This window comes from Anabrus simplex, chromosome 1 (genome assembly GCF_040414725.1).
Source record: "Anabrus simplex isolate iqAnaSimp1 chromosome 1, ASM4041472v1, whole genome shotgun sequence".
NCBI classification, from domain to species: domain Eukaryota; kingdom Metazoa; phylum Arthropoda; class Insecta; order Orthoptera; family Tettigoniidae; genus Anabrus; species Anabrus simplex.
This window is the reverse complement of record NC_090265.1, coordinates 504,224,155-504,296,243: the sequence shown is the minus strand read 5'-3', so window position 1 is coordinate 504,296,243 and position 72,089 is coordinate 504,224,155. Positions and strand designations below refer to the sequence as shown.

At 39.1% G+C, this 72,089-nt stretch overlaps 1 protein-coding gene across 1 annotated transcript; it reads left to right on the top strand.

The window, feature by feature from the left end:
* The first annotated feature begins 14,077 nt into the window (after window positions 1–14,077).
* On the top strand, window positions 14,078–39,066 carry LOC136868161 (endocuticle structural glycoprotein SgAbd-8). The gene is made up of 4 exons (XM_067144757.2): window positions 14,078–14,102; window positions 22,636–22,859; window positions 32,955–33,210; window positions 38,475–39,066. Exons 1-4 carry the CDS (start codon window positions 14,091–14,093, stop codon window positions 38,571–38,573), a joined length of 591 nt encoding a protein of 196 aa, XP_067000858.1. The 5' UTR covers window positions 14,078–14,090; the 3' UTR covers window positions 38,574–39,066.
* The last annotated feature ends 33,023 nt before the right edge of the window (window positions 39,067–72,089 follow it).

Genomic DNA, 72,089 nt, shown 5'->3' with positions numbered 1-72,089 from the left:
GCGTCACTCTTACACGAGCTGATAATGGGCTTACGAAACCTGCAGCATTTATCTTTGATATTATCCAATGCTACTCCCTTCTCAATGGTAGTACAACTCATGATCTCTTATAGGTAATGAATTCTTAATGCATTTGGGTACGATAGTAATTACTCCCACAACTCTGACGATGAGTGTGATATTATAATTACCGATTACACAGCCAATATTATGGTAATTGTTAATAAAAATAATTACTCTTCTATCGTCAATTCTGACGCTAGAAAATTTTCTAAACGGAATCCAACGACACGAAGTTGTCGGATTAAAACACCCTCAAATGAGACCGCTCTCAGCTAGGATCGAACTGACTGTCTTGGAAACACGAGATAATGACTAAACTACCGTACTCCCAACATTGACATATTTTTGTTAGAATGTAATTTCTGTTTTCCTGTCAAGTTTTAAGTCGTGCCGACTCAGACAGGTCTTATGGCGGCGATGGAGTAGAGCAGGCCTTGACTGGGAAGGCAGCAACCATGGCTTTAATTCAGGTTCAGCTCCATCATTTGCCTGGTATGAAAATGTAAGCTCACGGGTGCATTAGCCGACACACGCAACCAACTCACTCGGTTGTGTGTAATATGTAGGCCTAATAATTTAGGGACATCATTGCATGATATATGTCTGATAGTTTAGAGTCTCTAGTAAATTGTGTATTGGAGCGTGGATGGTAATTTGATGCTCGAATTAAGGTAGTTGCGCAAAACTTCTACATATTTACTTCTTAGTATTTGGAATTGATTCTTCAGACAATTTTGACACATAACAAGTACGTTTTCGTGAGTTTTAGAAATAATTTTGTACATTTTTGTGTCAAATTTATGATTGCATGAGTCGTATTTGTTTTTCGCAACGACGACGAATAGGTGATTGCCATTTTGCATAGAAATCTCACTTTCAGAATGTATATAAATAAATAAATAAATAAATAAATAAATAAATAAATAAATAAATAAATAAATAAATAAATAAATAAATAAATAAATAAATAAAATTCAACCTTTAAACACAGTAGAATACCCATTAGCTTTAAATAATACCTGGAAATTTGTGATAATGGGTACAGTTCAGTCTTTTCTTTATATTTCTCCGAGATATTGCGTTCATTATAAGCACATTATGAAGAAAGTTAAGAGCAGTTCCAAAAACCGAAGGGATTAACAGATGGAGAGTCATTTCCTGATTCAGTACATGGTAATGTATGGCCGTTCTTAGTCGGTAGACTCTAGTTTGCTAAATAATAACATCCGGTATTGTTCTAACTCAAGTGTAATAATCTGTTGAGACATATTTTACAAAACTGAGGAAAATACTGTACTGGTTGGCTTTGTAACGAGCTGAGCCACATGCTATGCAACCATGGCAGAGGTATAATTTTAACACGAATGATCGTGAAGCACAATGTTTTATAAGGCTTTTCTTGCTTTGAGTCTTTTATTCTATAAATGTCTAGGAAATATGCAAAAGGATTTTCATTTCACACTTTCAGTTTCATTCTTCTCTTTGTATATAATTCCTATTCATACCACAAAATACCAGGTTTTCAACATTGTCGGTAAAAGATATAATTAATTTGCCAAATTTTAAAGATGACTTTGACTCTACTTTACTCAAGAGATAAAATATCTGTGGGTTTAGTATTTTGTCTATAGTACCCAGGAGTGAAAGAGTGTCTTAAGGAATAATGATTATAAATAATTATAATATCAACCTTCATTCAAAAACTGAATGAGTGTATTGCTTGATTGGTTTCGTATTTACATTTAACAGTGTAATCTAAAATAAGTAACGTTAAGATTTATTTATTTATTTATAAATATATTTATAATTAAAGTTTTGAATTCTGGTCGCTTGCATAAGACAGTGGTGAATAAATGGCGGTTTCATGTCGTCCTTACACACGAGAAACATTTTTCATATTGCCAGTGAGTTAACGCAAAACTGATGTTATGCGACGTAATCTATATTCTTGTTAATATGCAAGCGAGTGTAATTAATTATATCATTATAGGATTAGAATAGGTAAACAGGAAACAAAAGATGCATATTTGTAGTAGGCCTATCTTTTAAGTCGCATTGTTCACCATGGTGAATCCATTACAAACTAGCTTTCTGTACCGGGAATGGAATGTCCGAACGATATAATGCTGAAGTCCAGCAGTGGCACATGACATAATCGATGACTAGAATTGGGCCAGTGGTTTAGTTACTCCATCATCTAAAAATACAGTATGAAGAATTTCCTGGTAAAATTTCATTCACTCAACTCTTGCCTGTGTTGATCTATACAAACTTTTGGTATGATAATATATCCATATAAACGGTGCTAGTAGGTTTTTATCATATTCTTCACTCAGTTCCTATAAACTGTTCTATAGTACTCTATGTACCTTGTGTACGGAGACGGATTAAGATTCTAAGTTGGAAATGATAACAATGCTGATGAAAATACACCGAACGTGATCTCTTATTTTCTATTGAACGACCTTTTATTTCGTACATTTTATTGAGACTCATTGCGTAGGATGGTAATTTAGTCGACACGAACCTTTCACTGCTTTAGCGATGGACATATTATTTTATGGTTCAAATTATTGCCTCGAGGCTCTGAGATGTAGTGATTACTAAGAGGTGACCTGGAATTTCAGTCACACATTCTTGATTAAATAAAAAGCCACACATGAGGCCGCTATCCGTTGCTACCATTAGGTAATGACGAAAGTGGGCACGGCACTTGGAGACAAGGAAGATAACTGTCACTGGAAGGGAAGATAAATTTTCAATCAATAGCTTATAACTTTTTATGTCCGGACAGTGGAAGTGCAAAACAAAATCCAGAATAACAGTGTTTAAAAGCATCTTATACCTTTTCTTCCATATTTGAATATTTTTATCTACTTAAATACTTACGAACAAGAAGCAAGCATGTCGATATTTCAGCAAAGAAGGAGTAACAATATTTAAGCATTTATTTATGTATTTATTTGTTTAATGTATTTATCTTGTTCATAAACTGAAAGTAAGAGAAATGAAGGTAGCGAAAATGATTGCTGGTACAAACAGGCTGGAACAATGCTAAGAGGGTACTCGGAATGAGGAGGTAAGCACTATATCAGAAATGAAATTGATGCATGAAGCTGTGAGTATAAATCAGCTTCGGTAGTGACATTTTGTGAGGTAAATGGAAGACGATAAGTTACCTAGGAGAATAATGGACTCGGCAATGGAATAAAAAGGAGAAGAAGGATACTGAGGTGTCGATGGTTAGACACAGCCTTTAATGATTTAATGCTAGAATGTATAGAACTGTATGAGGCCCTAATGTTAGTTGAAAATAGAGGATTGTGGAAATGCATAGTTAATTCCTAGAGGCTTTCAGTCTGAATGCAGAAAGGAATGACAGTCTATATTGAGGATGTATTATGCATATTATGTATTTACTTACTTTTCATGTATTAATCCATTATTGGTTTAAACTGGAGACTGCGATTCCTGGTAATTTTTATATACTACATATCAGTCAACTTAACACTAGCACATGTTTACACTTTTAATCACGCTGCATATTTCTGCTAAATGGACCAACACAAAAGAAGCAGGCCGTGAACCTGCCAGAAATATTTGATCGGAAATTTAATTTTCTTAGAGATGTTGTGACTTCACAGAAAAGCTTTATTTTCTCTAACAAATAATCGATAATGACTTCTGACTTTGCTTTCTGAAAAGAGAAAATAGCTAAATGATTTTGGATAGTATCAATGTGAAGAATAATAAACATAAAGGTTTTGTCTGCCCGTAGATAGAATTATAAAACGATAATCACTGTTACGTTTTTCAGAATATGCCTGGCTCTCAGGTCACGACGTGATAACTGCAAATTAGAAATTAATGTTTCACATTCTATGGATTTAGAAGACGTTCGATTTCCTTAATATTTATTAATCTTGTGTGTTTAACACCTCTTCAACTGGCATCTGTTGGAAGTGACGGGCTCGGTTTTCGCACTTATTTTTAAACTTAGCTTTAAACTATTTTCCTCTGCGTTTTTTGACACATGTAATGGTGTGCATATGTGTATAATTGGATATGTTGCTGAGGATATCCCTTTAAAAGGACGCCATATGTAAACATTTGAATACCCCACAATAAACGAACTTTACTTATACATTTGTTTTTAAATAATCATTCGGAGATGAAATGGTCTGATTGTATTATGTTGCTTCCACCAAAACACAGTTAGACAAACACGCTAGATGAAGCCGCCAGAATGTACATCGGTCAGTGTCAAGCGCTCAGGTAGGTATATTTTTACGCTAGTCAAAAGGGTATTTTTAATTACTAAATTATAATTTAATTTATATTATACATATTATATATAACATATTATCTATATTATATATATTATAATAATTATTTAAATAATTATAGGTGTTAATTAAAAGATACATAATATATTCCTCAGGAAAATGTATGGACCGAGATTGCTCCCAGAGGGAACCTACAGACTTAAATCGAACTCTGAGCTGTATCGACAGTTAGAATCAGCCAAAACCAGCATGCGACGTAGGAGGCTTAAGTTCTATGGACACCTACAACGAATAGACAGCAATAGGCTTACCAAGAAGATCTTCTCTTTGGTTAAAAGCTACAAGACTGGAAGCTTGTGGCTTAATGAAGTACTGAAGGACTTGGATTCGGCTGGGATTTCACACATTGATACAGAAGATCGTTCCAAATTTTGTGCTGTGGTACCCCATCACCTAGCGTTCCTAGAAGTCGGAAGCCCCTTTCACAGGAGAGAAAGGATATCATCAGGGCTCAAGAGATATTGGGAACAAAGAAGAGCATCGAGGAAGAACTAGTCACCAGCGCTCCTTAGTGGGCTTAAATCGATAATAATATTCCTTCGTGCAATACCAGTTCAGGAAATGTCAGCAGGCCTACATTGTGATAAATAAGCACGCCATTTTAAAAGTAAGTCGAGTCTCTGTATGGAATACGAGAAGCTAAGACATGACGAATAGTGGCCTATTTGGTCAAAAGAATTACTTGTGTAGGATTTGACGCAGCAAAGACATTCTGGCCCTCAGGAGGTAATAATATGAAAAGTGTCCGCTAAGTGATTGGAGAGTCTGTGATAACATAAACGAGTAGAAAAGTGGGCTAAATTTCTAACTTTAAACTTATAAGGGGGGATTTCTGTTGTTTCTTCATTAAGACTCTAGGTGAATGCTGCAAAGGCGCCAAATGACCCCTAATTTCCCAATTTACCAATTCGCATACATACTAAATAGGGCTACACGGGGTTGAAGATAAGGATACCAGTTCTTCACATGAAGCAAAAAAAATTATAAAGAAAAATGTCCCTAAATATAAAATTAATCTCACAGTTGTTCATGCAGTGATAGAAAAACGCGGTTTAAGAATATCATAATATTAGAGTACGGTATGTAGGTATAAGCGTACAGTCTCTGCCGTATTCGGAAAACACTGTTTCTATCTCCGGCTCGTCTACGGATTTTAACTTCAGTGTGAGAATTGGAGTAGACTTCACACAGCCTCCTTAGTTCAGATAAGGAGTTGTACGATATGGGATACAATGAAGCAAAGAAAGAAAATTAATCAATCATTCAATACGGTTGGGGATACTGTCAACGCTGACCATGCGACTGTCCAATATCTGCTATGGTCATATGCCTGGGTATCACGCAAACTATTTTGAATGGATGTAACCAAACACACTCTACACTAGTATCGTGTTAGAACTTAACGGAAACAACACTTAAGCTCTTTACTGACATACACCAAACTGCCAAGAGTGAGCTCTTTCCATCACAATCAGTGGCGAGACCCTGCACTGGATCGAATACTTGCCGATGCCTTGGCATCCACCAGGCGATATAAAAAAGATGAACTTGTGCGGCATATGTTCATGTTTTCAAGAACGTCCTCGACAACGGTGACCACAGCGTCCAGACGAAGGTATAAATGTTTAAGTAACATAACGCGATACACGATGTGATTTAGGAGGCACTATGATCGTGTACACAGTGGTTTAAGTATTTATGATATAGAGCAGGGCCTCTCAGGATGACTGTGCACGGTGCAAAACACAACTTCGCTTGGTTGACCAGAGTGCAGACCCCCACTCCTCGATTTGGAACAATAGCGCTGTCTTTCTCTTTCCCCACGCCTGTCTCGCTAGCTACGCCCGTCTCCCTCTTCCTCACTTGCTCCGTAGCGCTCCAAATCCGAGCCGAGTTGAGCCGAGCTTAGCCGAGTAGCCTAGAGACGAAGCGTTGGTCCGAGCCGAGGCGAGTGGGACCGATACACTGTGCACAGGAAATCTCCACCTCAGTTTGCGTGCGTGAGATTTGGGCGTTTGAGAGGTCCTGATATAGAGCGTCGTGCCTCTCGTAGGTAGCGTGTACGTCATCTACGCCAAATGTCATCTCCTTTGGTTTCATTCAGTTCAGAACTGTGTTCTATTTCGATGTATTCAATGTGTACCCTCACCAGTTACTCTCTATCCCAGAACCTCTCCTCAATACAGTACGGAAAATGACACTTTCCCTTCCTGTAAATACTTTCCCCACTGTTCAATTAGAAATCGACTCTGATTGGCTGGACTCCGCTCGACAGTAATGCAAACACGGATAGTCAGAAAGATCATAAATCAAGGAACATCTTGTTTATTTGTTTCTCCACCTGAGTGCAACATCGTGGCTCCGGATCCATCAACTCAAAAAGTGGCGTCTCTGCCTTCCCAGCACAAGTAATCTGTCACCATCACAGTACTGACTAATCCATTTTCAACAGATAAATATCGCATATAGAGGGTGTATCATCAATTAGAGTCCGGATTATTAGGTGCTGATAGGTTAGAATGCGATCTTACTTAAGCCGGTAACAAGTATACCCTACACTGTACAACGGTTATGCTATGAGATTTGCATAGATATTAGGGGTTCAGCCTACAGGACTCCTTGACTTTATGCTACTCTTCCTACGCTATGGTACAACGGGTTGCGTGACACTTCCTACAAACCAAACTTTGCATTCTAACCTATTACCACCTACAAATCTGAGGTATAATCATCATCATCATCATCATCATTAGTCGTTATGCTCATTACTGAGCATCGTGACCTCATAACTCTATTATTTCCGCGTTGCAACCTTGACGAGGTGTCACTATCCCGAGCGGTTTTCACATTTCTTTAATATGATCTGAAGGGGTAGACCAGTGACCTTCTTCGCCTGATCCATCCATCTACTTGCTGTTCTTCCTCGTGGTCTACTGAATTCGATTTTTTTCATGTAAAATGATCTTTTCCAAGTTTACTCTGTCTCGTCTGAAAATGTGGCCAAGGAACTGGAGATAACACTCACTCACACGGGAAGATAGACGTATCTTGACGCAGAGTTCGTCCAGAATGGAAACATTAGTTCTTTTTTCTTTCCAGGGTACACGAGACATTCTCCGCCAACATCACATCTCAAAGGCATCAATGCGCTTTTTGTCTTTAGCATTCACGGTTCAGGTCTCACAGCCGTACAAAAAGACGGAGAACACCAGTGATTCTACCAAGCGCACCTTCGTATCTTTTGATATTGCCCGGTTCTGCCAGATCTTAGTAAGCACCGATCAAAAATCAGTAATGTTCTTCGTCTTATGTAAAAAAAAAAAACGATGGTGCGAACGGATTGGCGGAGAAATATTTCGGACTCTCGATTCAAATTGACGAACGTGCCATATTTGCTATGCCAGAGAGCCAGCCTCTGCCTGCTTTTGTGCGTCGGAGGAGGGAAAGGAAGGGAATTGGGTTGTATGATAGACGGAGACAGAAGTAATGTTCGGTGCGAATGCACAAATTTCTAGTTCGTTTCGCATAGCCGCTTTCCAGCCCCAGTAGGGAGTGTGCAGTTTGTTCTGCACAAATTGACTACTAAGTTTGCGGCAGCAATTGCGGAGAATGGCTGAGTTTCGGTACACCAACGAAGAAATGGCCGATATGCACCTAGCCTATGGCGCAGCAAATGGGAACGGGAGAGAAGCCGCACAGATTTATGGCGTTTGGAACCCCAGTCGCCGCCAACCTCATCATTCAACCTTCATGCGATTGCTTGAAGGAAGGAACATCATGCCTCTGATGCACGACGCTGGTAGAGCGTCGTCGGTACGGAACCCAGAGTTTGAAGAGGCTACTTCAGAAGGAATAAATGATAATCGATCAACCATTACGAGGTCTGCCACGAGGAATGTTGAGGCTTATCATATGACGGTGTGTAGAGGGTGTGGAAGGACCAACAACTGCACTCTAATCGAAATCAATCGGTGCATTTACGAGAGAAGGCGTGGTAAACTTCAGAAATCGGTACTTTTGGGTGGAAGAAAACCCTGATATAACAGTTGTGTGCACATTTCTGCATAGATTTTGTGTCAATATTTGGGTCGGCATTGTTGGCGATTATTTACTTGGGCCGTATGTCCTTCCTACTCACCTGAACAGTGGGGAATACTACCGTTTCTTGGTAGAATCACTGCCTGGGTTATTGGAATATGTTCCTCCGGGTAATCGGCAGTAAATTTGGCTATGTCATGGTGGTGCTCCACAGCATTTCACTCGCCGTGTCACGCAGCATTTAAATGATCAATATCCAGGGAAATGAGTAGGCCGTTGTAGGCCAGCTAAATGGCCTCCGCGCTCGGCCGATTTAACTCCAATGGAATTTTTGTGTGGGGTTACGTGAAGACTTTAGAGTATGCAAACCCCGTATAAAGAGGAGGTGAACTTATACCAAGAATGCAGGCGGCTTTCCATGTCATTCTTGGCACACCACACATCCTGAGCAGAGTCTAAACAACACTACTATACCGTTGTAAACTGTGCATCGAAGTAGGAGAGGGGCATATTGAATATCGAACCATTGGCCGTATTGTTTCCTTCGTTCAGTATTTCATTCCATTTACAATGTTGCGAGTAAAGGAATGCACGATCGTGGGGCGGCAACGTTGCGTGTTCAAGCATATTGAATAATAAATAATGTTACTGCGACCAACAGACGACCGAAGAAACGATCTGGTGCATTCGTTGACTGACAAGTGTGTCGTAATTAGAGTATGCTCTTGTACTGTGTGTGCAGTTTAATAAACGAACTGTGGATATTGCCTGTAAAGATACAAGAATAATCTTGCCCAAGTCGAACGGGGAAACCTATGCATTTGGCCGGAGCATTCATTCTCTCTTTTTGCGTCTGTGGTCACTTCCCCTCGAATCCTTCCCTTCCCTGAGGTAGGACAGCGGCTTGTGCTCTGGCACAGCAAATACAACGCGTTCATCAATTTGAGTCGCGCGCCCGGAAGTAACAAACAAATCTCATTTTCTCGAACGAAAAATTTTCACCGCCAGTACGATTGTGCCATCGTTCTTTGTGTAACAAGAAGAGCTTCCCTGGTATGTTTCATGGTATAATTTACACACATCGTATATCATACTATATTATTAATCCTGGACGAGTGTGTCATGTTTACGACTCTGGTAGCTTAGTCGACTGTTCGCTGCTTCAAATAATATTAATTTTGATGTTTTATTACTAAATAACTCCATGTACATACCTATTATACCTTCCATAGCGGGACGCAAACAACTAAACAAGAACACGTCAATGCATGAATCGAACATGGACTATTTGCTTCGTGACGAATCAAAATGATTTACAGTTAAATTCATTTTATTTAAAATAATTACATTCAACATGGCATGAAATAAAATATTGTAAGCAACAGTCATTTACGTTACTCATTTAGATATTCCGCGGATGTAAACGTCTCACTCGTAATGTAAAGCATCACTTTCCGTGGCAATTTCGTAAATAAGTTCTTTTTTTTTATTTACACTTTTGCTTTACGTCGGACCAACACGGATTTTACAGCGACGGTGGAATAGGGAAGGGCTAGGAATGGGAAAGAAGCAACCGTGGCCTTAATTTTGGTACAGCCCCAGCATTTGCCTGGTGTGAAAATGGGAAACCACGGAAAACTATATTCTTTAGGGCTGATGGCAATGGGGTTCGATCCCACTGTCTCCCGAATGCAAGTTGATAGGTACGTGACCCAAACAGCGCAGTCACTTGCTCGGTGTAAAACGCGTAAAATCAATAGCATAATTATTCCTCTTATTATTAGTAGTAGTAGTAGTAGTAGACGTGGTATTAGCAGTACCCAAACTGTTCACCAAATTATACCACTAAAATACACTTTGGCACATACCGGAGTCAAATGTGTACAGACCAAGCTGAAATATAATAAAATAACCTCACGACCTACGTAAATACCTCGGCAGTGAGGTTCATGCGATTAACGGAAATAAAGGAAAGCAATTTTATGAAGTTTGCCTAGTTCTGTAAATCACATAGAAGTGAAGATCGTGAGTTTCGGTCTCAACAGTTTTCCACACGAAATCTATAGTGGGCTATGTCTTCTGGTATTTTCCTCAGTCTCATCCTTGGCTAAGGTATGCAACTGGCTGACGTATGAGCGATGCCAGTAATGGCATTCCTTATGAATGGTGTGAAAGTCGCTCATAAGGTCAGTTGGTGCATGCATTCATATACAGTACTTAACTTGTCTAAAATGAATTGTGAACCACCTGTCTTTGTTTAAAGAAGTCTAGTAGGGAGCTGTATTATGAGAAGGAATATGTTGAAAATTCTCCAGATCCATCCTCTATTTCCACGTCATTCGTTAGACTAACGAAGGTAGATTTGTTACCTGACACTCCGCTGATAAAAATCAATCGATCTACAATCCGCCATTTCACAAAATTAAGAACCCCAAGCTTGTTATACCTGCCCAACCAGATACATTTTCGGTTGGTTTTTCTACTAGATTGTGGACATTTTGTACTGGGAAAATTTTAGAGGATATATCACTCATACAACTGGTCAAAATAGGAAGAATAGCATACGAATGGTATATAAAACGAATAGCTAATGGTTCATTATCTTGCAGATATAACACGTATTTTGAGTATAAAGTGGATTACTTCACAAATTTAATTCACATACTAACACAATGTGATTGTTAGTGTTACTTTTAATAACAACAATAACGAAATAATTAAGAAGTAATCTATAGGTAAACGTAAGGAGCACGTAATGAAACAAACCGATAACAAGGAATTCTATTTACTAATCCCATACTAGATTAAATTTTTTTCTTCAGTTACAACACTAGAGAGAAACAATATTTTCATATTTTTCAAAATAATTCTTCATGGTATAATATAGAAGTTTTCAATTGCAATAAATTCATTCTGTACAGATCATTAACTTTCAAGTCCTTTATCCAGATTAAAATGTAGTAAATAAGTCAATGCATAGATGTGTATTGTGCAAATTGATCAAGAATACATGTGGGCTCACCTACTATTTATGGTTTCTTATATAATCTTTAATAATCTTATCTAATTATTCTCATTTTGAGAGCACTCATGAAGGTATACACTTCAAGTAAGTATTTACTAAGAAAATTCTGCCTGCGTTATTATTTGAAGTTAAATTTTAAAACTATTTTATTGATGTTTGTAAAAGTTACTGATTTATTAGTTACAACTATTAAATACGTTTAACTTATCTAACAACTTTCGCTGTGTTTCACGGGTAAAATACAGGCCTCTGGATGTCAAGTTCGTGGGTTGAAATCCGGAAGTGAAAGCTATACATTTAAAGGGTGGAAAGAACACTTTTGGCACTCCTTGTCGTACGATGACGGCATGTGAAAGATCGCTTGTTACACATTCGGTCCTCACCGGAAAAATTAATTAAACAACGTCCATAGGCGGCCCATTGGATTTCTGGCTTAATTCGTCCTTTAGAACAAATCAGAACCAGGAAATTGACCCACTACCAACCTAAGTCCGTCAAATCAAAATGTCTGCACATGGTAGGCGATATAATACGATTATTACTGTATTATTATTATTACTATTATTATTACTATTATTATTATTATTACCGGGCGAGTTGGCCGTGCGCGTAGAGGCGCGCGGCTGTGAGCTTGCATCCGGGAGATAGTAGGTTCGAATCCCACTATCGGCAGCCCTGAAGATGGTTTTCCGTGGTTTGCCATTTTCACACCAGGCAAATGCTGGGGCTGTACCTTAATTAAGGCCACGGCCGCTGCCTTCCAACTCCTATGCCTTTCCTATCCCATCGTCGCCATAAGACCTATCTGTGTCGGCGCGACGTAAAGCCCCTAGCAAAAAAATATTATTATTATTATTATTATTATTATTATTATTATTATTATTATTATTATTATTATTATTATTATTTCTGTTTCAGTCAAATATTTCAGGTGATAAGCCTGGTAGGCTTTATTTTGTACGTACAGTCTGCTGCAATCCGCAGCAGGAAAATAAGTAGTCTGCTATACTTACTGCTGTAATTGGGTGTCATTTTTTAATGTGTGTGTTCCTTCTTAAAAAGTATGAGTGCATTTTAATTTTACATTTTCGTATTTTGTTATTGGTGTATTTTATATCCTGCATATATTCATATACATACCATACTGGCTCTTTTACAAGAGATTTGGGTCTTCAAGTCCTTGGCTCTCTAGACCGGGGCCGCCATCCCACCGTCGGATAGCTGCTCAAATGTAATCACGTAAGCTGAGAGGATCTCGAACCAGCCCTTATATCCAGGTAAAAATCCCTCACCTGGCCTATAATTAAATCCGGGGCCTCCGGGTAAGAGTCAGGTACGCTACCTTTATACCCCGGGGCCGGATAAATAAATAAATGAATAAATGAATAAATAATAAAAATTTTATAACATATTTTGTGGACGTTTTCCATACAAGTGGGACAATGTTAACCAAGATTAAATGAAAATCACATTTTAATTCGGAATGAAATGGCGGGTTTTTATCTTTGAGGAGTTCTTTTCATGAGAAATATTTTTTTTTAAATTTTAGCAGATATTTTATAATAAATAATTCTGAGAATGTTCTTACCAAATTTGAGGGAACAGCTCGTAACACTCCGAAACCAGAAATGTAAAATTTGATGAAGGCTCTACGTTTGAAACTCAAATTTGAGCTTAATAATTGTAAAAATATGCCCCTATATAATAATAATATTAATAATAATAATAATAATCATCATAATAATAATAATAATAATAATAATAATAATAATAATAATAATAATAATAAAATATACATTCAATAGATCTATTTCTTAAATTAGGTACATACAGTTAATTATGAGACAAGATTTTTGGCCAATACAACAGCTATATTTAAAAATTGAATAACTATTACTATTAAAAGCTACATTACTTCTATATAAGTGTAGCATGTTGTATGGAAAGATATATAAAAACGATAACTGAAGTTACTAGGACCCTAATACTAAATGCGTACTTGAAAAGGTCTGTAAAATTGACACAGCCATTGATTTGCACTATTACTTTGTGACACATTTCCAAATATTTGCGTAGAAGTACTTCTAAAATATATGCCGATAAATGAGTGGAAGATCATGTCTTCGACTCTTGATCTCAAGACACAGTCGGTTTTCTTTAGGAGTTATAGGATACAAGATAACATTGTCAGTTGATTTACTGGATTCAGGAAAATTTCCGATACTCTTACAGTAAATGGATAAACATGAATAGGGAAATGTGCAAACTGTTCAGTTCTAAGCTAAGGTTTATATTTCCTTATTGTGATAATGAATTAAGTCATAAGGTTAATCAGACAGCTCGAGAGCAATGCGCCTGGCTAATTGTCTAGGAAGACAAGCTGAAGATCCTAGACGCGTAACCTTTTCACGAGAGAGAGAGAGTGGCACGATGAAGATGGTGTTTCGGAGAGAGATGGCCTAAGTCACGTGAGCGCTCCAGTTCCCGCCGCCTCTAACAGTGAGAGTGAAAGAGATGGTAGGGAGAGAACAGGGTCATCTTAAGCTAAGTCTCTACTCGGTATAAATAGCGGTGGAGGAGTTGCAGTGTGAACACTCGACCAGCTGATACCAGACAACATGAAGTTCCTCGTAAGTAACGGTCAAGGAATGGACTTATTTAGGAATAACTGTACATTCTGGGTATCTAATGGTTATATTGCTATCTGTTTCATTAAATGAATCATGACTTTAATTTCCTTAATCATAGAATTCATTAATTTATTCATGTCTGAGACCGTACTTTGTATTCTTCTTTTAATAGTGGGCAAATGTCTCTCTAAATCAGACGGGTTTTGGCGATGGTGAGATATGAAAGGGCTAGAACTGGGAAGAAATTGACCGTGGCCTTAATTATGGTACCAAAACTCAAAGGCAAAACCCTATGTTGCAAGTGCCCTGAAGGGCCATGCCTTACCAAGCGACCGCTGCTCAGCCCGAAAGCCTGTACTGTAGATGACGAGGTCGGCACGACGAATCATCTCGGCAGTCATTCTTCGATTTCTAGGCCGGGGCCGCAATCTCACCGACAGACAGCTCCTGAATTGTAGTTACGTAGGCTGAGTGGACGTCGCACTAGCCCTCAGATTCAGGTAACAATCCCTGGTCTGGCAGGGAATCGAACCCGGAGCCTGCGGGTAAGAGGCGGGCAAGCTAACACTAAACCGCAGGGCCGGCTAATTAAGGAAAATACGGAAAATAGGGCTGTCGAATGTTGGGTTCGAATCTATTATCTCGCGAATGAAGGCTTTTACAACAGCGTGCGCTGAACCGCGCAGCTAACTCGTTAGATTTTGACCTCAAATTTAAATATTTTGACTTAGGTGCGTGATAACACAATAGCAAACTAATTGGATATCTGAATTTACAAGTCTTGTCCCTGTGGTTCAGATTCCACGTTAAACTGGAGGTCACATCGCGATGACAAAAGTCACGTAAAACTACAAGCTTTCTTTCTTTTCCTGCTAGTGGCTTTAGGAAAGGAAAGGCCTAGTAGTTTAAAGGAACCGGCCGTGGCCTTAATTAAGGTACAGCCTCAGCATTTGCCTGGTGTGAAAATGGGAAACCATGGAAAACCATCTTCAGGGCTGCGGACAGTGGGATTTGAATCTACTATCTCCCGGATGCCAGCTCAGAGCCGCGCGCCCCTACCGCACGGCCAACTCGCCCGGTACAAGCTTTCTTACGTTGCGTGTATGTATGTTCAGTCCTCAGGACAAAAGGCTGGTTGGATCCTTAACAGCTCCGTTATTAGCTGTCATATGTGGCCAAGGCATCCACGCATCGCTTAAAATTCCTTAATTCATCTAGTCATTCATTAATTTATACACCTCTTACTTTGGAATTTAAATTTAGGTATTTTGACTGAGCGACGTGGTAGCTAGAATGGCAGAATGATAGAATTCTCACCAGTGCAGTCTTGGTTTGAATCCCGACCAATCCACTGAGTACTTAGACTTAATTTGCATTATGTTTTTGAAATAATTAATTTATGACGATTTTTATTTTACGTGTCATAAATTACTTTTAGGCTTTTCGAAGATGCCGAGGCGCTGGCATGTTCCGTAAGAGTCCTTTTACGTGCCCGTTCATCAACAGACATTATATCAACATATTTGAGCATCTTCAAATACCACAGGACTGAGCCGCTATAGAACCTGACAACTTGCGCTTAGAATGCTTTACCGTCTGAGTCATTTCTGTAAGAATGACAAAAATGTCGCTTTATTAGAGCTCACTTGCTGACAGCTACTGATGTGAGCCCTTCTTGAGTTGGCCTTATCGACATCGAATTTTATGCTTTCCATGCAAGCCCCATAGTGAAGTGGGAGAATGCTTCTCACTCATCCGAAGACCCTGGGTTCGATTCCCAGCCTGAACAGGACTTTTTAATTGTGGACTGAAACCTGGAACGGGGCCACTCATCCTCGTAAGATGAACTGAGGAGCTTTCTGATAGGACAGGCAGGGGGACTGGTCGAGAAAGCCAAATATTACGGGGAACAGTCGTCTTGACTGGCCAAGAACCCCTATGAGATATTACACGATGTGTTTGTATATTTATATATTACACATACATTTATAATTAAGTAGCCAGCTGAGCAGTGCAGCAGGTTAAATAATTATTATGCTCATGGTTCCGGATTTAAATCACAGCACTGTGACAGTTCCCGTTAATTTTCTTTCAAATTTGTTGTACGTCGCCCCGACACAGCCCCAGCATTTGCTTGGTATGAGAATAGGAAACTACATAAAAAACCATCTTCAGGTCTGGAGACAATGGGGCTCGAAGCCACTGTCTCCCGGATGCAAGCTCACAGCTTCGCGCCCCTAACCGCAAGGTCAACTCGCCCGGACGTTAAGCGATATTACATTAAGATAAAATGAAATCTCTAAAGGACATATCAAGAATTCAAAATTCATAGGCTGATAGGCTCCCCTGCGTTCATTGTTTTTTATTAGAGCAAAAACTTGACACTTCCGTTATACCATTGCAAATACACTCCTCCCCGGTAAGTACACATTTACCACATTCAATGCCCAGCTCCTTGGATGAATGGTCAGCGTAGTCGTCTTTTGCATTCCTTATCATCCCGATCTCGAGGGATCCCGTAGTCTATACTGGAGATGAGGGCCATTTTCATTGTAATGAAAGGCCACAATTCCCTGCGGATTTCTCTGAAAGCTCTCCTCAGTAAATTACCGTTATACTTTCCTTATGTTCAGACATTGACTACATTAGCCGGAATATAAATTTGCGCAATGTCGCACGTTAATCGAAAGGTCAAAGTACCTATGATAATTTATATATTATTCACAGAAAGCGAAGTGGACAAGATTTCGGCAACCCGTAAATGAAACACGCTTTACGTAGTACAGGAACTGAATGCGGATACTGACCCGCAAAACAAGAGTCTCGTGCTTTTAACTTCCAATAAACTGTGTTGCGGGTCAGTATTTACGATATTCCAGTTAGTTACGTCCCGAATGCAATTTTTCTTTATTAACTTCCATCAAAAGGACTAATCATCAAAGCATAACTTCTACTATTAGCGTACGTCTAAAGTTACACATTTCACGATGTTCGTTTCTTGTTCTCTTATCTTTCACCAAATTCAGTGGGGCCGATGACCTTCGATGTTAGTCCCCTTTAAACAACAAGCATCAAGCATCATCAAAATATCTACTACTTCTATGCTTACAACACACTGATTGGTGGGCTGTATGGTTCAGACGGTTAAGGCACTGGCCTTCTGTCCCAACCTGGCAGGTTCGATCCTGCTTCAGGCTCGTGTTATTTGAACGTGCTCAAATACATCAGCCTGGTGTCGGTAATGTACTGGCAGGTAACGGAACTCCTGCGGGACTAAATTCCGGTACCTCGGCGGCTCTTATAAACCATAAAAGTTGTTAGTGAGATGTTAATTAAGGTACAGCCCCAGCATTTGCCTGGTGTGAAAATGGGAAACCACGGAAAACCATCTTCAGGGCTGCCGACAGTGGGATTCGAACCCACTATCCTCCGGATGCAAGCTCACAGCCGTGCGCCTCTAACCGCACGGCCAACTCTCCCGGTGAAAGGAATGTTTAGAACGATGCATTCACAGCTCGAAGTAGTAAACATGGCAGTCTTATAATACGTTAAAAGAGACGAACTCCCGAAGAACTCAAAATTTCACCAAAACCTTATTACACAGGTGTTTCAATAACTCATAGCGTTTCCAAAATTAATTAAGCAGATTAAACCGAGGCTGACAGTATGTTTTATCACATCTGTGTCTACGTGGAACTAGTATCAACATTCAATGAGGATGACCTGCAAGAGTCATAATTTCTGCCAAAAAGGTCACGGTTCGAATCCAGGCCAATGTATATAGTTACAGTGGTCTGAATTCCACGTAATACTACAGGACTGTGTTAGTGATCGCGATATCAAGTCACGCAAATCTGCAAGCTTGCTTTGAACCTTGACACTCAGAATAATGCAGCTTTGTAGCTTTCGCTTTCGGTACAACGGTGGACTCTATTTCGGTCGGTGTGTTTACTTTCTCCTAATGGTCTTTATGCAAACTACAACGACAGGATCTTGTTTGTATGTGTTTTCTTCTTTCTTTAGAAAACACGCCAGCGACGAGGGGCAGTAAAAGAGAAATGACAAAGGTGAATAAACCTCTTGGCTCATTGAGCACTCACCCACAGTTATTGTTTGAAGGGAAAGGTCAACGGGAAACCAGTTCATGTGATGTAATACTGCAGACCTTCCTTTCGTCAGAGAAGAACAAGGTGATGCAGTGAGGAATTATGAAAATAACTTGCTGAAAGTCTGCGAGTAATCACTTTAATAGCAGTTTTGAGAGGAAGTACATCTTGGCAACCATCCCCATAACTTAAAACATAGGAAAAATAGAAGATGTCCAACACTTCGAAGAATGAAGTTATGGACAAAAGAAAATTAAGAGCCACAAAAGACGTGAAAATGAAGGACTCCCTAGGCTTTGGAAACACAAAACCGTTTGGTTTGGAAGAGAACGGGAGTTGACCAAGAGAGATCAGATAGTGGGGAGGCTGACATAAGTACAGGTAAGAGGAAGCAATGCCAGACTCCGTTAGGGTTGCCGTGGTCGTCCAATCACGCTTCCAAGTTGAGAGCCCCTGGTTCCCACTTTAGTCGTCTCTTACGGAAGGCAGGGGATACCGTGGATATATTTTACCACCCCCACCCACAGGGGATTATTCTGAAGGAAGTACAAAAAGGAAGCTATACCCTCTTAACAGTAGTCAGGAGAGAAAGTGAATGAGATCCAACCTTCGAAGAAGGGAGGGGACACGAAGGCGCCCTATGCGTTGCAAAACTAATACTACCGCGGTTGGAAGAGAAAAAAAATTGGCCAAGGGATGTATAACGGTAATGTGAAAAGCCTTAATCAAATAACTGAAAACAATTCCAAACTCAGCTGGTTATCAACCCATGCTCACAAATTGAGAGCCCTTGGAGAGTCGTCTCTTTCAGAGGTCGCTTACGGCAGGTAGAAGATACAGTGGATGTATTCTCCCGCCCCCCACCCCCCACCCCAAAGGTGTAAAAGTGAGACTCTGAGAGTAAAATTTGCATAGAATGTACGAAAAGTGAGTTGTTCCTTTACCGTAAGGCTTGCATAAGGGAAGGGAGGAATAATAAAAAAGGATATTATATTTCCTGAAATTTTCAATTTAATTGCAAATGGAGAAAAAGGTTGCAATACATCAAACGTTTGAGCATAAAACTCTGCACTAAAAACACACTTACATTAATGTCCAGCTACACGAGAACTGGTAGAATAGTGCTATTCTTTGATAGGTGCAATATTTTTAAATCTGTCTCTTGGCACACACTAGAGACAAAATGCAGCTTCCACTGAAGTCTCACTCTCATTTACGGCTGACAGTACGGAAGCTGCTGAGGTATTGATAGGGTTTGATATTTGAAGCACGATAAGTGTGTGTGACTCTTAGGACGAGTCGTACTCCAATATCACATTATGATCCACTGAGGAAAGCAATGGCAAACAATCTCACCCCTCATCATGCCTACACGCACATATACATACATACACACATACAACATGTACACACGCTTTATTTTATCTCAGACACATGCATTTCCTTATTTACCTATTACCTCTTCCACAAATCATGCATCATATTAGAAGGGACTGTAAGGCTGATCCTCTGAAAAACTTTACCCTTTAAAAGCCTTGCCGGCCCCGTGGTGTAGTGGTAGCGTGCCTGCCTCTTACCCGGAGGCCCCGATTCCCGGCCAGGTCAGGGATTTTTACCTGGACCTGAGGGCTGGTTCGAGGTTCACTCAGCCTACGTGATTAGAATTGAGGAGCTATCTGACGGTGAGATGGCAGCCCCGGTCTAGAAAGCCAAGAATATCGGCCGAGAGGATTCGTCGTGTTGACCACACGACACCTCATAATCTGCAGGCCCTCGGGCTGAGCAGCGGTCGCTTGGTAGGCCAAGGCCCTTCAAGAGCTGTAGTGCCATGGGGTTTGGGTTTTGGTTTGGTTTAAAACCCCTGGATTCAAATTCAGGACCTTTAAACGACAAACCCAGTAACCTAGCTGTTAGATCCCTAAAACAACAACATTCATTATCAGCATCATCATCATTGTCTACCTCAAAGGCGATATTTCTTTTATATTTTCCGCATCACTGCCAACAGTTGAATATTTTCCATACCTAGAGGCACCTACCTCAATTTCAGACGCAGATAACTCCGGTTAACACAGATTGTCAGGCTGTTTGCTGTCTGACCAAGGATACCTCGAGCTCTCAGTACGAGATGGCAATAACATCATACCTCAAAACTCTCCCATAAAAAGTGGAGATGCCAGTCACATAGATCGGTCCTGTTCAAACTGTGCGGTGCCACTTCTAACGCGATCTAATCTTCGCTTATCTAATGGTACTTTCTTCAGTATGAATTTAAAGGGAATCGGTCACTTAGAAAGTATAGTTAAAGCGTTACCTTCGATTGCATTAAGTGGCCATGCTGCGGCGAGAATTTTGAAGTGCACTATGGGCAGATCCGAAACTCTGTTTCACATGAATAGTATACTACTGACTGAATTCACACCAGCCAAAAACGATAAAAATATATTAACTAAAAATTATATTTACACTTCCTGTATGCATATCAATATCAATAGCACATATATATAAAACAGCATTGTGGTCTTTCTTCCAGGGTCACTTGTATTTATATGTTAACTTCTTTCACTTCAGACATGAAAAGCAAGTGCAAATTTTAACACCAGAGGGCAGCTACATCAGGAAATAAAACATTGGAAAAGAAACTTCCACGATGACGATGATGTCCGTTTTTCTGGAAATCTCAGTATACAAGCTACACTACCCTCATTACCGTAGTATACAAGCTATACACTCCAATCAAGAAATATTTTTGCAAAATTTTAAATACAATTAAGTAACACTTCCGGCGTAAAATGAATGTAAATTTGAAAGAGAAACTGAACGTTAAGAGGAAAATTCACCGGAAGAGTGGTACCTTGACACTCAGTCTATTTAATTGGCAGTGGAGCCTCATGAACTGCTTTAATGCAGAAGAGATCGAAGAGCGTGCCGTCACGGGCTCTGACTACGTGGTGACATTATGTAAGACGGGTTTATAAGTCAGTACGTGCTGAGCAGGTCAAAGACTACCCGCCACTGTAGGTCTAACATTCAAGACACAGCTTCCTCTTTACATGAGATCTCTGGCTGATAGGTGGCTAAGCTGGCTAACATCCAAAAGGAGTACTTGGCCAGGGACAAGCTCAAGAGTGAGACCACGACCTTGTCCTCGCACTCAGTAAATCCGTTCGCCTTCAATAACGTCCTGTTTGGATCACACAGCTTTCTTACCGGCTGCGTGATGTAGGTAGCTATGTGCTCGCTTTCTATGCTGAAGCTTGCTGACCAGCCGTTTGGCGTTTAGGAGTGCTGAAATAAGAGAGAATAAACTTCTGGTACAACGGATTCTTAAATAAAGGGTACTTAGAACATCTGCAATATTATGTTTCCTTCTCTAGATAAAAAATATATATCCCATTATCTTTACGCCTATGAAACGGATGGAAATATTTATTTCTCTCCGAATTTTTGTTCTTCTGTTCTTAGGTTATTGCCAAGTTTTACACATTACTTTAAAAAATAACACTGATAAATACGATATTTCTCTTTCCAGGTAACATTAACGAAAGTATATGTAATTCAGAAAGCGCAAAATCATTCAAAGGGTCAGACTGAGTAATTCACTTCTTTTTCAGTAATGTTGGGTTGTCTTAGTGTGAAACTCTGGTTCTATAGCCTCTGTATACGTGTACAAATAGAGTTGCACTTCACCTCTGCCGTAATTAATGCATTCTATTTTGTAGAGTGATATCTCCTCTAGTTTACTTCATTTTAGTGTATCCTTAATTCTCAAAGTTTTCTTTTTGTGGAACAGTATGACACACTTGTTCCCTCATTACCGTGGTATTAATAATCATGATCGTATGGACGAAACTGGTGTCAAAAGACAGAGTAACCCAGATCTGTCTTCAGAGGTCTATGGCTGAGTTTAATAAATGTTGTCGGGTGAACACCAAGTGTACCACTACGAGATATTTTCCATCCCGATATCGCACAATATGGTGTGTTGATGGACATTTTTTCCATCCTTAAAAGTCCGACTAGTCTGCCGGGTTTGAACCCACGATTCTGGACTCCAGAGACCAACACTCCACCAACAATCCAGAGAGGAATTTACTTCAGCATTGTACGATAAAGTAAAATTTCAGGAATTTTATTAGTAATTGTCTTTCAAAGGGAATTAACATTTATGTGATTTGTCGACATCGTTTAATTCATCCTACTATTCTGTGATTCGAGCCTTTTAAAATGTTCAAACGATTAAAAGATATGAACGAATTTCAATCTTTGAGAAGCGCCATCAAAGAACATACCTAAGAAAGGCATGAGTACGCTTATGAGCTTGTATGATTTTGTTAGCTGAGTCTGTTAACGTATGATATAAAGCATTTGAGGCTGAGATTTTAGTCACTGAAGAGATGAATAAGCAGGGAAATCATGTGTTACAGATCGTAGTAGCTTGCATCGTAGCCGCCGCTCATGCGCAGGAAAGGCAGGAGAGGCAGGATAGAAGATTCCAGGCTCCACCCCAACAGTATCCTGAGGATGATCAGCAACAGTTCCAACAGTCTTCCATCAAGTCTAGAGGAGAGTCAACCGACCGCTTCACAACACAGATCCCCATTATCCGATTCGACAAGGAGCAGAGCGCTGACGGAAGTTACAAATCAAGGTAATTTTGAAGTAAAGGGATACATTTAACTTTCATTTTGTCAGAACTCCTTATTAAGAAAAATAGTTCTAAAATATGTCATTTATAATAATTCTCACTTCAAAGAAATTTCTGATTGGTAGAAGAAAAATAATACCTAGCCAAATTTGCATGACCTTTCTTGAACAAAAATACCATTATTAGAGGGCAATTTGCCATCATAAACCACTGTCATAATTAGAGCCCGGATTTTTATGCGTTAATAGGTTAGAATGCAAACTTACTGAAGCGGGTGGCAAGTATAGTCTAATCTGCACAACGACTATGCTATGGGGTTTGCATAGATATTAGGGATACGGCCCATCGGAACCCCTATAATTTATGTTACTCTTGCTAAATTATGGAAGAGCGGGTGGCCGACACTGCCTACTAACCAAACTAGTTTGCAACCTAACCTGTTACTGCATAAACGTCCGGTCTTTAGTCATAATGTTGTTCATTAAGTGTATAGCCATAAATTGCTTCAGGGTTTGTATACAAAATAGTTTGTAATTTATTTGCATGCATTCACATGGCATAACCAGACGTAGCACAAACTACAGGGTTATAGAGCCCGGATGGTCCTTGGCCTACCAAGTGGCCACTCCTCAGCCTTACGGTCTTCAGATTACGAGGTAACGCTCGATAAGCGTGAAGAACCGTCTCGGTTCTTTCTTTCCTTTGTGGATCGGAGCTTCTATTCCACTGTCAGACAGCTCCTCAACCGTTTGCATGTAGGTTGAGTAGACAACGAACTGGCCCTCATATCCAAGAAAAAATCTCTGACCTGCTTGCTTTTATCCCTAGTTTCTTTTTACAATTGGCTTTACGTCGCACCGACACAGATAGATCTTATGACAACGATGATATAGGAAAGGGCCAGGAGTGGGGAAGAAAGCGCCGCCGCCGTGGCCTTAATTAAGGTACAACCCCTGGATTTGTCTGGTGTGAAAATGGGAAAGCACGGAAAACCATTTTCAGGGCTGCCGACAGTGGGGTTCGAATTCGCTATCTCCCGGATGCAAGGACACAGCTGCGTGACCCTAACCTCACGGCCAACTCGCCCAGTACACCCCTACTACCTAACATACGGCATCTAAAACGTTGTAAGGCACGTGCGTGCAGAGAGAAATTTCGGCAGGTAACAGCACCAAGGGAGTTCAACATTCAATGCTGAAACCTTCTGTGTCTCTACTCTAGAAATTTCAAAGAAATTTCGGCAGGTAAAAGCACCAAGAGGGGATCAACTTTCAATGCTGAATCCTTGTATCTTTGTGAAAAGTCAGCAAAGTATTGTTCTCATTAATATCAGTTCCACGAGATGACCACAACTCTTCTGTTCTATTTCGGATGGGAAGTGTTCCACTATTCGCTGCACAGTATTTATTTAATATTTAATGACTTGTCACCTATTCGAATAACTGAAAGAATACTTCAGGGGACAAAAGTGTGTCATTGTTGAGTAGATGTAGATAATGATTCACCGTAGACTCTTGATAAAGGAACATACTTTCTATCGTGTAGGACTCGAACGTTTAATTGTAAGGCACGTGCGTGCAGAGAGAAATTTCGGCAGGTAACAGCACCAAGGGGGTTCAACATTCAATGCTGAAACCTTCTGTGTCTCTACTGTAGTTCTAATCTGTACACTTCGTACCTAAATTCTTCATAACATATTTTGAATCGCCCTTTTCATGCATTCATTTTCATTTATTTATTTATTTATTCATTTATTTCTTTATTTCTTTATTTATTTACCATAAACCTTTACAGTATTTATGGAAGGCCACGGGAAAAGGACAAGCCCCTATGTAGGGCCCCCTGACCTTGTATTAAGAATAAATTCTTCAGCCAGAATATTTTCTGTAACGACCTCTCTTAATCTGCTTATCTCCAGGGTTGGCTTTTCCCTCGGACTCAGCGAGGATCCCACCTCTACCGCCTCAAGGGCAGTGTCCTGGAGCTTCAGACTCTGGGTCGGGGGATACGACTGGGGAGGATGACCAAGTCCTCGCCCAGACGGCCTCACCTGCCATGCTGAACAGGGGGCCTTGCGGGAGAAGGGGAAAAGTGGAAAGGATAGACAAGAAAGAGGGAAGCAAGCGGCCGTAGCCTTAAGTTAGGTACCATCCCGCTATTTGCCTGGAGGAGAAGTGGGAAACCACGGAAAACCACTTCCAGGATGGCTGAGCTAGGAATCGAACCCACCTCTACTCAGTTGACCTCCCGAGGCTGAGTAGACCCCGTTCCAGCCCTCGTACCACTTTTCAAATTTCGTGGCAGAACTGGGAATCGAACCCGGACCTCCTGGGGTGGCAGCTAATCACACTAACCACTACACCACAGACGCGGACCTGTAATGACCTGAGGAGCAAAATTGTATTGTTTCCATAGGCTCTGTTGCTCTCATGAAATAATCCGTGAGACTTCGAAGAATTTAGGGCCAGCTTCCTGAAAGGAACCTACATAACGCTCAGCTTGAAAACAAATCCGTTCTTATTTCAGACACTACTGTGTATTCCCGGTACTATCAAATGTACAGTGACCTGTATATATGTGACTGTTATGTTAATGCTGAAGGGTAGATAATATTATCGTATTCAGTAAGAAAATATCACACCAAAAATCCCCGCACAATTCGAATTGTCTACCTCCGATGTTTTCTAGCATTAATGACATAATATAAGAATATTACGTAGCTGTTTGTGGAAGGAGATTCTTGACACATCTTGTTTAAAAAGGTATATTCCAGTCAACTTGTCTTTCTTGCTCAAGAGTGGCAGGACGGTAGTATTGCGAAATGTCTTAAACTAGAAGACAGACATGACTGTGATTGACAATCCATGTTGTACGAAGTCAGTTATTTGTTCCGTGTACTAATCGATCACGAACCATAACTTTCCCAGTGTGGTACTAGCATGACCAGTTCTAGACGCCTCTAACATTTAGTTTGATTCAGAAGAAGCGTGTTCACAACGCCTCACGAATGCCCAAGAACTGGATGCACAATTGCACAATGTATGATCTAACTCTTGCTCGATGTGTTTAATGTGACCTTTGTTGGGTATCCAATAAAGTGAAAGGTCTCAAATATGTCATAAAGAAAGAAGAACAACAGCATCTGCCAGTGAAAGTTGTCTCAATGGTACACTCTCGTCCTTTGGTGGATGAATTTCGTAAAGCAGAAATATAACGGAGTGAACTCAGCAAACAAAATCGTATAGACGTAATGCAGCATTTATAACATGGGCTGGATTTATCTTCAGATATCTAATGCAGTAAGTGGTATATTGCAATGCGCCTAGAATTTGAATTTAAAATACCTGCAAGCATGAAACAAAACTATGGTGCACAGAATGTTTCTCTGGCGATTTCAATGTGAAGAACAATGGATTTATGGTTAATAAGTTTAGAAGAAATTAATTTAATCACGAGATATGAAAGACGTCATTGTAACTCTGAAGATTTCAATCTTGAGAAAATTTGGAAAGTTATTTCATACTGATAGAGTCCACAAACTCTTCGGATCATTAATTAACATAGTGAGATGCAATACCAATAACATTCTTCAATCTATAGTCCAGGTTAGATAAAACGGTGGAATTGTATATTATTATTTTAAAATGCGCTTCAAAAATATAAAACGAGCAAAACCAATTGGTCGTTGAGAAATACAAATTTGGGATGGAATTCTTTAATTTGAACTTTCTCGGATGTTTGCCCTGAGTAAATAACGACTATTTCTACTGGCAAGGAATTTACAGAATACTCATGAACACATCTTAAAGCGTTCCTATTTTTGTCTCAGGTAGAAAATTTTCCTATTTTCTAGTTAAAATCGAAATGAAGGAAAGGGTTGTTGCTGCTCTTTCTTGATTGATCTGAATGATTTCTACAAGTATTTTGCTTCAGTATTGCATTTACAGGCAACATACGTACATTTGTACATTTAATGAACGAAGCATATTCCATATCGGCGATAGCGTAGTGTACCTAGTCTGGTGTCACGGTGGTTGAATATTCAACCTAAGCAACAAAAAGTAAGATATTTACCAATTATTTTACAGACGACAAAGACAGTGAGAACGTGTGAGACATGTAGATACACGGAAAGATGTACGATTGGGTAAATTAAATAGTAAATTGGAGATTTAAAATGTTTTTGTTAGATTAAACACACAAATGAGGGAATGTCAGATCATATCATGGAAATACGAGTGAAATTATAAAGAGATAGGGGAGAAGTCTATTACGACGAAAAGAGGTGGTAAAATACAACATAACGCAACGCAACCTGTAGTGGAAAACAGGATTGAATGATGTTCGATGGAGAGATGGTGTTGATAATATCCATATCTGACCAAACCCAGCCGGCCATAAGAAGATAAAAATCGTTATGATTATGTTACGTAGATGTTGTCGATAGCAGATCTTATAACTTATGCACTTGTATATGCTTAGCACACTGCACTGAGTATTATTACAGGCAAAATAAAGTACGGTCTACCAGTAAAAATCGAAAATTACGCACTGAATAATTTGTAAGTGTTCTGAGGATAAAAAAAAATATACTTTCAACACATAATTAATTCATTTACTTTAACAGAATATATCGGAAGTAATTTTAGAATATAAATCGCCAAGATTAGCATAATTCATACGATAGTTCTATTCCTCATTGAACGTTTCCTGTTTAATATTTAATTTCATATGAGGGTGTGATTGACACTGGTTTAGCGGCTAGTTATCCGGCCAGATGATATGAGGTTGGGGTTTTCACCTGCAAGATCACGTGGAAAGGAAAAAAGGAAGTGAGACATAGAGACTCCAGCGAACACAGGAATAGCTAGGATAAACAGAAGAGAGTCTGAGGAATATGAAGATCACAACATGTCCAAGGCGGGAAGCTGTCTACTTGGAAGTAATACGCATAACTTTCTAAAATATATCGAGGAATTTTGTCATTCTTTTTTTCCAATCTGTTTATTGCTTCGACAGCACACGATTTCTTTCACAAACGTCGATGGCAATAGCGTCATCTGAAGATATGCAGATCATATTTACTTATTTTCTTGTTTGTTTTCTTTCATATCACTGAAGCTACTAAACGATCCCAAAGACGTATTTCATCTTTCGCATTGATATTCAGTAGAAATACCTACAGTACATGTCTCATATTTTACTCATTAGTAGACATTTGAAAAATTCGTTTATAGGAAGAGGAGTCAGGGATTGGAATAATTTACCAAGGGAGATGTTCAATCAAATTCCGAATTCGTTGCAATTATTAAAAAAATAGACTAGGTAAACACCAGATAGGGAATCTGCCACCTGAGTGACTGCCCTAAATACAGATGAGTGATGATGGATTGATTGAGTTATAGTGAGATAATCAATACGCACCACATGATGGTATGTAGTTTGTTGGTATTTTTTCTCAATTTGCTTTACGTCGCACGGACACAGGTAGGTCTTATGGCGACGATGGGATAAGAAAGGCCTAGAGTGCTAACGAAGCGGCCGTAACCTTAACTAAAGGAAGCAGTCTTGGCCTTAATTAAGATACAGTCCCAGCATTTGCCTTGTGTGAAAATAGGAACTCACGGAAAACCATCTTCAGGACTGCCGACAGTGGGGTTCGAACCCAATATCTCTCGGATGAGAGCTCACTGCTGCGTACGGCCAAATCTCCCGGTGAAATTTAAATTAGGAACAATGAACTTGAATATAACCTAATAATGTTCTGTAATATTTTCAGATAATTTCAAGTACTTTTATAGGAAGTATTGTGGTAGCTGAGTGACTTCGTCACTGGGTTACCAGCAGAACCACCGCTGTTCTTCCGGTCAATGTCTGTCAGATTTATTAAATGAAAAGTCACGGTCTTGTGATTCGGATTCCAAACAGAATTCGAAGCCCCGCGGCTACGATCACATAAAACTAGAAGCTTGCTTAATTTGCCTACTTTTAGAAACATGCCTTTTTTGCAAAATTATGTTCTGTTCCAGACGGTTAACGGTCGCGTAAGCCTTAAACATAAGTATGACTATTTTGGATTTATTTGCAGTAGAACTGCATTTCACTCTTTCGTATCACTACTATCGTCTAATTCGCAAAATTGTAATATGAATTCCACTGCTACTACTACTATTATTAATGATAATAATCACGGTTTTATGTGCCTTAAACAACTTTTGCAGTTTTAGCAGACGGCGAAGTGACAGAATTTTGCACCAGAGCAGTTCTTACAAGTGCTGTTAAATATACCGGCACACGGTTGAACCGGAATTGAACTAACCCACCAGGGCTCGAAAGTCCAGCGCTCTAGTGTCTAAGACACTGGGCCCGGCAAGTTTGAAAAGCACAGAGCCCTTTTCTTTCGATGGACTTTTATGTGAACTGTTCCTATATTAGGAGATTTATGCTTCCTGGATTTAACAGTATGGAAATAATAATTCTTCTATGGTGCCGTCACCTCACAGAAGGTTGATGACCATCATGCAGCAATTTTTCACATTTTGTGTTTGCCATATCTGGGTTGCCGTATTAATGACGTCGAACCACTGTCAGAATTTCTGCGTCTAGGATAATATCTTACCCCAACCTCAACGTTTCCCTTATATGATCAGTTGTATCAGCTTACATTTGTTATTTCGGAAGTTGTGACGCTTTCCAGAGTTTGTCGAGGGTAAGGATTTCGCGGCACGATGAAGTAGCTACCTGTTGGTGATGTGGTCCACCAATGATATCTTGAACATTCTGCATATATCTATATTCCAAAGTCGATTCATTGACGAAGTCTTTAGTGTCTAACCTTCGTCACCAGAACAGCACCAGTAACGCATTAAACTTCACGACTCAATAGTGAGAGAAAGACAGCACTGCAAGAAGTACAGCGTGTGAACAATCCTGGAAGACATAAATAGAAAACTGGTCTGGTCAATCATTAGTGAAAAAATAGGAGCAATAGAGTCTATGATCTCTCTTCTGACCAATTAATAATATTGAGACTAAAGAGGTAATTTGTTGTTCCTTTATCTCATGAAGTGAGTCTGCAACTTGTTAGCAGTCAGATGCTGTCTACAACTTCATACTAGTCTAATAGTGTGCGGATCGTTACTTACAATCAACAATATACAATTATTCCATGATAACCCAAATAATCATGAAATATTTCTTGGACTAAAGCTTCACAGACCAATTGCCCACGCAGCAGAGAGACAGGCTAGTGACAGATACGTTGTTCAAACAAACAGACCTTTTACATTTAAACAATAATGAGGAAACATGTTCCAACATAATTAACGAATTTTCATTTTAATAATCCTTCTGGAAGGAAGTAGGATAATCCGGGTTAATGACACGTACTATTTAATCGAACAACACGATTAGTTTAATCTTGGCCATAGAAGAATATGAGAGTCCGGTAATCGAACATAGGCCCCCTAAGTGAAATTCGCTACGCTGAACATTCAGCCAACAATGAAATGAAATGGTGATGGCTTTTAGTGCCGGGAGTGTCCGAGGACATGTTTCGCTCGCCAGGTGCAGGTCTTTTGATTTGACTCCCGTAGGCGACCTGCGCGTCGTGATGAAGATGACACATACACCCAGCCCCCATGCCAGCGAAATTAACCAATGGTGGTTCAAATTCCCAACCCTGCCGGGAATCGAACCCGGGACCCCTATGACCAAAGGCCAGCACGCTAACCATTTAGCCGGACTCAGCCAACAATGTTTTGCTAAGATACAATCAACTTTACTAACTAGATTGATAGGGAAAATGTGTGAGAATTATACGATAGCTTTGTGTTTAATTAACAATAAAAGAAAATTAAGTATTAAGTACATAAAGACTCAAGTATTACCTATCATAATGTACTATGACTGTAGCTGTCCAGCTCCATGGCTTAATGGTTAGCGTGCTGGCCTTTGGTCACAGGGGTCCCGAGTTCGATTCCCGACAGGGTAGGGAAATTTAACCATAATTGGTTAATTCCTCTGGCACGGGGACTGAGTGTATGTACCGTCTTCATCATCATCGTTACTTACAATCAACTATTTAATAATTATTCCATTCTAACCCAAATAATCACGAAATATTTCTTGGAATAAAGCTTCACAGACCATTACGTAACGTTCAATGAGCTACGAAGAATCAAATATCATATACTTCCGTTTACGGAGTCTGATCATTACGATGGATTTCCAGTTCGCTCTTCACACACGGTTCAAGGTTCGAACTCATGTAGATGATGGGGGTGGAATTTCAATTCAAAACATCTGATGGTTTGTGAGAGAGTCTATGCCTTCTTACTCAGTTATTGGGAGCGAATGTCAGCTAAGTAACGCTCATCGTTCAGTATTATAGTGCCTACGTTCTTTAGGAGGTCAAGCGATCAATACAAGAACCTGTCCCAGATAATTGTAGGTACCCAAAAGTAACTGTAATAAAATCGAAGAAACAAAATGCATAAACGTTAAGTATACATACATGTATCTTTCCCTAAAATACGTCTACCAGTTTTGATTTTCTATTTTATTCTTAATTTGTCAAATTTTATCACTTCTATAAGAATGACGCATAATGTGTGAAATTAATCTTTACGTAATTTTAATATCTAAATTCCATCTATATGTAGGGAGAGTACTTTGTGTGCTAATTAGTTTTTTCTTGCTATTTGCTTTACGTCGCACCAACACAGATAGGTCTTATGGCGACGATAAACTAACTAATTATATTGTAAACGTTTTTATCCAGCATTCATAACAATCCATGTTATGATCCTCAGTAAAATGTGTATAAATGACAGAGGGATAGAGCACAGTGAAAATTTTCCTGATGACCAACCTTTGATAAAAGGCCAGCCCTATAACTGACCAATTATTTCAGGAAGGGATTAGAAACCACATAAGGGCAATGTTTCCCTTTCTTTTGTTAGTCAGACCTCTTTGAAAGGATCACTTATGGGGTTAAAATTAGTGTATACAGTATAAAACTGGAATGACGTTTATCTATAAGCCTTCCGAAACAACAAGATGCCTATGATGTCAACGAAAACTTTCCAAGGCACTTAAATTCTTCAGTCGCCGTGGGCGATAATGATGACGAAAAGTATGTAAAAGATGGTTGTGTCGGCGCAGAATTGTTTGTACATAGTACGATATAATTATAGGAAATGTAAGTAACGTAGAAAATATATAAAAATCGGGTTAGCCAAAAGATAGTGTAGATGCTGAACGTATCAATTGACTTTCCAATTCGTTTATCATGAGTCCAGAAAAACAGTTAAACAATCATGAAATAAAAGGAAGAAGAACTAAATTTATTCAATTTTTAAAGTAGTGATAAATAAAGATCAGAGTATCGTGAAAATAAATTGTATTAAATGTGAACCAATGTAAAAAAAAGTTACAGTTAAATGCGCTATGCGTTTGAATCATATGCACACCACAGCATTAGTATTACTAAAATTTCTTTAAAATAATGCCTACCCATTTTAAGAGACCGCCCTTTTAAAAGACTATTTTTTGTAGAACCGTTGCTGGTCGCATAACACAAGTTCAACTGATCTAGAATATTGTCATGCTGCATAAATCGTTGCAAAGAGACAATTGGAATTCTCACTACAATCAGTGACACAATGTTTTCCCCTTTTCAACTCGGTGTTTGCATGCAGGGCGGACAATAATGATTGTGTTAAACTAACATCTAGAAGTTGGATATAGGCTTATACGTACTTAAGTAGGTTTTTCCAGAGACATGCTATACATTATTTCCTTATACGAATACCAGGTCTGGCTCTTTTATAATGTAAATGGAACCCTGCCAAGGTAAGTACTCAAGATTGGTAACCATGATGGCAGCCAGTCGTGGTTTAATAATATCATACAAATTATACATGTTAATTCTTCTCAAAGAGTTTGTGTATACTATTTGTGTCCGTTATCTTAGAGAATTTAGACCTCAATATTATGATTAATGTAACTTACAGAAATGTGCAAATAATATCATTACTAGAACACTGAGCAGCTGGTAGACACAGAATGTTGAAATTCAGTTTTGTTTTGTTACAGTTACGAGACCGGAAACAACATCGTTGCTGAAGAGACAGGTTTCTTGAAGAATGTTGGTGACAAGGATACTGAGGCTCTGGTCCAACATGGCTCGTACAGTTACACTGCTCCTGATGGCAGCCTCATCACAGTGACGTACACCGCTGATGAACTGGGATTCAGAGCAGAGGGCGCACACATCCCTACTCCACCCCCAGTGCCCGAAGAGATCCAGAAAGGACTGGACCTTATCTACGCTGGTATCAGACTACAGGAGGTACTACTACTACCTTTTCTCTAGTTTTAACTATTATCCAGTTCAGCAAGTAAATAATAAAATTAATGCAAAAGCGAATATATTGCATAGGATGTTTGGGAGATAAGTACCAATAAATAACCTTACGGAAGGTAGGGAAGAAGGTCCGCAGTTCGTAAAATATTATATATTTTTTAATTTAGAGAATGGTCTGTCCGAGGGAAGAGCTTGAAGTAGAGTAAGGTGTTTGTGAGGTAGGCAGTAAGTTCGTTTGCCCGTCGGCTGATACCACCCACCGTACCATGCTTCAGACAGTATGCATGATTAATATAGGGTAAGAAAACGATTCAAAATACATTACTGCACTGCAGCTGCCCACATCATTTCACTGCAGCTTCAAGACGAATGCATGCGTAATGTGAAAGAAACAACATTCTAAGTAACTGAAAAAATGGAGGCCACAGTATCAGGATTAATATAACTTACAGAAATGAGCAAATATCATTACTAGCGCAGTGGACTACTCATAGACATGGATTGCTGAAATTCAGTTTTGTTTTGTTACAGGTAGTATGTACGTGCAAGTTGTATGAAAGTAGTGAACGTTTTCATATTAGAAAATATTGTAATACATGTCGGCAAGGCCCTAAGTTGTTCATTATTAAGTACTACCCGAGCAACAAACATCAAATTTTCTACTTCATTTATTTTAAATTTGTGAAGTACGACAATATTTTGACATCATATGTATTCAGGGCCCTACTGATAATCAGCAGAAAAAGATATTTGCACTTATCTCCTAGGGAGATGATATCTACGGACTAGAATTTAATGCTGCATTATGCCACTTAAGAGAAGCTGCAATGTTCAAGGTCACATAGTTCAAATTTGCCAGATTTATTTCCCAGTATCTCTGAAGTCTTTTCAGCTATAATTTTGAGATATTTAGATTTGTTCTTGGCATCTATTGGGAGTTCACTAACCGGAATGAAGAGAATTTTAACATTTGAGTGTGCTATGTAGTTTTAATTGAAGCGATTTTTGAGGTGATTAAATATTACTTAAAAGTGTCTACCTTAGGCAACGAGAAAATATTTGCACGATAGTAGTCTAGTGGTTTTTCTTAGTTGTTTTAAAGACGTGATGAAAATTTGTATATTCTCTATTCACTAGTTTAAGATATATACGTTGATATTATATCGAAAGTAATGTAACTTGTGAAGGAAATTGCCATCGTAGTATGCCCTTCCCGGGTCCAGGATGGGTCACGTAAAAGAAATCCCGACCAGTCTCTCAGGATTCTTGAATGTAGGGTTTTCTTTTTTGCTTTACATCGCACCGACACGGATAGGTTTTATGGCGACGATGGGACAGGGAAGAGCTATGATTTGGAAGGAAGCGGCCGTGGCTTTAATTAAGGTACAGCCCCAGCATTTGCCTGGTGTGAAAATGGGAAACACGGAAAACCATCTTCATGGCTGCCGACAGTGGGGTTCGAACCTACTGTCTCCCGAATACTAGATACTGGCCGCACTTAAGCGACTGCAGCTATCGAGCTCGGTGTATAGTTGTTTAACATGGGATCAGGAAGAGAACCGGTACGCCGAGTAATATTTTATCTCCCAGTAGACTTGATGGACGTCTCCATCGGACGTATCCATGGATCATACGATTACCCACCTTAACTCTAAGGTACCTTGCGCTACTGTAGAAAGCTATAAATAAGATTTCAAGTAAATTTTAACTACTATTATTTATTTAGAAATAAAAATCTTGGAGGAGAAAATGAAATAAAGTTAATAAAATTCAAAATCAATTAATTAGGTAACATCTGGTGGGTTGAAATTGTTCGTTAATGATCACACTCTTCATTTCATCTTTTTATCATCATTGAAATGTGCTAAAAATTCTTCATATTTACAACCTTCATAAAACAAAATTGTTAATATATGCAAGTTCGTCATGGGAAAATGTTATGGTTACATTACGGTATTATATTCTTCGTAGCTAACATTCATTGTCCGTCGCAATATTCTCATTTGTTCACAGGACACTTTGCTAAAATAACGTTTATTAACTTTAGGGTTGGATTATCACATGATGTTTTTAATACATCTCAACCTAAGTCTCCGGAAAAGTGATAAGTTTCCTGTTAGTTTAAGCAAGACTTTGCTTTAAATCAATTAAAATTATCATATCTTTCAAAATCATATCTTAAGTAACTTTCCTATACACACTAAAGTAATCATTAAGTCTAGTATGGTATTCACTACCTTAAATGAGTCTAAATTCAACTATGTGATCACGCGTGGGTCACTTAAAATATTTGGGAAACATTACCTTTGAAGACATTGTACAATAGCAGTTCATCTAAAATCTTATATCCAGTAGCAATTAACCTTCATGTTAATCTAAGTATGCCATCATCAAGTTAAAATAATGCAACTTTTCAGAAGATGTTCTACGTTAACGAGTCCAAGTGTAATGAATACTCGTTCTTATAGGGATATTGTATGATGACCAATTCCCAGAATAATATTCCACGAACGTTAAAATACATCACAATTATCGTAATATACGTATTCTTGACAAAATACAATGTTATTCAATCATCAGCATATATGAACCTAGTTTGCGTCAATCATCTCATTTCTCACTTCTAATACTCAATTTCTTTTTTCATTTCTTCGTAACACATACTTCCATTCAATTAATCTTTTATTTCTTTCATATTACAACTCTATATCTCCTTCTTTATTCATTTCTTTATTATTTCTGAACTCTTAACATAATAACCTCATTTGACGCACAAATTATAACAACATTCCTTCTGTCTGCTGATATTTGCATATCTCATGACATTCTACCTTGTATTATCTAAATACATCACCTACATTCATGTCAACCTATCACTTGGAATCTATACAACATCGTAAAATATTATTCTTATAAGAACTTCATATCTGCTATGGCATAACATATTTGGATAAGACATTACTCTAACTGGGTTTTGGTTATATTTTGTAGATGGCTACGTATTCCCTTTTATATCGACATCTGCAGAAGTCACTCGCGAGAATCTAACATAATATAGGTTATTCTGAAGATCATAACAACACAATCTCGACACTTTAACTACAAATGATCTACCGTACTCAAAATAACATCTACCAAACTACATATTTTTTTTCAAGAAACTTACCTCTTTTTCCTTCGCTTTTGGAGTGATTTATGTCTCGTTCATTCTCCGCTGCTGGGGGTGATCGTCGTGCTGCGTGACTGGCTGTGCAGACGTCATCTGCGGTGTTGGTTCCTCACAGTTCAGCTCAGGTTATTCCACGTAGTTTTTCGCCCATCTTCTCAGAGAACCATCATCTTGACTTGCTAAATTACAGAAATAAAGAACACATATGAGATCAGCTGATGCATGTGGATAATAGCAAAGCCTTCTATTTTAACAATTTGTTTCTCTTTAAAACTTCTTTGCTTTATCTCTATTTCTTTTCAGACCTACAAAATATCTGCAATAATCTGAAATTGTATGTTGTATGGGTTTGTTTTATAAAATTTCTAGGGATGATATTGCGTTTTTTCGGCTTATTGCTTCTTAGAGTGATACAATTTTCTTAGCGTCTTTAGGCTGGCTGGTTTTCATGTCTTGTTAAGCATTTAGGATGGAAATAACGGGGTTTATGATTATATAATGTTATATATTGCGTTATATCAACGTATTATCGTAGCTAATATGTGCTTATCAAATTCTCTTCTTTCCTTGATATATTTTATATGATTAAATTCGCTTCTTATCTGCGACACGTCACCTCGCTAAGCTTTTCAGTCATTTTGTCATTTTTCTACAGTGTCGGGTCTTTTAATAATCCGAATCCCCTGTTTTTGTCTATTTCACTGCCACCATGATTATATACATTTCGATATTGAGTGAATCTGAACTTCTGTGATATACCATGAAGTTATTCATTCTGCTTAATTTCACTGTGGGTAATCGCGTTTACTCCAGTTCGATTGAATTTTCACTTCTGGAATAGTGTAATGGTGCAATAGTAATGCGTTATGTATACTCATGCAATAACACACTGAATCAGAAATCAAGCCTTTCCTTCGAGGTAGTAGTACTTTATTGTAATGTTACCAACGTAAGTAATGAATCTGTTTCGAGAGATCGGAAAAAATCAAAGCTTCTTCTGTAAGTTGTTTAGGAAACGTGGAGATATCAAGAGAAGGATGTGAAAATGAAATGATTTAGCGAGCATCAAAACACCTTTTTTGGGAGAAGTTTCTTAATCAAGTATTCATCAATTCAATAAGAAAATTGTGAAGTTTCACTGTGGGGTAAAAATCGAATAATATCAAAACTTTAGATTTTAAGGGTTCCAACTGCTCTTAATATCAAATGCCTTTATCTTGTTGTAGAGTGCTGTAAATTCGTTTGCATTAATATTACTTGTACTTCGTCTTTGAACACCTACTACTTACAACCCCTACAGAATAGTACAGCGGGGTATATAGGGCACTAATATTATGTATAAGACTGGAATGTGATTTAGTGTGTAGAAATATGATTCCTTCTAAAGACATTCATAAGCCTTCTGGAGAATATTTTCAGATACTATAATTTTCTTGTTGTATGTTGGATGCTCTTCAGGACCTGATCAACTGTTGAGTTAAACTTAGGACTGTCCCTGCATTGCAGGATGACATAGCCCTCAGGGGATTCACAAGGCTATTTATTTATTTATTTATTTATTTATTTATTTATTTATTTATTTATTTATTTATTTATTTATTTATTTATTTTTAAAGAATAATTCTTCGTAATTCAAGTTTTATTTTAAGCTTCTTCAGTTCCTTATTGATATTTTCATTCTCATTCAAGATGTTTCAAAAGTGTACTCCCACAGTCTTCATTTGCATTAACCTTATTATTATTGATATAGGATTTTTGAACATTGTTTTAACACATATCTCCATACTGGTTAGTAAGTGGTGTGTATGTCACTTGGACTGTATGCGTAAATGTACAATCGTGTAGGCCTATAGGAATATTCTCGCTTGTAAGGACATATATGTCTTCTAAAGAAGTTCTTATTCTATAATACTTCTTTAACAATAACACCTCATAATTCAAGTTATATTTTATTCTTTTGTAGGAAATTTTAATTTAATTGGTAATATTCCTCGTCTTGGCCATATTTTTCTCCATTTTTAAATTGATGTTTCCACTCTGATTCACGGTAATTCAAATGATTTTTCGATTTTTTTTTCAGGAACAGGCAGCACGCGAACCTAAACTCCAGAAGCTGGAAAATGAGGGTAATTTCGATAACTACCCAGAGCAGCCTCAGCCCACCAGGTTCCGACAATAGTAATCCACATCTTAAGGCCAATCAAACATAACCCGTCTATCTGGGGAGAGAAGGAAGCAGCGTAAAGTCTAATCTCTCTCCCTGGATGTGCTAGGTCTGCCACGGTCAGATGCAGGCACTAGTGTTCATATGTGTTGCATTTTGATGTCAACCTCGCGGTATTTATTTTGTCTACCGGATGAAACTCTTTAAATCTTGTCTCATTGTTAAATTTTTTAGCCTAAGAAGCCATAAATCTAATATTTGGAAAGCTAAGACAAAATATATCATGCAGTTTATCAATAACTTAAAGAGAAGATTGCATCGAAATGCAACATGACGTTGGCAACTCCGCGAAGAGTTTTCAACAAGTGCGTTCCTACATTTTCATTCTCTACAGTATGTATGTGGAGATACCTTCACTGTATCATTACTTTATTCTTCCACTTCCATTATATTTTAAATAATTATATTCTGAATATATATGTTAAAGTATTCTATTTTCCATTGCCACGTGTGCCAAAATGAATTTTAATAAAAATTAATATCTGTAAAGTGTATTTTTTCACTGGAATTTGTTTTGTTTTATTGCCTGCTGAAGTTGTGACTTTGATGGCTACTTAATTTGAAAGATACTTCTGATATGGAGGGAACAGCATTCCTGATTATAAAATCGTTCCACATTCTGAAACAAAACACGGTTGATAAATTCACTGTAATACACTGAGTCCGTGATGAGCTTATTTTCTAACTTCAGACTTTACTTGGATTGCGGGAGAGAAAATTTTACAAATGTTTCCTCAGTTTTGAGGAGACAGTTATGACATTACAATGCTCCATTGAACTATATTCTATGGCAATATAATAAATGTTTACCATTGGGTAGATGGGTTTTTGAAACTTTGTTACATACGCACTTATTCTCGAAAGTTAGCAGCAAACATTCAGTTATGAAAATAAATTATTTATAACACAAAATCATTCAACATTTAAACATAAACCCAATGGATAAGAACTACTACGTTCTCCCTTTGCTTTACCAACGGTATGGGCATTATTTTTAAAAGAACCGTATCACATAGTACTAAACATGAGACACTCTATTGACATCGACTCCCGAATAATTCAAAATTTTTATTTGAACAGTTTAGATTTGCTTAATACGTAGTTTCATATCTCTCACTAGTTCGCGCTGCGGTCCAGTTGTAGAGTGTCAGCCTCGTAATCCTAAAATAGGTGGTTCAGTCTCAAGAGAAGTAGTGAAAGTTTTGAAGAGTGAAGAAAAGTTCATTCAGCAATCAGTGTCGGAGGATGTTGGCCAATAAAAAGTCTCTGGTGCTTACCCAACAAAATTAAAACTCAGCAATATGTTCCCGGTAGAATTTCAACGTCTCTGCCTTGCATTCTTTGCTATTTCTATCTGACACATTCTAGTAAATTCACCAATGACTTCGAAGGCATAACATTTTGTAATCGATATACTTTGTCCATGTGGCATCCTCCTTATGTGGGAAGTTGTATTAGTAATAGAACGAAGCATACAAGCAGCCTAAACACGTGAAATCAAAATACCTGCATACAGCGACAGAGACCATACTATTATTACTACTTATACTTGCCAAATGTGTTCAGTGTAGGCTACTTATAAATTATAGAACATAACACAAAAACTTTACAAATAAAAAGTCTTATTTGTAAAGTGATAACCGTCAATACGGAATGAGCTTTATAACGTGCAATAATAACACAAGGATGTGAAGTTACGTCATACCATCCCTTAAAACAATAAACTACCGGTAATATCCAACAAAAATTACAAAACAGATCTCTTGTACATCTTCACCAAATCAGACATGATGATATTTCCTGGAAGTGTTGACTTACTAGTTGTTAATGTTGCTGATATTGTACAACAAAGTATAGAATAGAGTAATAGATCATCACCGTGGTCGGATGTCAAAGGAATTTTGATTACAGGTTTAAGAACTTGTTTCTGTCCCTTATTATTTTTATAGCTTCCCACTTTGACGCTAGGAAGATACCGGGGCAACTACAAACATACTGTACATGCCATTGTCGTTTCTTTTCTAACCCCATCCACAATTAATTCAAAATTCATACAGCAGTACGGACAATAAAATCTCACTGAAATTTGAAAACATCTGGTCGTCTGGACAGTCAGTGGAAATATTTCTGCAAAAGATTAGTGTCTCAGTATTGCCATAGAGTCCCTTAGTTCATCTGTTATATGCCTATGATGAAAAGCGTAGACAATCCTAACTGCACGCATAATATTGCAAAGGAACACGAATGGTTCCTCTGACACCAATAATCAAATTGAATACTGTAATAGTTTTTCAGATGCTATTTCTTTGCATAATTTTCTATCGTTGGCTCGAATTTTAGTCTCCTTCCTGAATCTGCTTCTTTCAATTGACTCTCATGGGTCTTAAACATGACAGTAAGGTCTATGATGCCTATTACTACCCTCCCTGAAGAGACTTCTCACAATCAAAGGTGGTGTATTATCTTTCCTTTAGGACATTAGTAATTGTTGATATGGCTCTATGATGACGAGAATTACGCAAAGGTCTCCTTACAGCTCACACATTCGCATCTGAATACCCTAAGAGCTTCTTTCTATTCGCTGCAGATTAGACATAGGTGCTTCCGACCCTATTATCAAATCGACGTACTTTTGTTAGTTTGTAGCTGTAACAAATTTATTTTTAATGTAGATTTCAGTAGTGATATGAGTAATTGATGGTGAGTTATAATACAGTAAATATGTTGTTTAAAATGGACATTCGACTGTGTTACTATCAACGGATTACAGCATATAATTTGATGAAACAACATTAAATGGAATTAAAAGGCAATCTTGTTGCAAACATTAAAGAGGAAGTTGTTTATGGTATTTACGGAACAGGAACAAGTTGGATGTATTTACAGAATTTTTATTTTGTTTCATACACTGTATTGTGGTGGTGTTGTGCTAATGGGTTATCTTCACCTATTAGGCTTTAGTATGAAATTTAATATAGATTCCTTCAAGCATTTGGAATTGAAATGGTAAATAATTGCGAGGATTATCCATGTATGTTCTAAAGTGTATGCCATCTGAGTCTATACTGTTTACTAATCTGGATACTACTTTACAACTTGCTTTTCAACGTCGCACAAATACAGATAAGTCTTTGGTGACGATGTGATAGGGAAGGCCTAGGAGTGGGAAGGAATCGGACGTGGCCTTAATTAAGGTACAGCCCCGGGATTTGCCTGGTGTGAAAATGGGAAACCACTGAAAACAATCTTCAGGGCTGCCGGATGCAAGCTCACAGCTGCGAGCCCCTAACTGCACGGCCAACTCGCCCGGTAGATAATACTTTCTAACGTGTTCAGTAAACCGTATTGAACAAGGATAAAGGAATATATATTTATATATAGTGTATTTCTCAAGATGGTTACGTACATATTATGCTCGTCAGTACACCAATGAGAGGCTGCCTACCCGAGGCAGTAAAGGCGTGCTCGGTTCGTAAGGAAGAACGCCGGTTCGATTCCTGATCAGGAAGTCAAAAAGTTCAAGAAGCGAGAGTTCCAACTCCTCTTCTTTTTTCTTCTTCTGACGTGAAACGTCTTTCAGCTTGGGATTGGTGGGGGTTCTAAAGCGAAAATGTTTTTCACGAAACACTTCAAATTATTATAGCTCAAAAAATATTACATGCATAGAGGAATTATCTTAAAGTGAAAGCATGAATCCATAACGTGACTACGGTAGCTGACCTACAGCGCACTGTACCTTAGCTTGTAGATGTCATACAAGGGAGAGTGAGGTGTCACTTGATTAGGCTTGATGAAATCTACAAGAAAACAAAAAATAATATTTGACAGTACATAAAGACAAAATGAAGGTTTTGTGACTGAAAATTGACAAAGTTTGGTATAATTCACAAAAATGTTCAAATACAAGGCTAATAAGAAGATAAAAGCCTATATAAATCGCATGCATGAGGGAACTAAGTCCATAAGGGATCTAATAAGACCATAAGTTCGGCGAGATGAATGAGACGACTACAGAAGGGTCACAAAGTTGAGCTGCTTTGTAAAAAAAAAAAAAGACATCAAATGACGTTGCGAATGATACATTTCTCACTTCTCACACCATTCACCATTCACCATCGTTCAATAAAATGTTGACAATTACTAGAAATTGTACAAATAAAAGTTTAAATGAATAATTTAAATACTGTAAAATTTTCCACTTTCTTATCATTTTTAATGCTATACACGACAGTTGTTTAACGCTCATAAGTCTAGTGGCTGTACCAAGTGCCATGTTTTTCATTCCCTTCATTCCGTTCTTCCGGTTTCTACACCCATTTGTTATACATTCTCCTATCTGGAGATATCTCCTTCACTTTCTTGATAGATTTCCCTCCTATTCCTGCAATACTCGCCACACAATGCTCCCGTTCTAGTTCTTCTACAACCGTCTGATATAACTTCCATTACACTTTTTGGTTTCCCACAATCACCAATCCTCGGATTAGATCTGATCTCTGTAATCATATACTGCGTTTGTAGCTGATTTTTACAAAGCAACGCCATCTGCGTATAGGTCTCAGAAGGTCGTTGGAAGAGCGGAAAATAAAGGAGTCCACTCTCCGTAGTCTCGGCACTTAGGTCGACAACCGGCCACAATCGTCCCAAAGTTATTCTGATGCTCAGCTTTTGGTGTAAGCCGAGGAACATCGGGGCCATGCGCTTTTCGTTTATAATTTGTTCGACTAAGTAAACGTTGAACCAGGAGAAAGAAATATGTAATTATTTACTTACAGTGTATGGCTAAAGATGATTATGGAAGTTTTACGTGCGTCAGTACATAAATGAATCGTCACATTTCATGAAATATTGTGGTATTTCACTGAGTTGGGTAGTGGGGAATCGAACTTGCGTTCTTCCGGTTGAGTCAAGCAATCATTTACTACGTCAGCCAAGCAGCAGCCCCGAAAGTATGTCTTTGTACATCTCTTCAAGTAGAAAAGTTTCTTTGGAGTACCGTACGTGACGTTCTCAGAAAGACGCTATTGTCAGTCTTCAGATTCATCATGTTTACTCGCTTCAACGAAATATGTACATCCACGGAATACTCAAGTTACTAAGTAGTTCTGAAGTAACCGTCCAGTATAAATAGAGTATTGCCATCCTGTTTCTCTTAGTAAGGAAGAAATGTGAGGAATGTAAAACGTAATTGCCCATCTACTGGAATGTAGAATTTGAGGTTGTTGAATAATGAACTCTCATGAAAATTTCTGAATTGCTTTGGGCGTGAAAATAGTGTACAATATAGTGCAACTAGATTCTAATAGACAGGCACCCAGCCCCGAACTGCCACCCAGTGATTTCCATCTCTTCGGACCGTTGAAGGACCCCCTGAGTGGTAAGTATTTCTGCACGCTGTCATGAAGTGGCTTCAGGGAATGGACGCAGATATCTTCCTTTCTGCCTTTCTGTACTGTTAGAACAAGTGATTGGACAAGAATGATGACTGAGTTGAATAGTAATGCATATCAGTGCCTAACTACTGTGTATCCTGATACCTGACTGCACGTCTGTGCGAATTCCTGTTGCAAGTTGCTTTACGTCGCACCGACACAGGTAGGTCTTATGGCGACAATGGGACAGGAAAGGGCTAGGAGTGGGAAGAAAGCGGCCATGGCCTTATTCAGGGTACAGCCCAAGCATTTGCCTGGTGTGAAAATGGGAAACCACGGAAAACCATCTTCAGGGCTGCCGACAGTGGAGTTCGAACCTACTATCTCCCGAATACTGGATACTGGCCGCACTTAAGCGACTGCAGCTATCGAGCTCGGTCGAACTCCTGTTACCTTACTTTTTGAAGTCATCTTGTAAATCAAAGCATGAAACAGTATACGCAGTACAGTCATTTTCTGGACTGACCGCATAGTGTAGCTGAGCTGCTCTACAGCGAATAGATTGCACAATTCTTCACTCTTCCCAGGTACCGGGCGAGTTGGTCGTGTGGTTAGGGGCGCGCGGCTGTGAGCTTGCATCCGGGGGATAGTGGGTTCGAACCCCACTGTCGGCAGGCCTGAAAATGGTTTTCCGTGGTTTCCCGTTTTCACACCATGCAAATGCTGGAGCTGTACCTTAATTAAGGCCACGGCCGCTTCCTTCCCATTCCTAGGCCATTCCAATCCCTTCGTCGCCATAAGACCTATCTGTGTCGGTGCGACGTAAAACAAATAGCAAAAAAACTCTTCCCAGGAAGAGGCGGCTGCGTGCCTACGGTTCAATCGGAACTACGGTCTCTGTTGTGGAGGGCAGTTGAATGCGAGTGGCGGAAGGCGAGAATGTCGAGGGGAAAACGTGAAGCTCTGACAAAAAGTACTCAAATTCGCTAGGAAAACGTATCATGACGAAACCGAAATAGCCCGTACCGCAACGACAGAAAAACCGCGTTAGGACACGTCGAAGAGTATGGTAAGATGATGTTTGAACTGTCTTTGACTCGTAGGGAATTGTGGGCAAGGAGTTTATCCACAAGGAGCAATCGTAAAAAGAAAAAAGAAAAGCCTTAAAGTGATCTCTTGCCGACTACGCGATTCAATTCTTTTTAAGTGTCCTGAGCGGTGGAGTGGGCGGGGTAGGACTAACTGGCTGTTACTGCATGTTGACACCCCTGGACGTCGTTCTGTGCTTGTCCGAGAGGAACTGGCAAGGTAACAGGGGATCGTTTTCCCGCACCCTCCATATTCACCTGACCTCTCATCATACAGTTTATGTCTCTTTCCCCGTTCGAAAACGAAGTTACAAGGACGTATATTTCAAGAGGACTAGATCAATCAGAGACTATGCGTCCAATGGTGCAAGTGTTAAATTGTTATAACACCTTTCACTAATGTATGACTATTTTGCTGCAATAAATGTTTTATTATATTTAATTCTGCCGAGAACATCATCACTACCATAAATGCAGCCTTCTGGGATATTTCAGGAGTGTTTCCAACAGCTGTACCAATGTTAGCAGACGTCTACTGTGAGGGCGATGTGGAGCTACTTAAGTGTACTGGGTGTACGCTGTGTTGAATGGCTCTGTGGTGGTATACACTGACGTACAACGACCGTTTCCCAGACGGTAAAGGAATACTTGCCTCACCCGGAAGAACCTGACTTGATTCTTAGTCACATAGTCAACCAATTTAGCAACGAATGTGAATTCCACCCAAGTGAGGCACATGACGCTGGGTATCCCTCAGTCTAGTGTATATTAGAAATGATTACCAGCCCTTTAACTTACACTCCGTCAGAAATTCTCATGGTCTGTACTGAGATGACTAGTGGTGGTGGTGGTAGTGGTGGTGATGATTACTGTTTTAAGAGGAAGTACAACTGGGCAACCATCTTCTATTACACTACTAAGAGGAAAAAAAAGGCAGAAGCCTGTCCTTTGAAGAATGAAGGTGTCGGCAAAAGAAAGGAAATGGCAATCAAATGAAAGATACCTTAACCCTTAAACACCGCTGGGGACGGAAGAGAACAAAAGTTGACCAAGTGAGGTCAGATAGGAAAGATAAAAGGTGAGAAGACTGGCATAAGCAAGTGGGAACAATTTCAAACATTTCTTGTGATCGCCAACCAACACTCCCAGATTGAGGGCCCCTGGGATTCTCTTTCAGTCGCTTCTTGCGACAGTGAGGGACTTCCGTGGATGTATTCTACCGATGGTACCCACAGTGGGGGAGGGGGAGGGGGTGAACTAAAATGGCTCAACTCCTGACCTCGTTTAAATAGTAAGCCATTACTAAACAGTTCCAGCAAGAAGATCAAGAATTACATCAACCAAAAAATACACACTAAAAGTTTGCTATTTGCTATTTGCTTTAAGTCACACCGACACAGATAGGTCTTATGGCGACGGTGGGATAGGGCAGGCCTAGGAATTGGAAGGAAGCGGCCGTGGCCTTAATTAAGGTACAGCCCCGGCATTTGCCTGATGTGAAAATGGGAAACCACGGAAAACCATCTTCAGGGCTGCCGATAGTGGGGCTCGAACCCACTATCTCCCAATTACTGGATACTGGCCGCACTTTAGCGACTGCGGCTATCGAGCTCGGTACTAAAAGTTTGAAATATCATAGTCTATTATTTCACATATCGGCATTTCAGTGGAGAGATCGTCTAACTATTCACGAGGGCCGATAATTAACCTAAAGAGCTTCAATAATAATAATCATTTTGTTTTCTTCGTTATCATGTATCATGTCCCCTACTTGACCCATTCAGACGCCGATGAGTGAGGATGATAGTGAGTTAGACTTTTGTGTCTAATTTTCCAGCAAAATGTGTAGGCAGCGAAGGCATTAACGTACTTCGTATTCACGTTCACTGCGGCATTTGAATACAGTTGGTGGTTTCTCAGCAAAATCCTCTCCCTCGGAAATCTAAACTGTCGACGTAAGAGTTCTAGATTTCACACTAGCAGCGCTAACATTAGCACGGCTATAGTGGTGCAATCTGGTAGAGAGAGCGTAATGTCGAAGTTAACTGACATGACGCCAGATCAAAAATACATGCCACAGAAATGCGGCGATATTATATATTTATTTCATCTTGTGACGAAGCCAATTACGAGAAAATCAAATCAGAAATTAAATGAGCATGTATTTCGTTAAATCCTAATAAGTCCTCGTGTCTTTGAAAGAAATGAGCGAAAAAGACAGAAAATTAAGAAATTGTAGAGTCTATTGTATACTCCTTCGTCACAGGAGATAATGTTACGGAGAGGGGAAAGAGTGGGACGGCCGAAAATGAGACGGAAAGCATGTATTTCAGAAGACCTGAAATTATGCAATATAGCAAATGATGGGGTCCAAGACAGACAATACTGAGTGACCATAAAAGCCGACCCCCCAGATGATAGGAGAATGGCTAGGAAGAAGAAGAAATAAAACAGACTGGAAAGAAAACATAGAACAGAATAGCTTACCACTGGAAACTAGAAGCAATACAGGACTCGGTCAGTCACGTCAAGTCTTCATAAATTTGTAGCTTTTGTGTCCGTGTCCCGCTGAATTGTCAGCGCTGCAGTGACACGTAGTTCACTCACAGCTCATTCGGACGTTCTGCCTTAGAAGACTGCAAAATACACACGCATTTGTTATAATATGAATCCTCTGCGTGTGAGTTTGAGCTTCAGTACCTTTGGAAATAAATAAAATCGTACCTTGAATCGTTTTCTTCGGTTTAGTTCCTACGCTCTCACTTTATTTCTTTAATAAAAACTTATTTATAGAAATGATGAAATTAACTTACAGTTGTTGTTGTTTGAGTCATCACTCCGTAGACTGGTTGGATACAGCTCTCCATGCCACCCTATCCTCTGTTGAACTTTTAATTTCTACGTAACTACTACATCCTACAGCTGCTCTAATCTGCTTGTCATATTGGCAACTTGGTCTACCCCTACCGTTCTTACCACCTACACTTACCTCAACAACCAACTGTACAAGACCTGGGTGTCATAAGATATGCCCTATCATTCTCTTCTTCTGGTCAAATTTAGGCAAATCGATCTCCTCTCACCAATTCGATTCAGTAACGCTTCATTCGTGATTCTATCTACCCATCTCACCTTCAGCATTCTTCTGTAACACCACATTTCAAAATCTTCTATTATCTTTCTTTCTGAGCGAGTTATCGTCCATGTTTCACTTCCATACAATGCCACGCTCCAGACGAAAGTCTTCAAAAACATCTTTCTGATTCCTAAATCAATGTTCCAGGTGAACAAATTTCTTTTCTTAAGAAAGACCTTCCTTGGTTGTGCTAGTCGGCATTTATATGTCCTCCTAACTTCTACCGTCATTAGTTATTTTACTACCCAAGTAACAATAGGTATCTACTTCCTTTATGTCTTCATTTCCTAATCTAACATATCCTGCACCACCTGACTTTGTTGGACCGCACCTTTGTTTTAGACTTATTTATTTTCATCTTGTATTCCTTCCCCAAGACTCTGTCCATTACATTCAGCAATTTCTCCAGATCTTTTGCAGAGTTGGATAAAATAACAATATCATCGGCATATCTCAGGGTTTAGACTTCTTTTCTTTGAACTTTGATACCCTTTCCAAATTCCTCTTTGATTTCCTTTATCGCATCTTCTATGTAAACATTAAAAAGGAGAGGAGACACTCTGTAGCCTTGCTTCATTCCTTTCTGGATTGATGCCTCTTTTTCAAAGCCCTCGATTCTTATCACTGCAGACTGATTTTATATAGGTTGTAGATAATTCTCCTTTCTCGGTATCTGATTACGATCACCTTCAGAATCTTGAACAGCTTGGTCCAATCAACATTATCGAATACCTTTTCTGTATCTACGAACGCCATGCACGTGGGCTTGTCTTTTTTTAATTCGGTCCTCTAAGAGCAGACGTAAAGTCAGGATTGCTTCACGTGTTCTTACATTTTATATGAAGCCAAATTGATCTTCTCCTGACTCAGTTTCAACTTGTCTTTCAATTCTCCTGTAAATAATACGTGTTAAAATTTTGCAGGCGCGAGATACTTAACTAATGGTGGGGTAGTTTTCACACTTGTCAGCACTGGATTTCTTGGAAATAGGTATAACAACATTCTGTCGAAATTCGCATGGCACTTCTCTTGTATCATAAATCTTAGGCACTAAACGGAATAACCTCTCCATTCTGGTTTCCCCAAAGGAAGTCAGTAATTCTGAGGGTATGTCATCAATTCCCGGTGTCTTGTTTCTACATAGGTCTCTCAAAGCTCTGTGGAATTCTGTCCTCAAAATTGGGTCTCCCATTTCATCATCATCATCAACAGCCTCTTCTTGTTCCAGAACACTATCATCTACTTGTTTACCTTGATACAACTGTTGGATATGTTCCTGCCATCTTTCTGACTTGTCATCTTTCTCTAGAAGTGATTTTCTATCTAAGCTTTTAATATTCACGCATCTATATTTCCTTTCTCAAAGGTTTCCTTGATTTTCCTGTATGCAGTATCTACCTTTCCTAGGTCCATACAACCTTCAAAATCCTTGCAGTTCTTCTTCAGCCATTCTTCCTTAGCTTCCTTAGCTATCTACTTCTTTCTTTACTCCTCTGTATTAATTTCTGCCCTCCTCATTTTTTGCATTCTTGTACTTTCGTCGTTCATCAATCGGGTCTAGTATCTCTTGAGTTATCCAATGTTTCTTAGTTAATATTTCCTTTTTTCCCAACTTTTCTTCAGCAGCCTTACTGATCTCATTCAGCATGACTGTCCCTTCTTCATCTACCGTGTTTCCTTCAACGTTTTTCATTTAGTCCCTGTGTTATATGTTACTTGAAAAAATCCCTCACACTGTTTTCTTTCAACTTGTTTTGATCCCATCTCCTTGTATTCCTTTCTTCAATTTCTTCATCTTCAGGTAGCATTTCATGACCAACAGGGTGTGGTCAGAGTCCACGTCTGCTCCTGGGAAAGTCTTGCAATCCAACACCTGGTTTCTGTCCGGCTCCATGGCTAAATGGTTAGCGAGCTGGCCTTTGGTTACAGGGGTCCCGGGTTCGATTCCAGGCAGGATCGGGAATTTTAACCATCATTGGTTAATTTCTCTGGCACGGGGGCTGGGTGTATGTGTCGTCTTCATCATCATTTCATCCTCATCACGACGCGCAGGTCGCCTAGGGGAGTCAAATCGAAAGACCTGCACCTGGCGAGCCGAACTTGTCTTCGGACACTCCCGGCACTAAGAGTCATACGCTATTTCATTTCACCTGGTTTGTAAATCTCTGCCTAATCGTAATGAAGTCTCCAGGTCTCGTCCATGTATACAGCCGTCGTTTGTGGTGTTTGAACCTAGCCAGGACTAAATTGTGATCGGTGCAGAATTCAACCAACCGGCTTCCTCTTTCATTCCTTTGTCCCAATCCCAATTCTCCTACTGTATTTTCTACTCTTCCTTGGCCTATCACTGCATTCCAGTCTCCCATCACAATTAGATTCCCATCACCTTTTACATATTGTATTAATTTTTTTTATATCCTCATATATTCTTTCGATTTCTTCATCATCCGCTGAACCAGTAGGCATATAGACCTGCACTATTGTGGTGGGCATTAGCTTTGTGACTCTCTTGACTACAATAATCCTTTCACTATGCTGGTCGTAGTAGCTTACCCGCTGCCCTATTTTCTTATTCATTATTAAACCTACTCCTGCATTTCACCTGTTTGATTTTGTGTTGATAATTCGGTAGTCGCCTGACCAGACTTCCTGCTCTTCCTGCCAATGTACTTCACTTATACCAACTACATCTAACGTTAGTCTATCCACCTCGCTTTTCAGATTCTCTAACCTACCACAACGATTCAAACTTCTAAAATTCCACTCTCCGACTCGCAGAATGTCAGTATCCATCTTCCTGATTATTGCCCCCTCTCGTGCAGTTCCCACCCGGAGATCCGAATGGGGGACTAGTTTACCTCCGGAATATTTTACCCGAGAGGAAGCCATCATTAGCACATTATTCATACAGAAAGAGCTGTATGTTCTTGGGAGTTAGTTTCGGCTGTAATTTCCCGTTGCTTTCAGCCGTGTAGCAGTGTCAACACAGCTAAGCCATGTTAAGTATTATTACAAGACCATATCAGTCAATCGTCTAGACTGCCGCCCTTGCAGCCTCCGAAAGTCCGCTACCCCTGTTACGTTGAACCATTCGTTAGTCTGGTCTCTCGACAGATACCCATCCGATATGGTTGCACCTACGGCTCGGCTGCTGGCTTCATTGGGACACGCAAGCCTCCCCACCGCGGCAAGGTCACATGGTTCACAGGGGAGGTAACTTTATCATACTCATTCTCTCTAAGGTTCTACCACATCATCAAATTATGTAGAAAATCACTCTCCAACTTTTAACAACATATTGGGACTGGTAATATAAATCTGCACCACAAGAAGAAAAGACGATTACCCTATAATCCATATAGTATTCACCAACAATTAGCGGGCATATGAGCAGAACAAAGAAAAAGAATTATCACTGCCGTTGTTTCAAGTAAAAGGTGTAGTTGACATCGTTATGAAACTACTGCGCGTGAAATGTGTTTAACAAACAATAGCAATGTCATGTGAATTTCGGCAATTAATTAAGGCTAAGATATTGGAAACGAAGTGACCGAGACCTTTTCGTTTCGATACCATACTGTTGTATTCACCGAATTTCAAACGAAGGAAAGGAGAAAAACCACTTTTTCTATAAAAAGAGCGTTGAGTTTTAACGTATACGTTCATCAGTTTTCATAAATCTAGTTCACCTAGTTTTTATTTATTTATTTTTTTTTTTTTTTGCTATTTGCTTTACGTCGCTCCGACACAGATAGGTCTTACGGCGACGACGGGATAGGAAAGGCCTAGGAATTGAAAGGAAGCGGCTGTGGCCTAATTAAGGTACAGCCCCGGCATTTGCCTAGTGTGAAAATGGGAAAGCACGGAAAACCATCTTCAGGGCTGCCGACAGTGGGGCTCGAACCCACTATCTCCCGATTACTGGATACTGGTCGCACTTAAGCGACAGCTGTCGAGCTCGGTCTCCTAGTTTCAGGCAATGTAATCATAATTAAATTCTTTGAATAGACGAGCAAACCTGGAGGAAACAATGTTAATAGTCTACCTAAACCAGGACGATGAGCCTCGACCAGTGAAATAGATACGATTCTAGCATTTTCCTATTGTTGTAGTAATGCACCATGGCAGAAGGCTTCAAGGATGGCCAACTGTGGAATTCGAAAGTATTAAGCATTTCAAAGAAATGAGGCATCCTGACTATGCTTGTTGTATTTGTAAGTTGAAATAATATCAAACGCATGGTGATATTAGATTATCCTCTCTTAACTACAATATACTTGTCTTCTTTTCTTTTGCTTTGACAATTTGCTTTATGTCGCACCGACTTAGCCCACTGCCATAGGATAGGAAAGGGCTAGGAATGGGAAGGAAGCGACCGTGGGCATAATTAAGGTACAGGCCCAGCATTTGTCTGGGAAACCACACTATACTTCTAATTTGTCACACACTGAGCAGATTATAGTTTCCAACCCGTATACACCCACCCACAGACGTTGAGATATTGACTTACATCCTGCTGTGCATCTGAGCATTTCGGCCATTAATTCCTGGATATAAGTTAAACTAGTAAGTGCGATCAATTTCGCTGTCCAACGGCAAAGAGAGGCTGTCTAGACAAAGTAGTAGCCTAAATACCAAGTGGTTTCACCCGGAAAATAAGGATGTCGAGGAATCAGAAAAATGAAACTGTACTTCTGGAGAGGCATATCGCCCTAAGGTTCACTTAGCCCACTACAGAAATGAATACCAAGAGTTGGACGTCTAACTATTCTGTCCCAGTGCCGAGGTTACAAACTTCCACTAATCAAACAAACCTCAAGCCTAATACATATAGGGGTGATTTTTCTACTTATTTGTTTATTTGCATGTTTGTTCGTTTGCTTCTTCTTAAAACACAATGGTTGTATCAGTGATCAACACCAATGTCATAAAATAAATACTCTAAAGAGAGAGTTAATAGATAAAAGAGCATTTGTCTTTTAAACTGGAGCTGACCATACATGGCTCTGACTGACGCTAAAGTTTAGCCTATTTCAGAACTGTTAACCTGGCATACCAATGATATTTTGTATAGACCACTTGTTATTTAGCCAAAACACGATTAGACTTAATAGATTGGTTGAAATATATTTTTGACGTTGTAGGATTTATTTAGTATTCAATCTACCTTTACGCATGATTTATATGTTTATAGAGACTTAAAACAATTCTTTTAACAGTTAATATTCCATTTAGAGAAAGACTGTGACAAAATTATCGAACTGAAATCCGCACTGCTTAATCACATGTAAAATGCATAGCGATTCTCATAAATTACTGTATCCTACATCTAAAAAAGGAACGAGAAAGCTAATTCATAGAGTAGTAATTACTGATATATTTTAATTAACTGCTAGAGAACTAATATCTCAAAAATCTCTCTTATCTCTGCTCAAGAGTTGAATATTCACATTTGGTTCTCTTCGTCCAAGTTCGCCGTCTTTCCGCAAGAGATCAGCACTGCACGGCTAGGCAAGTTGTCTTGCGAGACGCGAACCGCTTGGGAAGAAGTGAGACCTATGTTCTCACGATCGAGCAGTCTGTTTAAGAGAAGCAAGAGTAGAAAATCTTGTCATAAGGTCAGCATCCCCATCGTCACAAATTTTTATGTAACCAAACATTCAAAACAGCTGCTAGGCCCCAATGAAAATCAATAATATTGATTATGTATATGAGTTTATTCTAACTCTAATGGAACCAGACAAGAGGGCGTTACCTGCTAAATGTCCCACTTCGTCCTTCAAGTATGGAATTATATCATGAGATTTAATGGAATAGATATTATAACCTTCAAACAAAACTAAGACAAATCAAGAGAAAGAGTAATATTCTGTTAAGTAAATTTGCTCAGTTTCATTTTTGTATTTGGTATTTAAAATACTATATAAGGTAATAATATTACTTTTCTTTGTTCCTGAATTTCAGAAATTAAACTTAACATTGTGGTAGCCCTCAAATGAATCTTCTATCAGGGCAGAGCAGTTATCACTTCCCTTCAGTCTTCAACGAAGAGCCTGATGCCTCGAAGTCAGTGATACGTAATCAATCATCGATAAAAAAATTAATCGATGAATAAATCCTGACCTCTGCGTTAACACTTTATGTCACTGTATCAGGTTAAATGACGGTCTTCCAAATGGCTTTAATAAAATACAATATATATGATAGAGTGTTAATTAAAAATGAATTACCGATGGAGCATAAACTTTAACACTTCAAAGTCACAGTTACTTTTCTCCTCATCTCCGTAAGGGTAATGCAAGTCCCTAGAGGAATGGAAGATAAAAGCATTCATCATCCGTAACCTCAGCGCCAATTGCGAAAGAGTAGTATTCTCTACAGGCACTTTGCCCTCGCCAACGGCCGTAGCCGTGTTGAAACACCGGATCCCGTGAGATTTGCGAAGTTAAGCAATATTGGGCATGTTCAAGTTTAGGATGGATTGCCACGCGCTGGAGGGGTGTGGGTAAGGGAATGGAGGAGCGGAAAGGAACTGGCCACCCTACCGTACGTAAACTCCGGCTCAGGCACACCTCTGCGGAGGTTCGGACCTGCCTTCGGGCAGAATATACTCTTACCTTACCTTACTTTACCCTCGAAAGAAACCAATATGACTCTCATATTTGTTACAGGCTGAGTGAACCCCGAGGGATAGTCTATCTTCGGATGTGAAAATCTCGTTTCTAAACATCTCGCTTTCCAGATCTGAGAACGCCTTTATAACATCGGCGATTGTAACTTCCTTCCTTGGTCTTTTTTCTCTTTCGAATTACTCGGATCCACTTTTATGGCTAGATGCCCTTCCCGAAACCACTGCAATATAGAGGAATTGATTCATTACTGCTTGTTTCTGTGGTGGTTGGTAGTGTGGTATGTAGTGTGTAAATGGAGAAGTACGTACTAAGACAAACACAAACACATAGTTCTCGAGACGTGCCGTAACTGCTTGACCTGGTCGGATATCGAATCCGAGACCGTAGGTATAAACCGCTAGAAAAAATTAAAACCAAATGAAATAAAACAACAGCCTAACTAACATCTTTCTTAATCTTGTTTGGAAATTCATTCTTGAGAATTCGTTGATACCATCATGTATTCTATGCACGGAAATAAGTATGATTGTGCCAAAGTGAGTGCCTCAGGCAGTTACGGTGCTGGCTTTCTGAGCTCAAGTTGCCAGGTTCGATTCTGACTCAGTCCGGTGGTATTTGAAGGTGCTCAAATATGTCAGCCCCGTGACAGCAGATTTGTCGACACGTAAAAGAACTCCTGCGGGACAATCTTCTGGCACTTCGCTGTCTCCGAAAACCGCAAAAGTAGTTATTTGAAAGTAAAATCAGTATCACTGTCATAATATGATTGCTAGGAGCCTCTGTCGCTCAGATGGCAGCGCGTCGGCCTCTCACCGCTGGATATAGTGGTTCAAATCCCGGTCACTCCATGTGAGATTTGTGCTGGACAAAGCGGAGGCGGGAAGGGTTTTCCTAAGGGTACTCCGGTTTTCCCTGTCATCTTTCATTCCAGCAACACTCTCCAAAATCATTTCATAGCATTCATCAGTCATTAATAAATCACCTTGGGAGTGGTGATCCCATTGTAATAATAGCCTATATAGCCTACGATATGTTTCATTCATTACATCGCTGACTGGGTCAGAGACTGGAAAACACGTTGTAGGTTTTCATTTTCAATATGATTGCTACTAATCCTGGAACCATGCCTACACCCCTTCGTTCAAAAATAAAGCATTACTCTCGTAAAATTAGTCCTAAGCTTTTACATTCAGGGTCATATATAAAATACTTCAGAGTGAAAAGATGTTAAAAAGTAGTGTTGGGAGGCATTATCACTCGATCGATTAACTACTGAAGAAGTTTTTGGAGGACTCTTTGTAGAAGGAAATACAACTGCGAGATCCATAAAAATTCGATTCGTAACCTTTTTGTTTCTTTCTTAGTTTGTTTACCCTTCAGGGTTGGTTTTTCCCTCGGGCTCAGCGAGGGATCCCAACCTCTACCCCCTTGAGGCCAGTGTCCTGGAACGTGAGACATTTGGTCTGGGATACAACTGGGAAGGATGACCACTACCTCACCCAGGCAACCTCACCTCCTATGCCGGGGAGGATGGGAAAACTGTGAGGGACAGGCAAGGGAGAGGGAAAGAATCGACCGTGGTCTTAAGTTAGGTACCATCCCGGCATTTTCCTGGAGAAGAAGTGGGAAACAACGGAAAATCACTTCGAGGATGGCTGAGGTGGGAATCGAACACTCCTCTACTCAGTTGACCTCCCGAGGATGAGTGGAGTCCGTTTTTACAACTTACCGACACAGATAGGTCTTATGGCGACGATGGGATGTGAATGACCTAGGAATGGGAATGAAGTGGCCGTGGCCTTAATTAAGGTACTGTCCGAGCATTTTCCTGGTGTGAAAATGGGAAACCACGGAAAACCATCTTTAGGGCTGCCAACAGTGGGGTTCGAACCCACTATCTCCCGGAAGCAAGCTCACAGCTGCGCGTCCCTAACAGCTCGGCCAACTCACCCGGTAGTGGACTCAGTAACACTTTTCAAATTTCGTGGCAGAGTCGGGAAGCGAATCCGGGCCACTGGGGGGGGGGTGGTAGCTAATCACACTAACTACTACACCACAGAGGCGGACACTCGTAAAATTTGCTGTGTTTTTATTTTTCTATCACACAAGCTTAGAGTACATGCTCCCAGAGATGCGTTTTTCTCCTCTATATGTAGGGTACCTGACCACCCAGCTGGTGGCCATGATCGTTAAGGCATTGACATCTAAATTTACGGTCTGACACTGTGGTTAGCCGGTTGGAATCCCGTAGGTTGAAATAATGTTCACGATCAGAATGTTGGCCGGTAGGGTAGAGGAAGTGGTGGTATACTATTTCCTATCACTAGATTGCGTACTGAAAGCCTGGATTAAATTCTAAACCTCTCCGCAGTGCTCATATGGAGTGAGGGCATATGACACCATTGATGGTGATTCATCCGTTGGGTGGATCATTAAGCCTTGAGCATACCCTTTGGTGTTATTCGACAGGAGTAGGCTATGTGCCGGCACCAGGTTTCACCCTCTCCCTTCCTGCTATCATATATCACGTCATTCATTTAATCTCATTCACTTCTCTGATGAGGTTGACGTGAGTTCATAACAACGCGCCACGACAGATTTATCTCACCTCATACCCCACCCCATAGAGAAATGGGACAAGGGTTGAACAAAGAAACAAACATGTAGGGTACCTGACCATATTAACAGACACAGTCGCAATCTAAAATATATTAATTTCACTAACAGCTCACGTTCTTGGATATAATAATAATAATAATAATAATAATAATAATAATAATAATAATAATAATAATAATAATAATAATAATAATAATAATAATAATAATAATAATAATAATCCGGATATCTGTGCCAAGATTTAATTAATTTTGAGGGGTAAACATCGAATGTGTCTGCGTATGTGGTGTAGTGGTTAGTGTGATTACCTGCCACCCCCGGAGGCCTGGGTTCGATTCCTGGCTCTGCCACGAAATTTGAAAAGTGGTACGAGGGCTGGAATGGGGTCTACTCAGCCTCGGGAGGTCAACTGAGTAGAGGTGGGTTCGATTCCTACCTCAGCCATCCTGGAAGTGGTTTTCCGTGGTTTCCCATTTCTCCTCCAGGCAAACGATGGGATGGTACCTAACTTAAGATCACGGCCGCTTCCTTCCCTCTTCCTTGTCTATCTCTTCCAATCTCCCCATCCCCCCGTAAGGCCCCTGTTCAGCATAGCAGGTGAGGCTGCCTGGGCGAGGTACTGGCCACCTCCTCCAGTTGTATCAAGGCCCAGAATCTCGCGTTCCAGAACACTGCTCTTGAGGCGGTAGAGGTGGGATTCCTCGCTGAGTTCGAGGGAAAAACCGACCCTGGAGGGTAAACAGACAAAGAAGAAGAAACTACGAATGTGTCATAAGAGTTCTTTACATGCCGACTTCGTACTACATAGCGCGACGTGCCGAACTGGCATGTTTCCCGTCGTTCAAAACTGCAACTACCCCAACTTTACTTGAAGCTGTGATATTGGGATCAGATTCAAATAGGACTGAAAATGAGCGGAAAGGAAAACTGATAAACAGGACGTTACTACCATATCCAGATTACTTTACTGGATAATTTTCCTTGGATCAACAATGAAAGATTAGCTGCAGTACTGTAATCTTGTATTCAAAACACCTCTCGTAGAGTGTAAGTTGTCATAAAAGTCAACTGTCAAGTTTGAAAGACTTCACGTCCATATCAGTACATAGCAATACATAACAATTTGTTTATTCCTCAATATAACAGGTATACGGACAAATTTTTTTGTACATTCTAAAAAATAAGTTCCTTAAACACTGGGGAATTATAGCCAAGTGACATTGTCACCGGCTTCCCACCAAGGCGACGGTGATTTGAATCACGACCAATGTACGTGAGATTTTTCAAATAATATGTCACGGATCGTATTCCACATTAACTGGAGCTCCAGTGACTATGATCACGATGTCAACAATCATAAAAAACTAGAAACTTGTTTGCATTTTATTTCTATTGCGTATCAGTCTTATGGATCACTTATTCGTAACGCTGCATTTCAAGTTTCACCTTGTACTGCACAGCAACTCTCGTGAAGTTTAGTAGTACAAGAACTCGTCGCTAGAGGTCAGAGTTATCCACACTTTCTGCATGATTCCCTTTTACTTATCCTAAACTGTTTTGACATTTAAAACACTCAACTTAAAGCAATTCATATTTTAAATTTTCCCAGCTAACATAAAAGAAGTTGCAAGCCGGCTTTACGGATATTACATTAATTCTTCCAACATACGCCGATGTAAACGGTAATACGCATTAGTGGCCAATCATTGTTACCGTAACATTTTTGTTTTTATTTCAATTCCCTCCATACTTCCACTAATTTATAATTTTTGGATGGATAAATGTTTGTTGTTCGCATTCTCCGTCTGTAAGCATTCGTTTATACTGCGGTAGCTTTTCACTTAAATTGACTACAATGACATGTAAAATGATGAAATCTTCAACTTGTTTGGATGCAGTTCGTAGATCGCTTTGCGCATTTTCTTTTATGATATTGTATTTATACAATTAGAGTTTCTGAGTGTTTGAATGTGAACCTTACGATGAGGTAACTTTTGAAGTTATGACGAACAGAAGTTATTAAATTGGTGTTGTAAAATATGTTTTGTAAGAAGAATATATTCTCAGAGGGATTAGTAAAAAATGTGTAATATTAAGAAGAAATGTGGGATGAGTGAGGTTACAAAGCCAAACATAGCATAACAGAAAATTTTTAAAGTTAAAGGAAATCATTATAACTTATTACCTGGCGTATATAATGTAATAATAACAATTCATACTTTGACCAGCCCTCCGATCAGATTCAGTATTTGATCAGTTTTGATCAGTATTGATTGATCATACGCACTCACCAGGCAGATCCGCATAACCATTCATACACAATTTCTTTCATAAACAAATGAAGCATATCATCATTCTTATCAATTACCATCTTAACAATACAGGTTGGAGGAAATCGATGAAGGAACTGCCTCTAGCCAATGGGGGCCCAGTTTTGGGGACGTAACCTCCTCTCTTACTTGGCTCTGTGATCAAATTTTATAAAGTTGAAATTCAAGAGGACAAACTGGGGCAAATATTCATTTATAGGAAGGGGAGTTAGGGATTGGAATAACTTACCAAGGAAGATGTTCAATAAATTTCCAATTTCTTTGAAATCATTTCGGAAAAGGCTAGGAAAGCAACAGATAGGGAATCTGCCACCTGGGCGACTGCCCTAAATGCAGATCAGTATTTATTGATCAGTCCCGAGAACTGAAAGAATTTAAAGTGATCAGTATAATGATTTGTTTACAAAATATGGTAGCCTAAAGCAAAATAATGATGGGAATCGATCTTCTCGAATCTTCTAGGAACATTCTAGTATGGATAATACAAACATACCAATATAACAGAAAGCCATTACACCTTTCATGTCTACTATGAAGGTTTTGAAATATTCTTTAATAATTTACATATGCGTGCTTCTCGACTTTCATGTGTTCATGTTATGACCGGGCTCTTTCTTATTTCCTCTTGTTTTGGAACTAATTTACAGATCGCTGCGTGCACATCCATTTTCTGATTTGTGACTTATACAACATGTGTACTTGTGTGTGTTTCAATATGAATTTTTACACGCACAGTATAATTTAGGGTCAACGCATCCATTCTTCAAGAAATAATTTAAGATTAATGAATATGAAAACGTATTTATCGCAACTAAAATGTGACTTCTCCAAATGAATCTGAAAGAGGACTTCCTCCAGTGAAACTGATGTGAATTGCTTAAATAGAATTGTTCTTCAGCATTTGTCTCTGTAATGTCGATACAGCTTCCAGGATAATTTTGGTTTTGGTCAGTTGTTTAAAACTGCATTGCCTTTCTGCAGACGTACTGTTAGTCTTAGTAGAAGTACTATCCAAATTTGTTTGGTTATGAGCCCAGGACACTCTCATTAGGGGGGTAAAGTTGCTAGATCACTGCGTCAGAGACTGATTCCCTCCTTCCCCAGAGGTCAGTGCACAGTCAAATTTCTTCATTATTTTTGCATTAAAGGATTTCCTGAGGAAGCTTTCATTCCGTACTCTGAAGTTGTAGTCTAGGTAAGTCTCCTAGAGGGTAACGCCCTAGGTGGTTTAAAGTGCACCGAGCTCGATAGCTGCAGTCGCTTAAGTGCGGCCAATATCCATTAATCGGGAGATAGTGGGTTTGAACCCCACTGTCAGCAGCCCTGAAGATGTTTCTCAGTGGTTTCCCATTTTCGCACCAAGCAAATGCTGGGGCTGTACCTTAATTAAGGCCACGGCTGGTTCCTTCCCATTCCTAGGCCTTTCCTATCCCATCGCCGCCATAAGACATATCTGTGTCGGTGCGAAATAAAGCAAATAGCAAATAATAATAATAATAATAATAATAATAATAATAATAATAATAATAATAATAATAATAATAATAATAATAATAATAATAAAGTGCGGGTAAGGTAAGGGGGTAGCGCTGTGCCTATAAATGGATCTGTCCTGGCATCTTCCTTAGTGCAGGAAAATGGAAAAACCACTGAAAACTTTTCTCAGGATAGCGGACGGTTGGATCAGCCCTTCCGCCTCCCGAATGTACAGTAGATCCGCAAGGCTAGTAAAACTAGCCGTGTTTAAGCCGAAGTCTACCCTACTTGGTAATGCAAAGATTTAAGACCACCGATGTAAAAACTAGGCCTATCGACATTTACAGTCAAGTTGGTATCACATTATCTCGATTCTATCAATATTATTCGATTATCACATTGGTCTGCTAGGAGGAGGAAATGTGGTGAAAAAATCATTTACGAATAACTGTGATTAATAGTAGTTGCATTTGGCTATTGAGACCCGGTGTAGCCTTTTCAAATCACATATTCCGATGATAGTGGACGGTAGATGTCGCGGAAAGCAAGCTGCGAGTTAGAATGATGTGTGGTGTGTCAGTTGCAGGATTTTTGGGAGACCGCGCAAACAACCACTCTCGACTCACAGGAAATAACCATATACGATATAATGATTCGTCTGGGAATTGAAGCTAGTATCCCTCAATCCGGAAATCAGAACGCCCACAGAACCACACCGCGAAAGGATATTACATGTCGTTTCTGTCTCTTCTTCTTACTTTTTCTCAACTACCTTTGGTCGGAACTTTGTATGGAATTAGCCAAGTTTTCAACCGGATTTCCTTCCTCACGCTAAACTTATGTGGAGGAATGTGTTCACCATTGCATGCTCTTGTTGTTTGAAAATGAAGATATATATTAAGACGAACACAAACAACCAGTAACCGAGCTAGAGGAATTAATGAGACAAAGTTCAAATCCCCGACCTATCCGGGAATCGAACCGAAGGCCAGTACGTTGATCATTCAGCCAAGGAACTGGATATGACATTTCTTTGGATCAATATTTAGAGCACCAGCATGATTCCTAAACACCTCCTTCAATTCTGGTATCACCTTCAGCCTAATGAAGGATGACTAGGATATTAGATATTGCTTGGTTATGATACTGCCAACATTACAACACGAAGTTTCATAGCATTTCGCCAGAATCATTTATGTAAATATCGATCGGTGCATGCCCTCCATGTTCCTTATACACTAATAATGGGCAGTGTTCTGCTCTCGTTGTCATTTTTATAAATTAGGCTCTAAACTAACAAAATATGGAAGAGATATAATTTATCTACGTGGCAGCAAGCTACTGGTGAAAATGGTGGTAAAGTACCGTACTTTCATCTGTCAACTTTTGGTGACAAATCCATTGTACTGCTTTTCTCGTTAAAATTCTGCCATACCCAAACAGAATACGAACATGTCTGCAGATATCAATCAATTAACCACATTTTTCACATGATTAAGAAAAAAATATCCGCTCTTTTGTATCATCGATCCAATGAGAGCGGCACACTCTCAGAGAGATGAAGATGCGGCAACTGTATCCGGGATATTGCGCGGATCAAGGTCTTCCACTCAGCTAAAGGTCGCGGTGACGAAGACGAAGAGGAAATACGGTTAATTAAGAACAATTACTGAGGGAAGCTTGTGACCAGAATACTTCCAGCCGGACATAAAACGCACGACTCATTTTTTAAAGGATAAATATAGCAATTAATAGGTTATACTCACGATGATCGGAGAGGCAGATTCAGTATCAAGGCTTGATAGTGTAGTGAACGGTGAATAACAGATAGGGTTACTCGGGATTCATTGATTGATTGATTGATTGATTGATTGATTGATTGATTGATTGATTGATTGATTGATTGATTGATTGGTTGATTGATTGATTGATTGATTGATTGATTGATTGATTGATTGATTGATTGATTGATTGATTGATTGATTGATTGATTGATTGATTGATTGATTGATTGATTGATTGATTGATTGATTGATTGATTGATTGATTGATTGATTGATTGATTGATTGATTGATTGATTGATTGATTGATTGATTGATTGATTGATTGATTGATTGATTGATTGATTGATTGATTGATTGATTGCGTGTGGCCTACGGAGAGGCTTGGTGTACGTCTTTCTATTTTGTTAATTTGTTAAGAAAGAAACCATATTTCCACTGTCGACTTATTAAATCTAATAAAAACTTTCCAGTCTGTCAGACACAACAAATTGAAATGCAAATTAAAACACTATAAGCATACCTTTACCGGTATATACCTGTATACCTGTTTATAATACGTGATTTTTTCAGGTATGCTTATAGTGCTTTAACTTGCTTTTGAAATTGTTGTGTGTCTCACAGACTAGAAAGTTTTTATGACATTCTTTCTATTTGCCACTCATGAGTGATCTGCGTGTCTGGGTATGATTATTATTATTATTATTATTATTATTATTATTATTATTATTATTATTATTATTATTATTATTATTATCAGGTAAGGAGAGTGTGAAACCCAGCATCACTGGAAGATGCGGATCAATAATGTTTAAGTGGGGTATGAGATCTTCCACACCCTGTGACTGTGATGCAGTTAAGCAGACTATCGACCATATTGTCACCGAATGCGTTGGAAGGGCATTCGTTGGATCCATCCAGGACTTCGTGATGGCTTCCACTGAGACCATACGATGGCTAGAGAATTTAGATCTAACTCTTTGAACCCTTTTGCTTGCATGATTATTTTCGCTGTTTTAATATGTATATTTTGTAATTATGTATATTTGTGCTTACTGTTCATGTATATTGTTTTGTTTACGTTACCATAGGCTAATAATAATAATAATAATAATAATAATAATAATAATAATAATAATAATAATAATCCGGCATCTTCCTCAATGTTATTTCCACAAGATACAGTCTAGTAGGACATATACCTTTATACCTTTAGTAAAACCACAAATTGTCCATAAGCTACATCATAAAAATGTCTTCACCGCGGCGCAATAGTCAGTGATTGTTATCATACGAGTAAAATTATCGCTTTTCTCTCGACATTACCGTAGACAGATCCTGACATGGAACCAGATTTAAATTTCAAGGTAGATGACTGAATTACAGATCGAAAGAGTCATGATTTAACACATGAATTCTGATGGCTCAATTGCAGTTCATCGCAAACTTCTCGTTCAACACATCGTGTCCATGAATGAAACAGGGCTCTACTATTAATAAATGAAAATGGAGAACAGTGAAGAAAGTGTTTGTGTTACTTTTAATTTCTTCTATGTTTATATAAATAAAATGCCAATATTAGTCTAACTGTATGCACTCTCCAGGAGAGAAAAATCTGATCATTTCAAGTTCTGTTAATACTATTGAAGTGAATTGATTTCAGCTAAAATATTACTTGATTTAACGTACTCTTATAGGAAGCAGAAATTACTGAGCTATTGGTAACCATATTGAATTTAAACAATATTTTATATTTCCTGCCTATTTGATTTCAATTAAGTATTTTTTCCTGGCCTTTTCTCAAATATTTGCGGTCAGCACTTAGTTTGGATTTAGTCGTGTTTTACGACAGGATGCCTTTCCTGGCGCCAACGCTGCGTGAAGTAATTAGTGTTTCTATAGCAGTTCGTAATTTGACATGCTGCAAGTAAATTAAGATATATATATATATATATATAAAGACGAATATTAACACCCTAACCTCAAGCAGAAGAAATAAGTTGGCGGGCTTAAAATCACTAGCACGACCGGGAATCGAACCCGGGGCTTTCTGTAAATGAAGGCGACTATGCTGACCATTCAGTCAAGGAGCCGGACTCACAAGTAAATGATTACACTTATTTACAAGTTCGTTTAATTTTACTAACATACCGAAAATAACAATAAATTATGTTATGATGACCAGAAAGATATCTGAATACTGTAGAGAAATAGATTTAATAGTCTATGTAACTGGTCAATAGAGTACTTCATTATGAAATGATTCGGCTTTCAATGGCACATTTTCAGTCACTATTTTAATAATAATAATAATAATAATAATAATAATAATAATAATAATAATAATCATCATCATCATCATCATCATCATCATAAACAACAGGCTTTTGAATTATAATCGTATTAATATGTAAAGGCTCATGAAACTTTTACATGCCGTTGATCTTGTACATTAATACCTGTGTAAAACTAAACTTATCTGTAGTCCACAATTGATTTTTCCCTCTCTTCGCAGTGAGTTATATGGTGTTTGTCACCGTATTTGTTACATAGCATACCTACACATTAACAATTCGGCACGTGGAATTATTTATTATTGCATTCTTTGTACTATTTTTTTCTGGAAACAGGCACTCTGGTAGGTGGGCAAATAGGTATGATATTGAAAACATTTAAGCTCATTAGGCCAATTAACTATGGTATATCAAACCTACCATGTTTGTTTCACGTCCTTTCCTTAAACGAAAGATATTTTTAACCAACCCATTGATGTATAGAAGTGTAGCCACGTCTTCATTTTACTTCGATACTTCTTTCAGACTACTGAGTGGAAAGAAAACTCCATGTTCCATTACAATCACCAATGAAATGTTTTTTCTTTCTGAAAGCAACTTGGGCCACCTTTTGTCAGAAAATATTTCATGATCATCAATTAATTTCAGTGTCACATTCTTTTTGCTGTTTACCGAGCGAGTTAGCCGTGCGGTTGGGGGCGCGCAGCTGAGAGCTTGCATTCAGGAGATAAAAGGTTCGAATCGCACTATCGGCAGCCCTAAAGATGATTTTCGGTGGTTTCCCATTTCCACACCAGGCAAATGCTTGGGTTGAACTTTAATTAAGGCAAAACATTAATAATGCGGTTAGCTGCTAGTTTCATGGGAGTAAATTCGTTCATTCAGCACCCAAAAAAAATGAGATGATTTGCCATTGCTTTCCTCATTCAGCCATAATGTGCTATTGCAGCAGGACGGCCCTAGAGTATCATCTTTCACAACATCCAGATGGCCGAGCAAGTTGGCCATGCCCTTAGGGCCGGGTAGGTGTGAGCTTGCTTGCAGGAGATGCGGGTTCAAATCCCAGCGTCAGTAACCCTGAGGATGGTTTTCCAGGGTTTCCCATTTTTCACACCAGGCAAATGCTGGGATTGGATCTTAATTAAGGTCACGGCTGCTACGTTCCCAAACATGGCCCTTTCCCGTCCTTGCGTCACCGACGTCCTTGGATGAGTTAGTACGACGCTAAATCACTAGGAAAATAAAAGGAGGGGAAGGGGGGACGGGATTTTCCTGAGGCACTATTCGTGCTCCGAATGCCATTACTCAGCACCACTCATACCTCAGCAGCTTCCATTCTGTTATAGCAATAAATGAGGACCATAATATTATTTGTTTCATTTCAACAATTGAAGTTCTGCTACAGATTCTGGTATAAAATTCAATGAATAGCAGAAAATCCACAAACTTTGACTAATTTCGTTTTACTATGTAACGATTGAAATATAGTACTCATCCTCTAGTTTACCGAGGCACCATTTTGAAGTAGATACACTTATAGTTAGTAAATGAAAGTATACTGCAGATTGCATAGATAATAAGAGGGAGAGAGGCGAACGAAGTCATAAAAATAAGATGTTCGTCTGTTATATCTTCAGAGCATGGGCTGGTTGGATCCTCAAAATTCCACCACAAAACGTTATGCAGTTATAAGAAAAATCTCTGCCGGCGCCATACCAAGCATTTTTTTTTGCTAGTGGCTTTCCGTCACACCGACACAGATAGGTCTTATGGCGACGATGGGAGAGGAAAGGCCTACGAATGGGAGGGAAGTGGCCGTGGCCTTAATTAAGGGAAACCACGGAAAATCATCTTCAGGGCTGCCGACAGTGGGGTTCGAATCCACTATTTCCCTGGTGCGAGCTCTCAGCTGCGCGCCCCTAACCGCACGGCCAACTCACTCGGTGAGGAATATTTCTGGGCCAGAATGTGGTGTTGCAGCACGACTGGCCCTATGAGTATAACCTTTCATAATATTCAGATGTGCTGGTCGTGTTCTGAATGTCATTAGGCTAGGTCTCGGAAGTTGAGGAAAAGTCCTTTTTTCTGGAGTGTCTAAAGACGAGGCCCAACCTAATATTTGTTCATTCTGAGTCCAGTTAATAGAGGGGTTTTTGCCTTGTTCGTTGGTTTTGGCTTATAGGTCCTTTTCAGCGGTCTTTTAAGTCTTGACGGCTTTTTCTTGCAACTTCACCTACTTTCGAATACATTATTTTGTACTGCCCATTCTCAATTAGAACCATCATTAGTTAATCTATCCCTTCTTAATCTTTTCTGTAGTAAGAGGAAAAATTAAATGAAACGATATAAAAAATGTAACTAAAGCTTGAAAAAACAGGGGCATCAAATGATATGCAAGATAAGTGAAATATTGAAAAAAGAACATTTTGATGCGAGTGTTTTTGAAGAGAAACATCTCACTTCATGAGGAGACAAGTTCCTCGATGTTTTCCAACGTGCTGACTGAAAACAAATGACCCTTTACACCTGAGATCCTGGAGATGATTGGTGATATACTGCAAAGCCAACTGAGGTAATTTTTTCGAATTCCAATTTCTGTGTGGTTAAGCCAAATATGATTCCAGTTATACCAATTTCAATTTCTTTCTCCAGGATGTCCATTGCGGGTTCGCTGAATTTATTCTAGGTGGAAAAATTGTTCCATTCTAAATACTACAAGTTTAGTACCTCTTTCAACAAGCATGGAATTCCTGTTTTTTGACTTGTTAATTTAAAAATATATAATCTCTGAAAGAAGAAGTATTTCACTGTATATTGCATACCACCAGAAATGTGCACTTTAAAACATCATGTTCCTTCAATAAATATGTAATTAAAAGTAAAAAAATTGAGTGAATTTGGATCTCATTTTTACTTTCTTTTTGGTGCCGATGACGTTAGATGTTAGGCCTCTTTAAACAACAAACATCATCATCATCATCATTACTTCCATTTTACCAGTTTTAGGTCCGTTTTTGGATAATTTAAAGTCTTTCTACAGGTATCTTTAGGCAATTTGTGAGTATTCAACTACTGAGTCCTAGTCATTACTCATCTAGGGCCCGGATGTTTATGCAGTAATAGGTTAGAAGGCAAACTTACTGAAGCGAGTAACAAGTAGAGTCTACCTGCAAGACGGTAATGTTATGAGGTTTGCATAAACATTAGGGGTTCTAATGGGCCGAACCCTTAACGCTTATGCAAACCGCATAACATTACCGTCTTGCAGGTAGACTCTACTTGTTACTCGCTTCAGTAAGTTTGCCTTCTAACCTATTACTGCATAAATATCCGGGCCCTACATTACCAAGCACACCTCAGCACCTTTCATTCTGAGACCGGTGGAAGTTACATTTTGCTCTCGTCTGTACTAAGAAAAGGATGAAAGAATACTGCATCCCTCGATAAATCGCAGATTAATGGAGAAACATATAAGATATAAACTCGAGAATGTTATGACATAATTTCGATACATTGAGCGGATACAGTATATTAATTATTAGTTGCTAAAGGCGATGTTCTGTCAATACAACCATAATCCCTTGACTTCAGCTTCATGCTGCATCTGATGGTAGGTGGTACATCTAAGATATAGCATCTGATCGTGACGATACTCGGTCAAACGCGAAAGTGAAGGAGAAGAGAGGTCCAGATTATACTGGATTGACATTGTTCAAAATAGTATTAGGCAAGGAGATCTGGAGTGGAATCCACTGCAGAATGAAGAATACTAGAGAAAAAGTTTAAAAAGGAGAGGCTCCACTTTTCGTCGGAAACGACTGATAATAAAGATAACGGGTGTAGGTATAAAACGAAAAAGATTTAAAATCAAATTTAGAATTGACTAGCTCATGTACCCGTGCTTCGCTACGGAATTCTAAATTGTATATAGAATTCTACGTTAAGTAGTGTACGCGTTGTAAGATAGTATTAAATTGCATAGTTCTTAACGTTACCCCAGAAACGTGGTAAGAAACTCGCCAAATGTCTTTTCTCATGTGAAGACTTGGGTTAGGGAATTTTCATTGTAATGCCTACAATCAGTCACAATCAAGTTGGGGCGTTTTCATTATAATGGCAGACTCTCACTCTCCACCTGCCTTTTTTACCTCCTCAGAAAGACTGTCTTAGTGGTTTTCCCAACTGAAATCAACATAGATAATTACAATGACGTCAGCAGGAATGTCGTGTTTAACAGAAATGCTATCATATAAAACACTCTGTCAAATGAAAAATCACACTTTTTTTCACTTTTAACGAACAGTACTACACTGACGATCCAACAGTCCAAAGTCCAAGAGTGCGTTACTTACCAGCAGTATCAGAAAAGGTATGAACCAGAGGAATGGTATTTTAAAGAGGAAAGGAACCAGAGGAATGGTATGTTAAAGAGGAAAGTTATCTAACCAAATACAGTAGAGACAATATGCGACACTTCCGGATTTAGCCTTGTTAAAATGGCAAGTGGCGTTCCTAGTGGCTTGCCCTTAAAATTCGCGCTAAATTAAAATATCAGTGCAAATGTATATACCGTACGGAAATGGATAAATAAATTACGCCTAGAAAGAAAGTGTTACTAATATATTAAACTCAAAGTTGCTAAAGCAATTCTGGATAAATGAATGAAGAATTATTTAACAGGTTATTATTTAAAGACTGAAATTAGACACATAATCAAGATGTGAAATGGACTGCTGTTTTCCCGCTACTCTTCAGGCAGCCTGTTATACTCGATACGCAGCAGTAATTCTATCTATCGCAGATGAGTGGCAGCGTAAGAGACAGCCGTGAGAGGTGAACATTCCTCTGCCATTATTCCGTTAAGCGTGCATACTGCTCATTCCAATCAGCGCCTCGGAGTAGGGATCGAATAGTTGCAATACTATCATCAAGCAGTGTGCTACGTGCCAGCAGTACCAGAAAAAGTATGAACCAGAGGAATGGCATGCTGCAGAGGAAGGATATCTTACTCCCCAACTATTTCCCGCCAATGTTCAGGTAACTGTTATACTCGATACGCAGCAGTAATCCCATGCATCGCAGATGAGCTGCAGCATAAGAGACAAAGACCATTCACAACAATCAATCGTTAATGTAATGTTATTGTTGATCAATTTTATTAGCTTTCGATATTGAATTTTCTTCCGACTCCGAAATACCACTCCTGTCATAATAAGTACGGTAAAACGGATTAAAACGTAAATGATCGGAAATTGTATATTCTATAACTTTTGTTATGTAGTACTTTTCGATAAGTATTTAAAAATTACATTTTAGGCGCCTTCCGCTAAACTACCATTTCATCCAGGGTGAATAAAATTTATAGCCTAGACTGTATTTTCTCATTACCCGACTCTACATACCGATTTTCATTAAATTCTGCTTACCCATTTCCTCGTGGTGCGGCGTTGATATGACTTAGTAAGAAAAATACAATATCATGAATATCTCTGTTATCATAGCCGGTACAGTAAAAATGTATAGGCCTAAGACATAAATGATCGGAAATTTAATTCTATGTAACTTTGGTTATGTAATGTTTATCGATAGGACCACTAATAACATGAATATTTGAGAGTTAAATGATAGGCCTTCCCCTGAGCTACTAATTCACTCAGCGTGAATAAAATGATTTATAGCTTAGATTGTAGTGGCTCATTCCTCGACTTTACATACCGATTTTCATTAAATTATCTTCAGTCATTTTCTGTACAGACAAAACTCTTATGTTATTCTTTCAACACTTCTTCTTCTTCTTCTTCTTCTATGATTGTAATTTAATACATAATGTACCATAAAGTGAAAATATGTACTATTAATTTTGTAGTATTTCGCTTTCGCTTCACTAAAAACTGCGCTGGGACTTTCCAAGGGTCCTTTTTCTCCGATGTTTGTGACGGCCAGAATAAGGCTAAACATAATATTAAGGTTTCTTTCCACAGGAGAGAATAACGCAACAGTGTAGAGATTAAAAACAGTAGTTGCTTGAAAATGGCGACCGAAGGTTTTGATAAAACATCGGAAGGTACGCCTACCACAGTAATAAACTGTTATCATCAATGGGTCGGTCGTGGCCCAAATAGCCATCTTACTGGGAAGATTGGCCTATTTAGCAATTTATGCGCATTAATATTTCAAAACAAACAAACAAAGACATTTTTGAAATCCAAATTTCCACATCAGTATTTTTTCACCTGAAACGAAAAAAATCAGAAGATTCTGGCTATATAACCATTGATAGCAAGAGACCTAGAGAGAATCTTAAAATTTGCCCTGAAGAGTGTATCCACAACATACCACTAAATCTACTGACGCGGGACTCCCTTAAATTTCACTCGACCGCATCAAGGAACCAATCTCGCAAACATAATGAATGTATTGGCAGCCCTAAGAGGATAATTCATACTCTGGCAGTACGGCCGGCAGAACGTGAGGACTGCTGTATGGACCAGGAGGAGGGTGGTCATATCTCACGTACTGAGCCGAGCCGAGCACTTTATGCAACAATAAAGCTGCGTGCGGTTAAACTTTCCCGCGCCTGGAGTGAGTGAAAGTGATGACATGCATCTCCCAGGTCACGAGGTCAAGGGCACTTACGTCACACCAAGGATGTAATACTTGCTACTCGTCACGAGATGCTGGACCGCTTGTCATTTATAACCAATGGTTAACTGGACCAGTTACCCTTCAGTGTATCTCGACA

Bases quoted from the DNA above. Each gene is read 5' to 3' on its own strand.
- LOC136868161 (XM_067144757.2), top strand. The intron at 22,860-32,954 runs GTAATTTTGAAG...GTTTTGTTACAG, and splicing joins GACGGAAGTTACAAATCAAG to TTACGAGACCGGAAACAACA. The intron at 33,211-38,474 runs GTACTACTACTA...TTTTTTTTTCAG, and splicing joins CTGGTATCAGACTACAGGAG to GAACAGGCAGCACGCGAACC.